Raw genomic sequence first — 62,210 nt, 5'->3', positions numbered from 1 at the left:
GGCTACCCCTTCCAGCTCTTCGCCAGAAAAGATGGGAAGTCCGCCACTTTCAAGTCCATCACTGACCTTCAGAAGCTATTGGACGTTTTCAATTTACCATCTGTCAACCTTCCAGATTGGCCCAGACAAAAGGAATTGGTTCCTGTGCCGCGCAGAGACTCTTGGCAGACGGCGCTCCCAAAACAGCAGAGGCCACCTAGAAGATCCCGTTCACCTAAAGACTGAACTGTCTAGCTATTGTGAGGTTCCAGCCTCTAGTTGCAATCTGTTTTTCTTTCCAAGGAAGCCTAATTACATAGGCTCTTTAGAATGCTTCTAACATAATACTAAATGTTCTCACAGTTTAATTGTGACCTGTTATAACCACTTATCTCAATGCTTACCCGGAGACAAGTCGGGCAGCCGTAGCGCCCTTGTCTTCTCTTACCCCCACTAGGTTCTACAGCACCCACTGAGTGTTGTATATGACGAATAGTCATAACTTAGTGACCGTTGAACCGATTGTTTGGTTCCTATTACCCCTCAGATCATTATTGTCTGTTCACTGAAACCTAAGCGTTTCCTAATTGTATTATCTGTTTGTCTTACGTCTTCCCCCTACTTTCCCCCTTGTGTGTAATCTTTCCTTGCATCCTTAACCCTTACTCCTTTCATTCATCATGGCGGGATTGTTATCGTTTAGCTCCTTTAATGCCAGGGGCCTTAACAAGCCTGAGAAACGCAGTCAAATCTTATACCGGTTTCATAAAAAAAGGATCATGATAGCGATGATTCAGGAGACTCATTTCAAAACTTCATCCATCCCAAATTGCAGAAACAGGTACTACCACACCTGGTTCCATAGTTCACACCCAGATAAAAAAGCAGGTGGAGTCTCCATAGCTTTCCACAAAGCCTTCCAGCACAAGGTTTTGGCCTCTGACATTGACACTAAGGGGCGCTATATATTTCTTAAGCTTGCATTTAATGATCAAGTATTTACTGTTGCTAATTTGTACTTCCCTAATCAGGGCCAGGCCTCCTTTGGAACCAAGATGTTGAGAAGACTTGCTAGCTTCGCCGAGGGCTCACGTATTATTTTAGGAGGTGACCTCAACATGACTATGAACCCAGAGCTTGATTCTTCGGTGGGTAAGTCCACGATCTCTCCCACGTCGTTACGTAAGTTCAGAACAGCACTCACATCCCTCAGGTTGGTTGATCTTTGGAGGGTCTTGCACCCGGGTGTCAGAGATTATAGTTACTACTCTGCAGCACATAACACATACAGCAGACTAGACCACCTCTTCGTATCGCAGAGCTTCCTGGATCTTGATCCCCGATGCTCGATCGATTCTATGATATGGTCGGATCATGCGCCGGTATTTGGATTATTGTCTCCAATTCACACATCTCCTCGCTCATTTACTTGGAGATTAAACGATAATCTACTAAATGATGCGGTTTGCTCGGCAGCTATAAAAAAGGCCATTGCTGATTTTGTTGCTGACCATCGATCGGATACCACTGCTTCTCCTCTAAAATGGGAAGCACTCAAATGTGTGGTAAGAGGCGTGTTTATGTCCCATGGGTCTCGGCTTAAAAGAGAAAGGACACATAAGTTAACCGCGCTTTTTAAAGAACTGGAGGCCAAAGAGTCCATTAATAAAACCTCTGCGTCAGATTCTTTTAAAGCTGAACTTTCCTCCATTAGACAACAGATATTAAAAATTCTAGATCAGAAATCTCTTTGCATGAGAGATAAGATTAAACGAGGTTACTACGAGTTCGGTGACAAATGTGGGAAATGGTTGGCGAAAGCTTTACATCCACGTATTCCGCTCACACATATACCCTCTTTGAACATAGGCTCGAGGGGTCAGATACATGCACCGCTTGAAATTGCTAGTGAGTTCCGGTCATATTACACAGACCTATACAATTTAGATCACACACATACATCCGGCCCGAGATTGTCATCCCAAAACATACAAAATTATCTATCCCAATTTGGCCCCCCGAATTTACCGAATGATGCATCTACTGGTATGGAGGAGGATTTTTCTTCATCAGAGCTCTTGCATGTCATTAAGGACCTCAAAAATGGGAAGAGCCCCGGCTCTGATGGGTTATCTGCACGTTTCTATAAATTCTTCACAGAGGATCTGGCCCCCATTCTCCTAGATGCATTTAATTCTATATCAGCCACATGCCCCTTTCCATCTCAAACCTTACAGGCCCATATTACAGTCATCCCCAAACCAGACAAGGACCATTCCCTTTGCTCCAATTATAGGCCCATTTCCCTTCTTAATATCGACCTGAAATTATTTGCTAAAATTCTGGCCTTAAGATTACATCCCCACATACCAAAATGTACCCATAGAGAACAAGTGGGATTTGTCCCAGGACGAGAGGCCCGTGACAACACCATCAAATCCATAAGCCTGATATCTAAAGCTAAACAACTAAAGATTCCCATGTGCCTTCTTTCAGTAGATGCGGAGAAGGCATTCGACAGGATCAGTTGGCACTTCCTAGAAAGGACCCTGATTCATATTGGGATTGGTCCTAAGATGATAAATAGAATCATGGCCTTGTATTCTGGCCCTACCGCGCGGGTTCGTGTCAATGGTGTCCTGTCGGATTCCTTCCCTATCTCAAATGGAACACGGCAGGGATGTCCTCTCTCTCCGTTTCTTTATATTCTTGTTATGGAATCTCTAGCGAATGCCTTGAGAGCCAATGACGCAATTAAAGGCCTTCACATTGGCAATATAGAACATAAACTATCACTGTTTGCAGACGATCTCTTGATGTACTTAACAAACCCTAGAATCGGCCTTCCCTCAGTACTAAAGGAATTTCAGATTTTTGGGAAGTTATCCAACTTCAAGGTCAATGTCCAGAAGTCTGAACTTTTAAATATTTCTCTCCCTTCTCGAGATGTCACTGCACTCAGAGATTCATTCGCTTTTAAATGGGCCTCAAGTAAGCTTAAACACCTGGGAACTTACATCTCTTCTGACACTTCCCACTTGTTTAAACTCAACTTCCTCCCTATACTCCACACCATTGAAAATAACTTACAAACTTGGTCAGCTTTAAATGTTTCATGGTTTGGCAGAATAAACACCTTAAAAATGGACGTTCTACCCAGACTTCTTTATTTATTCCAGACAATCCCCTGTCGGATCCCAGCCTCTTACTTCACACGTTTAAGGAAACTCACTTCTCGTTTTATATGGGGTAGATCCAAAGCCAGGTTGAGCTACAATCTTATGATCAAGTCCAAGGAACACGGAGGCACAGGCTTGCCTAACTTCCTATCATACTACAGAGCAGCGGTCGCCAACTGCGTGATTGACCTTACCCATAATCTTGAGGGAAAACTTTGGGTTGAACTAGAACACACTCTAGCCCCTGGTCTTATCCCAGGCGTTTTCTGGTATCCGATAAGTACACTGACTCAAATGCCCATTCAAAGGTTATCACCTTTTCTATCTTCTCTAGTACACATTTGGATCAGGTTCGCCTCTACAACTCGAATGGTTACGATCCCTGGCCCTCTCACAAACATATCTGGTCATCCGTTGATGCCAGCCGCACTGTTAGCTCTACCAGCCCTCAGCTTACATGCCAGACCCCAGATTAGAGTCAAAGATATATACTCAGAGGGTTGAAAGATCTTAAAAACCTAGACCATATTATACCTGACTTACCAGGGCGATGGTTTCACTACCTACAATTACGCAGTTTCACTGGATCTCTGGCACCCGGTATGCAACTTCAATCCTCAGTGACTGATTTTGAGAAACTATGCCTAGCTTCCTCTGCTCCTGGGCATTCTATATCTCTTATATATGCCATTCTGAACTCGGGAGAGATCGGGGATGACACAGAAGAGTTCCCTTCCCCAACTAAGAAAATTATGCTTTCATGGGAATCTGAGTTGGGATATCCTCTCGCACCTGATCAATGGAAAAGATCTCTCCTTTTCACCCATAAATCTTCAATTTCCTGCAGGATTCAGGAACTTAATTATAAGATTTGGTCTAGATGGTATAGGACCCCGGTTAAACTTAACCAGTTTTATCCTTTGGTTCCAGACACGTGTTGGAGGTGTTCGAAAGATAGAGGCACTATGCTACACATCTGGTGGGAGTGTACAGGAGTAGCAACACTATGGAATGACATCTTCAAGCTACACAAATATTTGTACAAAATCCATATCCCTATGTCGCCCCAGATAGCTCTCCTTTCAGTTTACCCGGGCAGAATTAGGATAGTCAAGAAGGGCATTCTTAGATTTTTTGTTATAGCAATGCGTCAAATAATTCCCAGAGCGTGGAGATCACCAGATAGTCCCCTTAGGATCACTTGGGTTAATGCTTTGGACTCTCTAGCACGTCTAGAGGAGCTGGGAGCCGAAGATCAAGGTCTTGGAGTCGCTCACTCTAAACAATGGGAGGCCTGGTACCAGTTCCGTGCATCAGCAGGTTTCTCGGGTTGGTTGTCCTCAGGATCTACCACTTAAAATATTCTATCCAGTCTGACTGCAGTCATAGCTTATATAGATTGCCAATTCAATCTCATTCCCCCCCCCCTCCTTCCTTACCCTTCCCCCCGGATCCCTTGTCTTGTCTCCCCCTGTTCTACCTCATCCGTCTAATATTGATGTTTGATGACTCTTTTTTCTTTGTACTGACTTGATATGTACTATTGTAATACCCACAAAATACATATACTCAAATGTAACTAGCTCATACTGCATGTTTTCAAATGTATATGGTTTTCAATAAAAACAAATTGAACCATAAATTGGGATATAAATTTAGTACTCCATGGAAGTGTGATACTCCCTGAAGCAACCGTCAATGCAGAGGCCCGGATGATTGGGGCACGTGTCACATTGAGTAGTGGTGTCCTTCCGTATCCCCCTCCTGTGACACACTCTGCACCGAGGTACTACGGCCTGCTCTTTCCTGGTCCGAAAAGATCAGGTCCTTGAGGACTGCCTCATAGAACTGGAGGAATGTCCCTGTGCTGCCAGCGCTTCGGTATAGTACAAAAGAGTTGTACATGGCAACCTGTACCAAGTAGACCGCAACTTTTTTGTACCATGCCCGGGTTTTGCGCATGGCGTTATATGGCTTGAGGACTTGATCAGAGAGATCAACTCCTCCCATATACCGATTGTAGGCGACGATACAATCGGGCTTGAGGACCGTTGCCGCGGTACCTCACACAGGGACAGGGGTGATGCCGTTACCATGAATTGTGGACAGCATAAAAACATCCCTCTTGTCCTTATACCTGACCAGCAACAGGTTTCCAGTGGTAAGGGCACGGGTCTCACCCCTGGGGATAGGTACCTGGAGGGGGAGGGCAGGGAGGCTACGTTGATTTTTCCGCACGGTCCCACAAGCGAACGTGGATCTGGCGGCAAGGGACTGGAACAAGGGGATACTGGTATAAAAGTTATCCACGTACAGGTGGTAACCCTTATCCAGCAGTGGGTGCATAAGGTCCCACACAAGTTTCCCGGTAACACCCAGAGTGGGGGGACATTCTGGGGGTTGAATCTGGGAATCTCGCCCCTCGTATATACAAAATTTGTAAGTGTACCCTGAGGTACTCTCATTAATTTTGTATAGCTTCACGCCATACCTCGCCCGCTTGGAGGGCACATACTGGCGGAAAATGAGTCTCCCCTTGAACGCAATGAGAGACTCATCAACCGCGACCTCCCTTCCAGGTACATAGGCCTCCATGAATTTGGCCCCAAAGTGATCGATGACCGGCCGTGTCTTATACAGACGGTCATAGGCAAGATCACCTCGGGGGGGACATGCTGCATTGTCTGAATAATGCAGACATTTCCGGATGGCCTCAAACCGGGAGCGTGTCATGGCCGTACTGTAAAGTGGGGTCTGGTATAGGACGTCCCCACTCCAGTACAGCCTGACACTGGGTTTCTTGACCAGGCCCATGTGCAGCCCGAGGCCCCAAAATGTCCTCATTTCGGCTGCACTGACCGGCATCCAGCCACCAGGCCTGGCCAAAAATGAGCCCGGGTGTTGAGCGACGAACTGTTGGGCATACAGATTCGTCTGCTCCACCATCAGATTTACCAGTGGGTCACTGAAAAAATGACAAAAAAAAGTCATATTCAGTGTAGCCCACTGTGGAAATCTGGATTCCTGATTGGCCTACAAAATCAGGAATCACGGGCTCGTATCGCTCTGGGCTACACCAGACAAGTTCACCGGCAGGGTGCTCTGGTGGATTTAACCGGTGGGCCGGGAAACCAGTACGAGCCCCAGAGCTGCTCGTACTAGGCTGGGCCACAGGGTCCCTAACATGGCGGTCCCCTTGCTCCGCCTGGCGGCGTCTTCGCCGCCTTGGGGGCTCATCATCATCGCTAGATGATGAGGAGGACGCGGATGAAACAGGAATGTGGGGGGGTCACAGGACCCCCCGGCGCATTTAGCCTAGGTGCCTGCTCAATGATTTCAGCAGGCACCGGGTTCCGATCACCGCACGGCGGTGATCGGAATCATACATGACGTACCGGTACGTCATGTGTCCTTAAGAGGTTAAAGAGGACCTTTCACCGCTCCTGACATGTCCGTTTTAATAGCTTTATGCATTCCCCATGTAATAACAATTCTGGAACATTTATTCTTATGACTCTGTTGTACTGGTCCTTTATTATTTCTACTAGAAGTTATGAATGAATTGCTAGCAGTCTGCAGTAAGGGTACAGAGGGGTGGTAACAAGTTGGCGGTGTGTACCTACTGTGACACAGTGAGGGGTTGTCTGGCAAGGCAGGTATTTTCCTCCCAGCATGTGCGGCTGGGCTGGTTTCCAGCCAGGTGAGGTCAAATACCGGACCGGAGTTTAAGTGCCGGTCAGGATTTTGGCAGCGCCTGGCTGTCCTTAAATAGGCAGCTGGTCTCAGCAAAGATGTCTCTGTTTTTAGGATCTGTGACTTTGTGCCGTGCTGGAGAGCTGAGAGCCGCATGCTGGGGAAACAGGCCCCCTAAAGCCTGCTGTGGACTACTGGAGGCAGAACTGCCAGCAAGGTGACTTGTGTTACATGAACTTTCCATTGTGTGTGAACTAACACCAAGACTGCAGTTACGTGCTGTTTTGTGCAATTGCCTCAAGTGTGAATAAACACTGACGTTTTGAGTTAAGAACTTTGTATTTTGCCTCTGCACTGCGCCCGCTTACCCTATCTACCAGAGCGAAACCCCACACTACACAGTCTGACAATGGCAGCACTAATTGATTAGAGTCAGACTGTGCAGGTACACCCCCCCCCCCCCAACTCTGTACCCTTACTGCAGACTGCTAGCAATTCATTCATAACTTTTAGTAGAAATAATACAGGAATGGCACAGCATAGAGTCATAAGGATAGATGCTCCAGAATTGATATTACGTGAGGATGCATGAAGCTATTAAAAGACATGTTAAAGTGGTTGTCCTGGATTAAAAAATTTGAATGCCAGAAAAGTTTAAAAATAAATGATAACTAATACCCACCAATTCAGTGTCCCCTTAGGTTTCGCACCACTGTTCTGGTGGTCTGCCAGTCTTTGTGCCAAACATGCATTGGCCTCGCCCAATGATGTTTTCATGTATGGCCTGAGACTGCTGAGGCCAGGCTGTCACCACTGCAGGAGAAATGAGCAAAGACTAGATGGGATCACTAAAGTGGAGGTGCGGGGAATGGTAGAGGTAATTATTGCCTATTTAATCATATTCTCTGCATGTAGCCACATTTTTTTTAAATCCCTAAAGCACCTTTAACCACCTCCCGTCACACTAACGCCGAAAGGCGTCATTGCTGCGGCTCTCCCAGGTCACACTAACGCCAATAGGCGTCATCTCGCGTGAGCCGAGATTTCCTGTGAACGCGCTCACGTTCACAGGATCGGAAGGTGAGCGAATGGATCTACAGCCTGCCAGCGGCGATCGTTCGCTGGCAGGCTGTAGATGCGATTTATTTTTTAACCCTTAACAGGTATATTAGACGCTGTTTTGATAACAGCGTCTAATATACCTGCTACCTGGTCCTCTGGTGGTCCCTTTTGCTTGGATCGACCACCAGAGGACACAGGCAGCTCAGTAATAAGTAGCACCAAACACCACTACACTACACCCCCCCCCCTGTCACTTATTAACCCCTGATCACCCCCATATCGACTCCCTGATCACCCCCCTGTCATTGATCACCCCCCTGTAAGGCTCCATTCAGACGGCCATATGTTTTTAACGTATCCACGGATACATGGATCGGATCCGCAAAACACATACGGACGTCTGAATGGAGCCTTACAGGGGGGTGATCAATGACAGGAGGGTGATCACCCCATATAGACTCCCTGATCACCCCCCTGTCATTGATCACCCCCCTGTAAGGCTCCATTCAGACGTCCGTATGTGTTTTGCGGATCCGATCAATTTATCCGTGGATCCGTAAAAAACATATGGACGTCTGAATGGAGCCTTTCAGGGGGGTGATCAATGACAGGGGGGTGATCACCCCATATACACTCCCTGATCACCCCCTGTCATTGATCACCCCCCTGTAAGGCTCCATTCAGACATTTTTTTGGCCCAAGTTAGCGGAAATTTTATATATTTTTTTTTTTTCTTACAAAGTCTCATATTCCACTAACTTGTGTCAAAAAATTAAATCACACATGAACTCACCATACCCCTCACGGAATCCAAATGCGTAAAAATTTTTAGACATTTATATTCCAGACTTCTTCTCACGCTTTAGGGCCCCTAAAATGCCAGGGCAGTATAAATACCCCACATGTGACCCCATTTCGGAAAGAAGACACCCCAAGGTATTCCGTGAGGAGCATATTGAGTCCATGAAAGATTGAAATTTTTGTCCCAAGTTACCGGAAAGGGAGACTTTGTGAGATAAAACAAAAAAAATCTATTTCCGCTAACTTGTGCCAAAAAAAAAAAAATTCTATGAACTCGCCGTGCCCCTCATTGAATACCTTGGGGTGTCTTCTTTCCAAAATGGGGTCACATGTGGGGTATTTCTACTGCCCTGGCATTTTAGGGGCCCTAAAGCGTGAGAAGAAGTCTGGGATCCAAATGTCTAGAAATGCCCTCCTAAAAGGAATTTGGGCCCCTTTGCGCATCTAGGCTGCAAAAAAGTGTCACACATCTGGTATCGCCGTACTCAGGAGAAGTTGGGCAATGTGTTTTGGGGTGTCATTTTACATATACCCATGCTGGGGGAGATAAATATCTTGGTCAAATGCCAACTTTGTATAAAAAAAATGGGAAAAGTTGTCTTTTGCTAAGATATTTCTCTCACCCAGCATGGGTATATGTAAAATGACACCCCAAAACACATTCCCCAACTTCTCCTGAGTACGGCGATACCAGATGTGTGACACTTTTTTGCAGCCTAGGTGGGTAAAGGGGCCCACATTCCAAAGAGCACCTTTAGGATTTCACAGGTCATTTTTTACACATTTTGATTTCAACCTACTTCCCACACATTAGGGCCCCTAAATTGCCAGGGCAGTATAACTACCCCACAAGTGACCCCATTTTGGAAAGAAGACACCCCAAGGTATTCCGTGAGGGGCATGGCGAGTTCCTAGAATTTTTTATTTTTTGTCACAAGTTAGCGGAAAATGATATATATTTTTTTTTTCTTACAAAGTCTCATATTCCACTAACTTGTGACAAAAAATAAAAACTTCCATGAACTCACTATGCCCATCACGAAATACCTTAGGGTGTCTTCTTTCCAAAATGGGGTCATTTGTGGGGTAGCTATACTGCCCTGGCAATTTAGGGGCCCTAATGTGTGGGAAGTAGGTTGAAATGACCTGTGAAATCCTAAAGGTGCTCTTTGGAATGTGGGCCCCTTTGCCCACCTAGGCTGCAAAAAAGTGTCACACATCTGGTATCGCCGTACTCGGGAGAAGTTGGGCAATGTGTTTTGGCGTGTCATTTTACATATACCCATGCTGGGTGAGATAAATATCTCGGCAAAAGACAACTTTTCCCATTTTTTTTATACAAAGTTGGCATTTGACCGAGATATTTATCTCACCCAGCATGGGTATATGTAAAATGACACCCCAAAACACATTGCCCAACTTCTCCTGAGTACGGCGTTACCAGATGTGTGGCACTTTTTTTGCAGCCTAGGTGGGCAAAGGGGCCCACATTCCAAAGAGCACCTTTAGGATTTCACAGGTCATTTTTTACACATTTTGATTTCAAACTACTTACCACACATTTGGGCCCCTAAAATGCCAGGGCAGTATAATTACCCCACAAGTGACCCCATTTTGGAAAGAAGACACCCCAAGGTATTTCGTGATGGGCATAGTGAGTTCATGGAAGTTTTTATTTTTTGTCACAAGTTAGTGGAATATGAGACTTTGTAAGGAAAAAAATAAATAAAAAAAAAATCTTTTTCCGCTAACTTGTGACAAAGAATAAAAAGTTCTATGAACTCACTATGCCCATCAGCGAATACCTTAGGGTGTCTACTTTCCGAAATGGGGTTATTTGTGGGGTTTTTCTACTGTCTGGCCATTGTAGAACCTCAGGAAACATGACAGGTGCTGAAAGTGAAAAATGGCATTTTTTTGCAAAAAAAATCGGTAAATTTCGATTAATAACAAAAAAAGTAAAAATGTCAGCAGCAATGAAATACCAGCAAATGAAAGCTCTATTAGTGAGAAGAAAAGGAGGTAAAATTCATTTGGGTGGTAAGTTGCATGACCGAGCAATAAACCGTTAAAGTTGTGGAGTGCCGATTTGTAAAAAAGGGTCTGGTCACTAGGGAGGTATAAACCTGTGGTCCTTAAGTGGTTAATTAATAAACATGTGGTCCTTAAGTGGTTAATTATTAATAAATATATATATATATATATATATATATATAAAAAGCTGTGTAAAGTTCACATCTTGCCCTTCTAATCACATGACACGGCTAGAACTGTGACTGAAATGGCAATAACCTCCCGTGGTCCATAATGCACCTAAAAAACAGCAGGGAAGGTTTCCATAATGCTCCAAAGTGAGGCATTTTGCACATCACTAGGCACTTCTGTGAAGCATGGCTAGAAGGATGTGTACAAGGGCAAAATAATGGAGCAAAGTCGACCAAGCTTGAGGTGGCTAAAGAATACAAACGCGTCTAACACCTTTCAAGATGCAACAAATCCATCACACAATGGGGGAGATTTATCAAAACCGATGCAGAGGAAAACTGGCTTAGATACCCATAGCAACCGGTTAGATTCCACAGATTCTAAGGACCCCTGAAGAATGAAAGGATCAATCTGGTTGCTATGGGCAACTAAGCCAATTTTGATAAATCTCCCCCAAGGTGCGGCGATAGATTTTTTTTTGACCGCCTCTAAGTTTGCGCTGTCTAAACAGTAGCATTGTTAAATCTGTCCCAGTGTTACTAATGCCCCTCATTGTGCCTTTACCCTCTCCATGTGTATTCCGCCCTTCTGCGTCCTTGAGCTGCCACTTGCTTCCATCTTATTCTATGCACTTTTTGGCACCCATTGTCTAAGTCCAATTAGGGGATTTTCCCCATTATAGAATTTAAATGCCTGGGGGCATTGAGGGACCTTCCTAGATATTGAATGTATTCTGCAGTACATACCTGCGCCCTTGCTGCAGTGTTAATAGTGCTGGGCTTCTAGATAAAACCTATCCACTATTCTACAGGTGTCAGAAACTTTGGGGGTCATTTATGATGCTGAAATACGCATATATCAGGCATATTTCAGGTGCAGATTGCGGCACAAAGGTTAGTTGTGTCGCAAACTGCAACTTTTCCTCACTCGCACCAGGTCTAAAATTGTGGCGGGGAAGGAGGCGGTCCGAGAGGCCTTCTCATTTACCATTTTCTATGCCTAAAACAGTCTAAATGGTCTAAATGTAAGACAGCTTGGAAGCAGTCTTACATTTAGAACTGGTGAAGGATCTGCCACGTTATGGTGAGGCCGACGTCTCTTCATAACTTTGCTTAGGGGTTTATCAAAGCTCATCAGAAAAATCCTTATGTAGCTGACTGACATTAGCGATGTGCTAATGTCAGCAGAACATAACTGTATGACTTATATCTCCCTGCCCGCTGCCGATTGCGCTAAATAATAACTTTTATAATATGCAGCACCCAGAGGCTCCGTCTTCTCACTGTTTGGCACGCCCTTGTAAAGGTGATTGACATCCTCGGTCTCCTCCGTGCCCCGCAAATCCCACGCCGTCCATTTTAGTATTAGGCGCAGTGATTGAAGGACGGCAGCAGGCGAGCGTCCTTCACTCACTGTGCCTAATTCTGGGTGACCTAGAATGATTTTTTTTTTGTGGGGGCAATGCATCATTTTTGTACCCGACACAAAAATATAATAGTTATCCGTCTGTTAGTTCGATGGGTGACATACACCCATTTTTGGTGTGAGATACAGCGAAACTGATATAGTTAATCTGACTGTTAGTTCGGTGGGTGACATATACCCATTTGGTGCACATGCACTTTATATTAGTGATGAGCGGCAGGGACAATATTCAAATTCACGATATCTTGCGAATATTTGGTAGAATATTCGTCATATATTTGCGAATTCGAGATTATTTTCTTGATCGCGAAAAATCGGCAATGTAATATTAGCGTAATCCGTGCAAAATACAGGCTTGGGTCACTATAGCTACATTTTTCAAGCTATTTTTAACCAAAAGGTGTGATTTTGGTGGGTTTGGAACTAATGGTGGTCTGTGGATGGCACTGTTATGGGGGAGATCTGTGGATGACGCACTGTTATGGGGGGTCTGTGGCTGTCACTGTTACAGGGGGGGATCTGTGGCTGTCACTGTTACAGGGGGGGATCTGTGGATGGCACTGTTACAGGGGGGGGGGATCTGTGGATGGCACTGTTACAGGGGGGGGATCTGTGGATGGCACTGTTACAGGGGGGGGTATCTGTGGCTCCACAGACCCCCCACCCCTTAACAGTGCCATCCACAGACCCCCCCCCCCCCCCCCGCTGCTCCAGTGCTGCAGTATACAAATATAAAATGTCTCATTCAATTAAAAGTGATTACACATGCCCCCTCACTCCTAATATTACCGTACATCCTAACAGCTTCTGTACAACCCAGGCAGGCCGGGCGGCCGGCGCGTCACTCACCTGCGCCGCCTGCTTCATTCATAAAGTAGTCGACGCAGGCACATGATATCAGGGAGTTACGCTGCCACCCGCCCGGCCCGCCTTCCTGCATTCTACAGAAGCTGTTAGGATGTACGGTAATATTCGGAGTGGGGGGCATGTGTAATCACTTTTAATTGAATGATACATTTTATATTTGTATACTACAGCACTGGAGCGGCGGGGCCGGACTACAGTGACTGCACCGCCCCACCGCAATTGCCGGCCCCCAGCTCCTCTTCCCAGTCCCTCCCCGCTATCGCATACATACATGTCAGCATTCGCCCCATAAGACGCAGGGGCATTTTCCCCCATTTTGGGGGGGAGGGGAGTGCGTCTTATGGGGCGAAAATACGGTATTCGAAATTACGAATATATATCTCTATATTCTAAATATTCCCGAATTCTCGAAGTGCCAATATTCGCGATTAATATTCGCGCCCAACACTACTTTATATGTGACAGGGAAATTAATATAGTTAATCTGTCTGTTAGTTCGGTGGGTGACCTCAAAGAATGAGGAGAGCATCAAATAAGGGATGTGGTGCTGGTGGAGCTCCTGTTGCAGGGAGAAGACGTGGTCGATCTATCCCAGCTACACTCCCAAATGAAACCCCTTCCTCAGGTGCATGTAGGCTAGAGGACGTGCAGTGTCATTTTTTAGGCCCAAATATCGGTGTACGAATGGTGAGACCAGAACAAGTATAGGCAGTAGTAGATTGGATGGCTGACAGTGCCTCCAGTTCCTTCACATTGTCTCCCACCCGGTCCCCTGCTGAAACCGCAGAGTTGGCACCTGCAGCCAATGGGCATCTTTGTCTTTCACCTCACCCCCTTGCAAAGCAGCCAAGCAGTCCGAGCCCCAAGTCATGCAGTAGTCTCTTATGCTTTTTGATGACTCTGCTGGCGGGGTTTCCATGGGCCATCCACCTAGCCCTGCCCCAGAAGTGGAAGAGACTGAGTGCACTGATGCCCAATAACTTATGTTTCAGGATGAGGACATGGGAAGACCACCGCAGCACGTCTCTGATGATGACAAAACACAGGTGCCAACTGCTGCGGATTTCTGCAGTCTGCAGACCGGCAAGGAGGGCAGGGGTAAAGATTGGGTGGAAGATGATGTGGAGGATGATTAGGTCCTAGACCCCCACATGGAATCAAGGTCATGCGAGTGACGTGTGCAGTTTGGAGGAAGAGGTGGTGGTCACACAGCACCAGCAGCTCTGGGGCTAGTCGGTTTGACGCACATCCCTTGCCTGGCGCATTTGCTGAATTTGGTGGTGCAGAGGTTCCTGAAAAATTACCCTGTATGTCAGAGCTGCTGCGTTCTCACCCTGCTGCTGCTTGCCTGTCAGCGCTGCAGTGTAACTTGGGCCTTCCCGCTCACCGCCTCATATGCGACGTACCCACAAGGTGAAGCTCCACCTTGCACGTGCTGGGGAGACTGTGTGAGTAGCAGCAGGCGATAGTGGAGTTTCAGCTGCAGCAGGCACGGGTGAGTTGCTCTGCGGAACAGCACCACTTCACCACCAACAAGTAGGCCTCCATGCAGGACGTGTGTGCCGTATTGTGCTGTTTCGAGCACTCCACCAACATGGCCAGTGCCGATGACACAGTCCTCAGCATTATTATCCCACTTCTGTCTCCTTGAAAAAACACTTTGGCGATGATAGAAGAGGATGTGACACAGGAGGAAGAGGGATTATTTCCCCGGTTATCAGGCCAGTCATTCACAAGTGGCTCAGAGGGTGGGTTCCTGAACCAACAGAGGCCAGGTACACAACTGTCCAGCCAGGGCACAGTTCTGCAGGATGAGGAGAAGGAGGATGATGATGATGATGATGATGAGGAGGAACCGTGTTCACAGCAGGGTAGCACCCAAAGCAGCTTATGGACATCAATAGAGTGTGGGGATACAGATGATACACCTGCCACAGATGACAGCTTGTCGTTGCCTCTGGGCAGCCTGGCACACATGAGCGACTACATGCTGCAGTGCCTGCACAACGAGTACAAGCGCACGCTGGTAGACGCGCTGCTGATGGCATTCACACCTGACAGCGGGGATTCAGTGGAAGCACAAGGCGAAGGCAGAGGAGGAAGAGGTCGCCAACGCAGCTGGGGCACTGCCAGCACCTCAGCAGGCAGGGTTAGCATGTCCGAAATGTGGAAAAGCTTTGTCAGCATGCCACAACAACCAGCACCACCAGCTGATATGGAATGTCTTAGCAGGAGGCAGCATTTCACTAACATGGTGGAGCAGTATGTGTGCACACGCCTACACGTACTGAATGACGGGTCTGCCCCCTTCAACTTCTGGGTCTCCAAATTAGGCACATGGCCTGAGCTTGTCCTTTACACCTTGGAGGTGCTGGCCTGCCCTGCAGCCAGTATATTGTCTGAACGTTTGTTTAGCACAGCCGGGGGTATCATCACAGACAAACGCAGCCGCCTGTCCACAGCCAATGTGGACAAGCTCACGTTCATTAAAATGAACCAGGCATGGATCCCACAGGACTTGTCCGTACCTTGTGCTGAGTAGACATGTATACCGGCACTAAACAGCCATTGTTATACTGCAGCGCACTTTCTCTTTGCATTCTCTTTTCTATTTCCCAATGTTTTGGGGTCTTCCTAAATGTATAAATAAATAAAAAAAATAAACAACAAAAACCGTGTTGGCTACCTCCTCCACCGCCGCTTCTACCTACACCGCCATGTCCACCGCCTCCTTAACCTACTCCACTTTCTCCGCCTCCTAGTTCAAGATTATTATTTTTTTTTTTTCTATTCTATGTTATTTTAAGTCATTTCCCTATCCACATTTGTTTGCAGGGTAACTGTTCTGCTCTTACCCCCATTTTGCTTCCTTTTACAGCCCTCTATCCCTCACTACAACTATTTTACAGCCATTTTAGTAGACCAAAGTTCAGGTCCCCATTGACTTCAATGGAGGTCAAGTTCGGGTCCCGAACCCGAAGTTCCGGCGAACCCGAACATCCACAGGTCCGCTCATCCCTAGTCATCACTAATACTAGCTTTCATGCTAGGACATACAGTATCCATGCCAGGCACTAGTGAGAATCACTTGGGTTGTTTGTTTGTAGACCACCTTGGAATAAAGCGTGAATTCCACACTTCTGTCTTGTCTCCTTTAGATTTGGCCAGAGGATATGAAGATTAGAACATTCTTTTCCATAGCGTGGTAATCTAACAGTTTACATGAGGGCCCATTATCTCAACGATATTTTATTAAACAGTACCTCCAAGGAATTGGTATTCTTAGGCAAGGAAGCAATCAGTATCTCAACTGCAATGGGCAATGCAATATGGTGCCAGAGCCGTTGTCAATTTTCTTCATGGACTATACTGGAGGGGCCTATATGATTCTCAGTATCTAGCGTATGTACACGTTTCACCAAACTACATGTATGTATATGTTTTGAAGATAGACCATGTAGCTATATTCTTCTACAGCTCTCAAGGCTGCTGCAGAGATGGTTTTGAACCAATGGTTTAGGCTAGGTATTGTCGCGCGACAGATAGGGCACAACTACACTGCAACATTTGTCACGAGACTTTTGTTGCACCAATGTTGTGCGACAATTTTTATAATGGCAGTCTATGGTGTCGCACTGCAACATGCAACATACTGCATGTTGCATGTTGCAGTGCGACACCATAGACTGCCATTATAAAAATTGTCACGCGACTTTGGTGCAACAAAATGTCGCGCGACAAATGTCGTCGTGTAGACCTAGCCTTAAGCTGAGTATGTTCACGCTTTACCTATGGCAAAAAATACAAGACTGACGCACCAATTTCCGCCACACATGTGCAGTAGATGTGCCATGGATCCACATGAGGATTAGCTCCATTCATTAGCTCAGACTAATTGGTGGCTTTTCAGTGTGGAATCTGCAAGAAAAAAAGAATATGCTTATGAGAGTCAGTCAGTTGGGCACATTTATTAACCACCTCAGCCCCCAGTGCTTAAACACCCTGAAAGACCAGGCCACTTTTTACACTTCTGACCTACACTACTTTCACCATTTATTGCTCGGTCATGCAACTTACCACCCAAATGAATTTTACCTCCTTTTCTTCTCACTAATAGAGCTTTCATTTGGTGGTATTTCATTGCTGCTGACATTTTTACTTTTTTTGTTATTAATCGAAATTTAACGATTTTTTTTGCAAAAAAATGACATTTTTCACTTTCAGTTGTAAAATTTTGCAAAAAAAACGACATCCATATATAAATTTTGCTCTAAATTTATTGTTCTACATGTCTTTGATTAAAAAAAAATGTTTGGGTAAAAAAAAAATGGTTTGGGTAAAAGTTATAGCGTTTACAAACTATGGTACAAAAATGTGAATTTCCGCTTTTTGAAGCAGCTCTGACTTTCTGAGCACCTGTCATGTTTCCTGAGGTTCTACAATGCCCAGACAGTACAAACACCCCACAAATGACCCCATTTCGGAAAATACACACCCTAAGGTATTCGCTGATGGGCATAGTGAGTTCATAGAACTTTTTATTTTTTGTCACAAGTTAGCGGAAAATGATGATTTTTTTCTTTTTTTTTTTTTTTCTTACAAAGTCTCATATTCCACTAACTTGTGACAAAAAATAAAAACTTCCATGAACTCACTATGCCCATCACGAAATACCTTGGGGTCTCTTCTTTCCAAAATGGGGTCACTTGTGGGGTAGTTATACTGCCCTGGCATTCTAGGGGCCCAAATGTGTGGTAAGGAGTTTGAAATCAAATTCTGTAAAAAATGACGAGTGAAATCCGAAAGGTGCTCTTTGGAATGTGGGCCCCTTTGCCCACCTAGGCTGCAAAAAAGTGTCACACATCTGGTATCTCCGTATTCAGGAGAAGTTGGGGAATGTGTTTTGGGGTGTCTTTTTACATATACCCATGCTGGGTGAGATAAATATCTTGGTCAAATGCCAACTTTGTATAAACAAATGGGAAAAGTTGTCTTTTGCCAAGATATTTCTCTCACCCAGCATGGGTATATGTAAAATGACACCCCAAAACACATTCCCCACCTTCTCCTGAGTACGGAGATACCAGATGTGTGACACTTTTTTGCAGCCTAGGTGGGCAAAGGGGCCCATATTCCAAAGAGCACCTTTCGGATTTCACTCGTCATTTTTTACAGAATTTGATTTCAAACTCCTTACCACACATTTGGGCCCCTAGAATGCCAGGGCAGTATAACTACCCCACAAGTGACCCCATTTTGGAAAGAAGAGACCCTAGGGTATTCGCTGATGGGCATAGTGAGTTCATGGAAGTTTTTATTTTTTGTCACAAGTTAGTGGAATATGAGACTTTGTATGAAAAAAAAAAAAAAAAAAAAATCATCATTTTCCACTAACTTGTGACAAAAAATAAAAAATTCTAGGAACTCGCCATGCCCCTCACGGAATACCTTGGGGTGTCTTCTTTCCAAAATGGGGTCACTTGTGGGGTAGTTATACTGCCCTTGCATTTTCCAGGGGCCCTAATGTGTGGTAAGTAGGTAAATGACCAGTGAAATCCGAAAGGTGCTCTTTGGAATGTGGGCCCCTTTGCCCACCTAGGCTGCAAAAAAGTGTCACACATCTGGTATCGCCGTATTCAGGAAACGTTGGGGAATGTGTTTTGGGGTGTCTTTTTACATATACCCATGCTGGGTGAGAGAAATATCTTGGCAAAAGACAACTTTTTCCATTTTTTTATACAAAGTTGGCATTTGACCAAGATATTTATCTCACCCAGCATGGGTATATGTAAAATGACACCCCAAAACACATTCCCCACCTTCTCCTGAGTACGGAGATACCAGATGTGTGACACTTTTTTGCAGCCTAGATGCGCAAAGGGGCCCAAATTCCTTTTAGGAGGGCATTTTTAGACATTTGGATACCAGACTTCTTCTCACGCTTTGGGGCCCCTAGAATGCCAGGGCAGTATAAATACCCCACATGTGACCCCATTTTGGAAAGAAGACACCCCAAGGTATTCAATGAGGGGCATGGCGAGTTCATAGAAATTTTTTTTTTTTGGCACAAGTTAGCGGAAATTGATATTTTTTATTTTTTTCTCACAAAGTCTCCCGTTCCGCTAACTTGGGACAAAAATTTCAATCTTTCATGGACTCAATATGCCCCTCACGGAATACCTGGGGGTGTCTTCTTTCCGAAATGGGGTCACATGTGGGGTATTTATACTGCCCTGGCATTCTAGGGGCCCTAAAGCGTGAGAAGAAGTCTGGAATATAAATGTCTAAAAAATTTTACGCATTTGGATTCCGCTAACTTGGGCCAAAAAAAAGACTGAATGCAGCCTTACAGAGGGGGGGGGATCAATGACAGGGGGGTGATCAGGGAGTCTATATGGGGTGATCAGGGGTGATCAAGGGCTAATAAGGGGTTAATAAGTGACGGGGGGGGGGGGGTGTAGTGTAGTGGTGCTTGGTGCAACATATTACTGAGCTGCCTGTGTCCTCTGGTGGTCGATCCAAACAAAGGGGACCACCAGAGGACCAGGTAGCAGGTATATTAGACGCTGTTATCAAAATAGCGTCTAATATACCTGTTAGGGGTTAAAAAAAACACATCTCCAGCCTGCCAGCGAACGATCGCCGCTGGCAGGCTGGAGATCCACTCGCTTACCTTCCGATCCTGTGAACGCGCGCGCCTGTGTGCGCGCGTTCACAGGAAATCTCGCGTCTCGCGAGAGGACGCACCGGCGCGTCCACCCAGAACAACAGGACCGCCGCAAAGACGCAATCCTGCGTACGGCGGTCCTGAGGAGGTTAAGACCGGTGTTTTAGACGCCAGTCCTAATAAGCCCCTTACCTGGCTGTGTATCCCCCGAAGTTATGAAGAGGTGCCGGCCTCTACATAACTTCAGCAAATGCACCGCTACTTCTAAGGCCTCTTTCACACGACCGTTTGTTTTTTCCGTTTTGCGGGCCGTTTTTTGCGTTCTGTATACGGTCCGTATACGGAACCATTCATTTCAATGGTTCCGCAAAAAAAATGGAATGTACTCCGTATGCATTCCGTTTCCGTATTTCCGTTTTTCCGTTCCGTTAAAAGAGAGAACATGTCCTATTATTGCCCGCAAATCACGTTCCGTGGCTCCATTCAAGTCAATGGGTTCGCAAAAAAAACGGAACACATACGGAAATGCATCCGTATGTCTTCCGTATCCGTTCCGTTTTTTGCTGAGCCATCTATTGTAAATGTTATGCCCAGCCCAATTTTTTCTATGAAATTACTGTATACTGTATATGCCATAAGGAAAAACGGAACGGAAACACAACGGAAACAAAAAACGGAACAACGGATCCGTTTAAAATGGACCGCAAAACACTGAAAAAGCCATACGGTTGTGTGAAAGAGGCCTTAATGTAAGCCAGCTTCCTTGCTGTCTTACTTTTAGACCATTTTCTACGCCTAAAAAAGGTGTAGAAAACGGTAAACGAAACAGGCCTGCCGGCCCATCCCCGCCCTCGTCATGCCCACTTTTTTAGCTCTGGCGTGAGGGGGAGAAGTCGCAGATCACGGCGCCAAGAACCTTTGCGCACAGGGCCGGTGCTATATACAAATAGGACATGTTCGGAACGGAACAACAGATGCGGACATTGAAATGAATAAGTCCGCACCCCTTCAGCAAAATTGTGGAACATGTACGGACCCATTCATACGGTCGTGTGAATGAGTCCTAAGGCATTTTTCTTCTAGAACATGATCTTTTTTTTTTTTCTTTGGTACGGCCAGAAGTCTGCCTGGATTTTTTCACATCATCTGAACAAGGGTAAGAGAAGAATTTTCAGCATGGAATCTACTCCTGAACATGTGAAAGGCCACACACGTTACATGTGGCTTGTGCTGCAAATTCACTGCAGATTCCACCCTTATGCATAAGGGGTGAAATCCACGGGGAAACTCTTCCTCATTTACGGAACAAAATAAGCATTCTGCTTGTTTTTCCAAATGGAAAGTTTCTGCTACATGTGAATGGTTTTTCAAAACCTTGTGTACTGTACTGATTTTCTGCAAATTTGCACTGCAAAATTCGTCTTGTCTGAATATACCCTTATATTATACTGAAGTGTAGTTCCGCACTGTAGTTTCCATCATTAAAGGGGTTTTCCAGGATTTTTATATTGATGGCCTATCTGCAGGATCTGTGAGGGTCCAACTCCTGGCACCCCTGCCGGACAGCTGTTTGAAGAGGCCGCAGCATTCGTAAGAGCTCTGTGATCTCCTTGCAGGTCACCAAGCACAGCGCCATCCATTGTACAGCAGCTGTGCTTAGTATTGCAGCTCAGCCGCATTCACTTGAATAGGATTGGGCCATGCGACCAATGAATGTGACGTCACTGACCTAGGAAGAGGCCACAGCAGTCACCGGAGCGCTGCAATCTCTTCAGACTACTGATGGGCAGGGGTGCTGGGAGTCAGACCCCCACCGAGCACGTATTGACAGCCTATCCTGAGGATAGGCCATTATTATAAATGTTTCGGAAAACCCCTTATCCACAGTTGAAATATCAATATCTAGCAAAACATCAGCGTATATAACTGTTCTGCTACACTACATCTTTCTTTTGCTTGTAAAAAAAAATAAAAAATCTGGAAATTCATGCGTTTTCTTAATTTTTTTTTTTTTTTAGGGTGTCGTTTTCATGTTGCACTGAGTTGTTTTTTCCCCTATAGAGTCTATGGGAAACCATTTAAGAAAAAAATAACAACTTGCTGCAATTTCAAGGGAGCATAAAAATGTAAGGAAATGGTCTTAAAACCACTATAAAAAGTGTTTGTAGCATGTTTTATAATTTTATATTGTCCAGCATGTAACATTGCTCAAAAAATGCAGCATTTCAATTTTTTTTTATTGAAACTTCTATTATAAGGCCTCATGCACACGGCCGTGGCCGTATTGCGGCCCGCAATATGCGGGCACTGGCCGTGTGCTCCCCGCATCACGGATGCAGACCCATTCACTTAAATGGGTCCACAATCCGGAGCTGCTGTGTTCTATTTTTTTGCGGTGCAGACGGATCACGGACCCATTCAAATTGCGGTCCCTGATGCACGGAACGGCCACTCAACGGCCATGTGCATGAGGCCTTAAGGCTATAGAAACGCTTCCATTTTTTTCCATACCGCATGTGGTTTTTATAGTGCTTTTTCTGGCCATATTCAAGTAGCGTTTTTTCTAAATAACTTTTGAACTTTTTATTTTTATTTTTTATGTTTCCTCCCTTTATAAGGGCTGTTTCACACGAGCGGATGCCGTGCGTGACATCCGCTCCGTGAATGACAGCCAAGACCCGATGCAGACTGCAGAAGCACGGAGCATTAACATGATTGATAATGCTCCGTGCCTCTCTGTGATCTCTTTACTACGAAATCACAGTGACAACTTTATTTCACTGTGATTTCGTAGTAAAGAGATCACAGAGAGGCACGGAGCATTATCAGTCATGTTAATGCTCCGTGCTTCTGCAGTCTGCATCGGGTCTTGGCTGTCATTCACGGAGCGGATGTCACGCACGGCATCCGCTCGTGTGAAACAGCCCTAAGAGATGTCAAAGCACCAAAAGCTTCAGCATGCTGCGTTTTTCACAAGTCTAGAGACGGAAAAAAAGCCACCTAATTGACATAAACGTTAGTAGCAAAAAAGCGTTTGTGTGTGTCCTGCATTTAATATTTCTCATGGATCTTCAGTTATCATATGGAGCTGGTATTTTTACTGCAAAAAATGCACCAAAAACGCAGAAGTGCTGAAAAATTACCAGCAAAAATCTATGTGTGAACCCACCCTTAGCATGCTTATACTACATTTATATGTTTGTTTGTTTTTTGTGTGTTCTTAAAGGGGTTCTCCAGTTTCAGGAGGAAACCTGTCAACACAGGGGATCTGTCTGCATTAAAAAAGTGATCATTACTTACCTGGCAGATCCCACACAGCTGCTGTGGTTCTCCCAGCCCAGCTGCAACTGTGATGTCCCTTTGATAACATTTGACCACTGCAGCCAGCCCCTGGCCTCTTCGGTGCACTGCTGAGGCCAATAATTTGCTGCAAAGGTCATGTGTTTTTGACGTGACGTCACTGCAACAGCCAGGTAAACAGATCCCAGCTGGGAGAATCAGAGCGGCTGTCTAAGTAATGATCACTTCTGTATTGTAGGTGAATCCCCTGAGTTTCAAGAGGAAACCGGACAACCCCTTTAAACTCTGCTTATTTCATAGAGCACCCGGACAGGCAATGTGTATAAACGGAGTGAAAGGAGAGCGAGTCTTGAGCTGAAGGGGAACGTCTGGAACTCACAGCATTATAAATCACAATGATGCAGTAAGTTTGGGTCAGCTGAGCCATGAGTGGTCTGACAAATGTGACTTTCACACAGGCCATTTTTCCTGGACACGTGAAATTGTACAAACTGTTGTCACAATGACTATTTTCACTTTTTCTCGCACGGGTGTTATGCCTTTTTCACATTTCCATTTTTCACTGACGTGTGCTGTCTGCATTTTCCACGGACAGCACACGTACCCATTTATTTTTATGTGTCTGTGCACATAACAGTATTTTTTTTTTTTACTGACCATGGGTCAGTAAAAAAAAAATAACGGAGACATGCACCACTTTGGTCCGTAATGCAGACCAAACACACCCACTGAAGTCTGTGGATCCATGAAAATCACGGTCACAACACGGATAGTATCAGTGTTGCATCCGTCTTTCAATAAAGACTGATAGGAGATGCTTTGGAAATTAATTTGCAGCTGAGCAGCATCCATGGCTTACAGATTACATAAAATTTTATAATATATGCCTTTCTTTTTTTTTCACATTTTAAGTTGCAAAAATAAATAAAATGATCCCATTAATCTGCACTCAATACTCCATTATGAGAAAGTAAATACAACATTTTAGAAAGAGAAAGACTCAAATTTCATATGGACAGAAGTATTCAGACCCTTTGCTATGACACTTGAAACTTACCTCTGTGGGCCTCCTATTTCTCAATCATCTTTGAGATGTTTCTACACCTTGCTTGGAGTCCACCTGTGGTAAATTCAGTTGGTTGGACATGATTGTGAAAGATATACCCTTGTCTGTACAAGGTCTCACAGATGACAATGCATATGAGAGCAAAAACCAAGCCATGAGGAGGAAGGAACTGCCTGTAGAGCTCGGAGACAAGATCGTGTGGAGGCACAGATCTGGAGTGGGATACAACAAAAGTTCTACCGCACTGAAAGTTCCCAAGAGCAGAGTAGCCTCCATGATTCTTAAATGGAACAAGTTTGGAACAACCTTCTAGAGCTGACCACCCCTCCAAACTAAGTAAGTGGCCTTGGTAAAACAAGTGACCAAGAATCAAATAGCCGCTCTGGCTGAGTTCTAAAGAGCCTGTGTGCAGATGGGTGAAACTTTCAGAAGGTCAACCCTCACTGCAGCATTCTATCAGACTTGGCTTTATGGCAGTGTGGCCAGAGGAAAAAAACTCCCCTTAGGCCTCTTGCACACAAACGTTATGTGCCTGTGGACGTATTGCGGCCCGCATACTGCGGGTCCGCAATACACGGGCACTGGCCAGTGTGCACTCCGCATCACAGATGCGGACCTATTCACTTGAATGGGTCCGCAATCACGGAGATGCAGAACAGAAGCACGGATCGGAACCCCACGGAAGCACTACGGAGTGCTTTCGTGGTGTTTCTGTTCATGCCTCCGCACCGCAAAAAAATAGAACTTGTTCTATATTTTTTGCGGGGCGGACGGATCACTGACCCATTCAAGTTGAATAGGTCTCGATCCGTCCCGGCCGCTGCACGGATGTTGCCCGTGCATCGGGGACTGCAAATTGCGGTGCCCAGTGCACGGAACGGATGCACAACATTTGTGTGCAAGAGGCCTTAGTAAAAGACACAAGAAACTACGTAAGTACCTACGTAAATGACTCTGACTGTGAGAAACAAAATTCTCTGGTCTGATGAAACAAAGATTGAACTTTCGGCCTCAATTCAAAGCGTCATTTTTGGAGAAAACTCTGCGCTGCCCAATACTTTCCCTACAGTGAAGCATGGTGGTGGCAGCATTATGCTGAGGCGGTGTTTTTCAGAGGCTGGGACAGGGAGACTGGTCAGAGTTTAGGCAAAGCAGAGTGGAGCAAAGTGTAGAGATATTCTTAATGAAAACCTGATCCAGAGTGCACTGAACCTCAGACTGGGCTTAATGGTCACCTTTAAACAAGATACTGACCCTAATCACAGCAAAGACAACACAGGAATGGCTTAGGGACTCCTCTGTGAATGTTCTTGAGTGGCCCAGCCAGAGCCCTGACTTGAACTCAATCTAACATCTCTGAAGAGACCTGAAAATGGCTGTTCCCATCCAACCTGACAGAGCTTGAGAAGATCTGCTGTGAAGAATGGCAGAAAACCCCCAAATGCAGGTGTGCAAACCTTGTGGCATCATACCCAAGAAGACTGGAGGCCGTAATCACTGCCAAAGGAGCTTCAACTACCGTATTTTTTGCCCTATAAGACGCACCTGCCCATAAGACGCACCTAGGAGGAAAATAAGAAAAACAATATTTTGAACCAAAAGGTGTGCTTTTGGTGGGTTTTGAACTAATGGTGGTCTGTGGATGACACTATTATGGGGGGAATATGTGGATGACGCTGTTATGGGGGGGATCTGTGGATGGCACTGTTATTGTCACGAGGGTGTCAAGAGCCACGTCTGATTCCATTATACCCGGGGTCAGGAAGTCGCAGTGGGTGGATGCGCACTCTATGTCTAAAGACAGTTCTGTTTCTTAATCGTAGCTTTCTGGGTTTGCCTTGCAATCCTTTTTGGCTCACTCAGGGATCCGTAGCTTCTCCTCCTCAGCTGTTTCTTGTCCAGCAATCCCAACCTCCTTATATTTCCATCTCTCACTTCTCTGGTTGCCAGATATAGAGCTTCCTGCCTGGACTTCTATACTGACCCACTGGAGCTGTGTAGCTGTGATTCCTGGTTGTCGTTCCAGAGCGTTACTCTCCGGATCCCTGTTGGGCTTTTGTTGTCCACTGTTGTCGCCCACCTGGGATTATATGTTTGTCTGTATTGTCTGTCCTCTCCTTGGTGTTTTCCTTTAGTGTTAGTGGTGCGGACTAGTGTTCCCACCGCCCTATTCACTACGTAGGGCTCATCTCAGGGAAAGCCAGGGTTTAGGCACGTGATCGGCGTACGGGTGAGAAACCCGTCCAGGGACGTCAGGGCAGTCAGGTGCCAGCCTCAAGGTGAGTTAGGGGTCACCACCTTTCCCTCTCCCTTGGACAGGGCCTTCCCATTTCCCTCCCTTTGCGTCACGTATGTGATCGGCACGCCGAACATGACAGTTATGGGGGGATCTGTGGATGACACTGTTATGGAGGGGGGATCTGTGTATGGCACTGTTATGGGTGATCTGTAGATGGCACTGTTATAGGGAGGGGAGTGGCAGTGTTATGGGGAGGGGATCTGTGGATGACACTGTTATAGGGAGGGGGATCTGTGGATGAAACTGTTACGGGGGAGATCTGTGGATGACCATGCTATAGGGGGATCTGTGGATGACACTTTATAGCATCTTATGCTATATGTGTCATCCACATATCCCCCCCATTACAGTGTCCCCCAATACACCGGGCCCCGCTGCTCACAGCAGTATACATATCTAAACAGTAATCCTTAACTTCCAGTAACTTTAACTTTAAAGCAGCGCTATCCTGTTTGTTTACAACTTACAATCAAGCTCCGGTAACAGGCAGAGCGGGCAGCGGCGTAACGTCACTCACTCAAGTCACGCGCCTGTTCCGCCTGCTTCATTCATAAAGTGGGAGGAGCAGGCGCGTGACATGAGTGAGTGACGTTACGCCGCCGCCCGCTCTGCCTGTTACCGGAGCTTGATTGTAAGTAGTAAACAAACAGGATAGCGCTGCTTTAAAGTTATTGGAGGTTAAGGATTAGTGTTTAGATATGTATACTGCTGGTAGCGGTGGGGCCCGATGTAAGAGTATAGTAACTGCACCGGGCCCCGCCGCAAGTTGCCGGCCTCCAACCCCTCCTCGCTGATACATCGCTGCGCTGTGCGATGTATCAGCGTTAGCGATGTAAAAGTGGAATGGCAGCATTCGCCCCATAAGACGCACATAAGTGCGTCATATGGGGCGAAAAATACGGTAAGTCCTCAGTAAAGGATCTGAAAACTTTTGTCAATGCAATTTTTTTTTGTCCTTTTCAATAAATTAGCAAAGATTTCTAACATTCTGTTTTCACTTTGTCACTATGGGGTACTGAGTGCAGAATAATGGGGAAAACTTGTTGCACGGGCACCAACCGTGGGGCAGCCGCATGCAGATCGTGGACCCATTCACTAGAATGGGGTCCACGATCTGCATTCGACGGCCGGCACTGCAAAAAAGTAGTGCATGCACTACTTTTTTGCGGTGCGGAGGCACGGCCAGAAACACCACGGAAGCACACTGTAGTGCTTCCGTGGGGTTCCAATCTGTGCTTCCGCACCGTATCTCCGGGTTTGCGGACCCATTCAAGTGAAAGGGTCTGCATCCGTGATGCGGGGTGCACACAGACAGTGCCCTGTTTATTGCGGACCCGCTGTATTCGGGCCGCGATACGGCCACGGCAGGGCAACGGCCGTGTGCATGAGCCCTTATTTGCATGATGCCAGTAGTGAAAAAAAGGGTTTGTCCTGCGTTTCTATACAGGTGAAACTCGAAAAATTAGAATATCGTGCAAAGTTCCTTTATTTTAGTAATGCAAATTAAAAGGGGAAACTAACATATGAGAGAGACTCGATACATGCAAAGCGAGATATTCCAAGCCTTTATTTGTTATAATTTGGATGATTTTGGCTTACAGCTTATGGAACCCCTAAGTCTCAATTTTGAGGTACCCTTTGCTCAGGGGGTATGGATTAATTAGCTGACTAGAGTGTGACACTTTGAGCCTAGAATATTGAACCATTTCACAAAATTCTAATTTTAAGTTGCATTACTTTTGCACGATATTCAAATTTTTGGAGTTTCACCTGTATTTCTTATAGACCTTCACCTAAAATCTTGAGCTGGCGTTTTTACAAAATATGAAAGTGAACAAAATGCTATTAAAAACCTATGTGTGCACCCACCCCAAGTTTTACACCCAAAATGTGTTTTTTTGCACCCGCATTTTTGCTCTAAAAATGCCAGCTCCAGATGTCAGCTGAAAGTTTATAGGAAATAAGAAACACAGGACATACAAGTTTTTTCCCCCATACAGCATTACAGACGAAGTGATATTACAGGGGGGCACATATTTTCCTATAATTAAAAAAATACAAAAAACAGATCAAGACAGGAGTTTTTCTGAGGCTTTTTTCTTTTGCCCCCCCCCCCCCCTTAAAAAAAAATGCAAGGACCAATACCTCTAAAAAACTTGCTTTTTTTTGCATATAGCTTATGCGCTTTGTATGGTCTTTTTTTTTTTGCCTTTTTGTGTTTTTGACTGAATGGCATGACAAAGACCACAAATAAATGAAAAACTACCCATGCTGCATAAAAAACCTCACAAAATAATGCTACCAAATTGAAAAAAAAAATGCTATTAGGCAAAAACATGTGTGTATCCTGCATTTTTATGTTTCCCATAGACTTTCACCTAACCTCCTAAAAAAAATTGCCATAAAATGCTGAGAGCTGAAAAACGCCAGTAAAACTGTGAATCCAGCCTTAGGCCTCATGCACACGGCCGTTGCTAGGTCCGCAAACAGCGGCTGTGTGCTCCCTGCATCATGGATGCGGAACCCATTCATTTGGAATGGAGGCACGGAACCCCACGGAAGCACTATGGATTGCTTCCGTGGCGTTTCTGTCCATGCCTCCGCACTGCAAAAAAATAGAACATGTTCTAATTTTTTATGGTGCGGCCAGATCACTGACCCATTCAAGTTGAATGGGTCTCGATCCGTCCCGGCCGCCACAGGGATGTTGCCCGTGCATTGGGGACCACAAATTGCAGCCCCCAAAGCACGGAACGGCCGCACAACGGCCGTGTGCATGAGGCCTTATGGTGTTAACTAAAATGCTAGTGTGTGAATTATTTTCTAGTTGGTGATTTTATATTACACTGGTCCTTATATTAAGGACAAGTTCATCTGTGTAATGTATTTTATATCTTGGTTCATTGTTATCTTTATCAAGCATTCCTTACAACTCATACCTCATGTTACCTGCGAACACAAGACCTTTAATGGCAACACTTCTCTGGAATGCTTTCCATCAGATGTTGTGTGTGTGTGTGTATATATATATATATATATATATACACACACACGTTATATGTCACCACCCTTCTTCTCCTCTGTGTTATGCCTTGCTTCAGATCTATGTTGGCATTTTGCACGCCTTGCAATGTTAAAGAAATGTATGCAGGGGGATAAGTACCAGTGAAAACTTCCGTTTTTCTTTTTATTGTATTTTCTGTAAAGTGTAAAGTCGGAATAAAATTATTTTCTTCGTGAAGGCTTTTTTACTTACAAAAAAGGCTTATTGTGGTCATAGGCATTTGACATATATTCACAGGACATGCCATCAATGTCTGATAGGTGTGGGCATCACCACCACCACCTGGTGCTGCAGCAGTCGGCCACCATATCCAGGAAGAAGGGGGTTGAATGGAGAGGCGGCCACACACACGTAGAGATGAGCGAAGCGAGCTTTGGATGTTACATCTGAAGTCGCTTTGTCCATAACTTCGGATTAATACTGTATGAAGATTCGTCTCCGTACAGTATTAAAATGTATGGGCTCCGGTGAATAACTTCGGTAGTTGATTTTCTAAAGTGGGGAACCACTTTAAAACTCAAAACCGAACTCGGCTTCGGTTCCAACTGGTACCTCAGAACCCAAGCCGAGTTCGGTTTCAAGTTTTAAAGTGGTTTTCCACTTCAAAGTCACGCACGACTTCGCGAATAACTAACTTTGGCTCACCAGAGCCCGTACATTCTAATACTGTACGGAAACGGATCTCTGTTAACATAGCCCATTCAGTGCCACCTCCAGTCCCTTTTGTTCATTTTATGATACTCAAAGTGATGCCAAAGTACATCAGTTTTATAATCCGTTTTTGGCATTGTATTCCTCACACATGGTAAAATGGATGCTGCAGAATGTGTAGCGGATTTATCAAGCATTTCACCCCATGCATTTCACAAGGTGGAATCTGAAGTTGGCATCTCTGCTGATCCCATAAATGCTTGATTGGCAATTAAATCTGGCGGCCAGGCAGGCCCAGGAAGTGTTGCAATCTGGCAGAGATATTTCTGTGTGTGGGCGAGCATTATCCTGCTGAAGCCCTGCCATGAGAGGCACCATGTGTGGCTGCAGGATGTCCTGTACACATCACTGAGCTGTTACTGTCCCTTGTGTCATTACTAGGGGTGACGGACTGTCCTATGTGATGGCTCCACACATTATCACACCAGCAGTTGGGGCAATGTGTTGCGAGCTGTCCGCTGCTCGTCTCATTTATCATTTTCTATGCCTGTTTTAGGTGTAGAAAATGATCTATATCTACACTAGCAAGGGAGCTGGCGTAGATTTAGGCCGGCGTCTCTACATAACTTAGGTGCATCATGCGCCAGCGCAAGGGGTATTACCAGCATCTAAAACGCTGGTCTTCATAGATGACCGCATAATGGCTGCAAGAGTTCCTTAAATCTATGCCAGCTCCCTTGCTGGCGTAGATTTACCGTAAGTAATTTTCTACACCAAAAACAGGCATAGAAAATGATGAATCAGACGGGTCTGCCAGGCCCGCCTCCTTCCCTGCCCACACCATGTCCCCTTTTCTGCCACCTTGGAAAAGTGACACGATCGGGTAAAAGTGGCAGATTCGCCCGCAATTGCGACAAAAGTGTGATAAATGACCCCCTCAGTGTCTAATCAGACCATGCCTGTAATCATTTACATATCTGCCTGAGACATAACTGCATGCCGAGTGTTGCACCTAAAGCCACTTTAAAGAATTATCCCTTTAAGACCTCATGCACACAACCGTATTTTGCATCTGTGCCTGATCCGTATTTTTTGCGGATTGCACACCGACCTATTCATTTCTATGGGTAAGCAGAAAAAATGGACAGCACACGGATGCCTCATAGACATTTATGGGATATGCCATAAATGTGTGATAGGTGCACGTCCCACCACTGGGACCTGTTACTTAAAGTTTGCTTGACTGTTCCCTAAACCCCCTTAGAAATTGTAGTTATACAACAAGAATTCATTTTGGTAGCCCAATGAGCTCCAAGCTACTGCTTCTGTGCACACCAGAGGGGATATGATAGAAACTTTTAAATACATAAAGGGAATCAACAAGGTAAAAGAGGAGAGAATATTTAAAAGAAGAAAAACTGCTACAAGAGGACATAGTTTTAAATTAGAGGGGCAAAGGTTTAAAAGTAATATCAGGAAGTATTACGTTACTGAGAGAGTAGTGGATGCATGGAATAGCCTTCCTGCAGAAGTGGTAGCTGCAAATACAGTGGATGAGTTTAAGCATGCATGGGATAGGCATAAGGCCATCCTTCATATAAGATAGGGCCAGGGGCTATTTATAGTATTCAGTATATTGGGCAGACTAGATGGGCCAAATGGTTCTTATCTGCCGACACATTCTATGTTTCTATCTGGAAACATCTAAGTTCTCTATCCTTATGTCTTTTTGGAGTGTCGGAGGAAACCCACAAAAACAGAGGGAGAACATACTAGCTCCAATGTAGGTCTTGTTCTTGGTCATATTCGAACCTAGGACCCCAGCATTGCAAGGCGCCAGTGCTAACCACTGAGCCACCATGCTGCCTGTGTGCCCTAGCCATTTATTACCCACTAGGTGGGACAGGAAACCCACCTCTGGGACTAACATCTACCAGACATTTGTGGTAAATATGTTATATGATGGGAATATATGATATGGTGGGAATACCCCTTTAACATCTTAGGTATGTCTACAGAGTTACTTCCTAAGGGGTCACATTGATGTGCAGTCTGTACAGCTCCTTTTCATACAGTGTCCTACAGTCTTCGTGCACTGTCCAACAGGCTGTGCTGGACTCCATGTGTACGGAGATATTCTTCTCTAGAGACTCCATGCGTGCAGAAATATTCTTTAGAGACTCCATGCGAACAGAGATATTCTTCTCTAAAGACTCCATGTGTAAGGAGATATTCTTCTCTAGAGACTCCATGTGGACAGAAATATTCTTCTCTAGAGATTCCATGTGTTCGGAGATATTCTTCTCTAGACTCCATTCATACAGAGATATTCTTTTCTAGAGACTCCATGCGTACAGAGATATTCTTCTCTAGAGACTCCATGCGTACAGAGATATTATTTTCTAGAGACTCCATGCGTAAAGAGATATTCTTCTCTAGAGACTCCATGCGTACAGAGATATTCTTTAGAGACTCCATGCGTACAGAGATATTCTTTAGAGACTCCATGTGTACAGAGATATTCTTTAGCGACTCCATGCGTACAGAGATATTCTTCTCTAGAGACTCCATGTATACAAAGATATTCTTCTCTAGACTTCATTCATACAGAGATATTCTTCTCTAGAGACTCCATGTGTACAGAGATATTCTTCTCTAGAGACTCCATGTGTAAGGAGATATTCTTCTCTAGAGACTCCATGCCTACAGAGATGATATTCTCTAGAGACTCCATGTGTAAGGAGATATTCTTCTCTAGAGACTCCATGTGTAAGAAGATATTATTCTCTAGACTCCATGCATACAGAGATATTCTTCTCTAAAGACCCGTGCGTACAGAGATATTCTCCTCTAGAGACTCCATGTGTACAGAGATATTCTTTAGAGACTCCATGCGTACAGAGATCTTCTTCTCTAGAGACTCCATGTGTAAGGAGATATTCTTCTCTAGAGACTCCATGTGTACAGAGATATTCTTCTCTAGAGACTCCATGTGTAAGAAGATATTATTCTGTAGACTCCATGCATACAGAGATATTCTTCTCTAGAGACTCCATGTGTACAGAGATATTCTTTAGAGACTCCATGCGTACAGAGATATTCTCTAGAGACTCCATGCGTACAGAGATATTATTCTCTGGAGACTCCATGCGTACAGAGATATTCCTCTCTAGAGACTCCATGCGTACAGAGATATTCTTCTCTAGAGACTCCATGCGTACAGAGATATTCTTCTCTAGAGACTCCATGCGTACAGAGATATTCTTCTCTAGAGACTCCATGCGTACAGAGATATTCTTCTCTAGAGCCTCCATGTGTACGGAGATATTCTTCTCTAGAGACTCCATGCGTACAGAGATATTCTTCTCTAGAGCCTCCATGTGTATGGAGATATTCTTCTCTAGAGACTCCATGCGTACAGAGATATTCTTCTCTAGAGCCTCCATGTGTATGGAGATATTCTTCTCTAGAGACTCCATGCGTACAGAGATATTCTTTAGAGACTCCATGTGTACAGAGATATATTCTTTAGAGACTCCATGCGTACAGAGATATTCCTCTCTAGAGACTCCATGCGTACAGAGATATTCTTCTCTAGAGACTCCATGCGTACAGAGATATTCTTCTCTAGAGACTCCATGTGTAAGAAGATATTCTTCTCTAGAGACTCCATGTGTATGGAGATATTCTTCCCTAGAAGCAATACTTGTGGGGAGAATAATACTTAACAGGTATTTCTTTCTTCTGTAAAAAAAAAAATCTGAGCCGTCCGGAGGAACAGTAGATGTCTCATGGACTTCCATGGCAGCCATATTAGTGTAGACGTCCTAAAGCCCCTGTACTGTCGTATTATGTGCAGGTGTAATATGTTTGCACATACAGATATTCTACTACAATGTAAGTAAAAAGTTTCAAAAATAAAAATCAGCCATGATTTCTAACAGCAAATACGTATTTGGTCTCCACATAACCCAAACATCCAATGACGTTTACGTGTTAAGTGCATGAACATGACTGAAATAATATGTGTACCCCAAAGTATATAATAAACCCTTCCTGCAAAAACAAGACCTTTCACAGCAATCTCAAGACTGCCAGACTGTAAGGAGGTGGACTGTGAAGGACTTAATACTGGCTATGTCATTTTGGGTGCACACTAATTTTCTAGTGCAGGCTACACACATGACATAGGTGAGCAGCCTCCGGCACTCAGCTGTTGTGAAACTACAACTCCCAGCATGCACATATGCTCCAGTGTGTCAATGGTGCATGCTGGGAGTTATAGTTTCGCTTCCTTATTACAAGGTACGGATATATTCATCGCCCTGCTCTGATAGCCCCGCCCATAGTCTGACTGTGCCCAGCCCTCAACAGGCATGGCCGCCGAGGACTCCCGGAAGACGAGTATTCTAGAGCGGGTCAGGTGACTGTGGCGTCCCGTCAGCTGACAGGAGACTGGAGGAAGCTGGAGGTGAGTGACTGCTCCGTTACAGTTCTTGTGCTTGTTGTGTCTGCCGGCGGCTGAACACCTGTGTCTCTATGTAATGGCGGCTGTTCTACCTAATAAGTCATGGCACTTGTGGCAGCAGCCGTGCCCATGGTGTGCAAGCAGTTCGTGTGGACAGTGCCGTCAGCAGGAAAGCAGTGTGAGGGGCTCAAGTATTCACTGTCTAAGACCAGGGAGACCTCACTTCTGTATGAGAAACCTCATCATCACAGAAATCCGGCCACACCTGACTGCTAGCCCAAAGTGTACATGGCCAGCACCCAGTGCACCCTAGTGAAAAAGAGAAGGGGCATTATATTACATCGCCAGCACCCACTGCACCCTAGTGAGAAGGAGCATTATATTACATCGCCAGCACCCAGTGCACCCTAGTGAGAAGGAGCATTATATTACATCGCCAGCACCCAGTGCACCCTCGTGAAAAAGAGAAGGGGCATTATATTACATCACCAGCACCCACTGCACCCTAGTGAAAAGGAGAAGGAGCATTATATTACATCGCCAGCACCCACTGCACCCTAGTGAAAAGGAGAAGGAGCATTATATTACATCGCCAGCACCCAGTGCACCCTAGTGAAAAGGAGAAGGAGCATTATATTACATCGCCAGCACCCAGTGCACCCTAGTGAGGAAGAGAAGGAGCATTATATTACATCGCCAGCACCCAGTGCACCCTAGTGAAAAAGAGAAGGGGTATTATATTACATCGCCAGCACCCAGTGCACCCTAGTGAAAAAGAGAAGGGGTATTATATTACATCCCCAGCACCCAGTGCACCCTAGTGAAAAAGAGAAGGGGTATTATATTACATCCCCAGCACCCAGTGCACCCTAGTGAAAAAGAGAAGGGGCATTATATTACATCCCCAGCACCCCCTAGTGAAAAAGAGGAGCATTGTATTACATCACGAGCACCCAGTACACCCTAGTGAAAAAGAGAAGGCGCATTATATTATATCGCCAGCACCCAGTGCACTAGTGAAAAAGTGAAGGTGCATAATATTACATCGCCAGGACACCCTAGTGAGAAAGAGCATTATATTACATCACCAGCACCCAGTGAAAAAGAGAAGGAGCATATTGCATGACCAGCACCCAGTTCACTAGTGAAAAATACAAGGAGTATATTACATTGCCAGCACCCTAGTGAAAAAGAGAAGGTGCATTATATTACATCACCAGCAACAGGTACACTGTAGTAAGAAAGAGGAGTATTATATTACATCGCCAGCACCTAGTGCATCCTAGTGAAAAAGAGGAGCGTTGTATTACATCGCCAGCACCCAGTGCACCCTAGTGAAAAAGAGGAGCGTTGTATTACATCGCCAGTACACCCTAGTGAGAAAGAAGGTGCATATTGCATGACCAGCACCCCCTAGTGAAAAATACAAGGAGTACATTACATTGCCAGCACCCAGTACACCCTAGTAAAAAAGAGAAGGAGCATTATATTACATCACCAGTACCCAGTGAAAAGGAGAAGGAGCATATTGTATGACCAGCACCCAGTGCACCCTAGTGAAAAGGAGAAGGCACATTATATTACATCGCCAGCACCCAGTGCACTAGTGAAAAGGAGAAGGAACATTATATTACATTGTGCCTTGTACATACATGTGTGTCCGACATATAAAGTAGGGACCGCAGGATGCCCCCCTACCCTTCTTACAGCTCTCAGCCCACTGCTTGAAATCTAGCCCAGCCAGCCACAAAACCTTAAAGACCTACTGGCATCACACGGGTGCTCAGATTATATCTACTGGTTTCAAAAAGCCAGCATCTTGGTAGGAGGTCTTCTTCCCCAATGACTTGTATGTGTGAGATGAGGAACATCAGCTCTAAAATGACTTGACGTGTGACCCTGTAGCCACAGATCTGAGGGAGATTTGCAGCTGCCATCTTTATACACCCCTCAGTTACCAGACTACAGAGAGCTGCCCATACTCACCATGTACCTGTTCCAGTTACCACAGAATGAGGGAGCACTGATTTCCCATGCAGGTTCCTTAAAGGAGTTATCCTATGACTAAAGTAAAAAATGAAAATCAGACATCATATAGTACATGCCAACCTCTGTCTAACAAAGCTAGAACCAGCCCTGTACCTCACATTGATCCAGAGATCTCCCCATTCATTGCTCTGCTAGATTTATATCAAGCTGACAGGTCAAGGGGAGTGTCTTTTCTGCTGCAGCTAAGGGGGCGTGTCCATGCTCGCCCTATCACAGCTCAGGAGGCAGTTGAAGGATGAAACTGAGCATGTGCGGCCATCTCCGTGACAAGGACAAAGAAATAAGAAAATAAGTGGCGCTATACAGATGCATTTTATTGAATAACTCAGTGGCTATGCTAAATTGTTAATTCCATGCAATTAGAAAAGTATTCAGATCCAGGTGCTGGTTTGAAAACACTGGAACATTTTTCGTGGGACAACCCCTTTAACCCGTAGAGGACCCCCGCCATACAAGTACGACGCTGGTGGACGTGACTTAAAGGGTTTCTGTCACCCCGCAAAACTCATTTTTTTTTTTTTTGGATAGTTAGATTCCTCATAGCGCGATATAGCAGAATATAATGCTCTTACTTACTTTCATGCGGCCGATTCTTTATAAAACGAACTTTTATAATATGTAAATGAGGGCTCTACCAGCAAGTAGGGCGTCTACTTGCTGGTAGCTGCTGCAGAAATCCGCCCCCTCGCCGTGTTGATTGACAGGGCCAGCCGGGATCTCCTCCTCCGGCCGGCCCTGTCAGTAATTCAAAAATCGCGCGCCTCTGGTCATTCGGCGCAGGCGCTCTGAGATGAGGAGGCTCGTATCCTCAGCACTCCCTCAGTGCGCCTGCGCCAATGACGTCTTCTCTTTCGGTGATGTCATCGGCGCAGGCGCACTGAGGGAGTGCTGAGGATACGAGCCTCCTCATCTCAGAGCGCCTGCGCCGAATGACGCGAGGCGCGCGATTTTTGAATTACTGACAGGGCCGGCCGGAGGAGGAGATCCCGGCTGGCCCTGTCAATCAACACGGCGAGGGGGCGGATTTCTGCAGCAGCTACCAGCAAGTAGACGCCCTACTTGCTGGTAGAGCCCTCATTTACATATTATAAAAGTTCGTTTTATAAAGAATCGGCCGCATGAAAGTAAGTAAGAGCATTATATTCTGCTATATCGCACTATGAGGAATCTAACTATCCAAAAAAAAAAAAGAGTTTTGCGGGGTGACAGAAACCCTTTAAAGGGATTCTGTCACCAAGTTTTGGGCTATAGAGCTGCGGACATGCACGGCTAGATCGCCGCTAGCATGTCTGCAATATACCGGTCCTATAGGGCTGTGTGCTTTTATTTTCTTTAAAAAAGGATTTTAGAGATATGTAAATTAGTCTTGTATGTGTCCAAGGGGCTGTACGAACCTTCCTGGAGCCCAGCCACGCCCGCCTGTGAAGGAGCCCAGCACCGCCTATGTCCTCCGAATCTCCTCCTTTCATCAACGATAGATTGCCGTAATCTCGCGATGCGCAGTGCCGGTATAGTGTTCCTTCCCTGTGCTGGCATCAGCCTCAGGGAAAGAACTGCGCGAGCTCGCGCATCTCAAGATTACGGCGATCTAGCCGTGCATTTCCGCAGCTCTATAGCCCAAAACTTGGTGACAGAATTCCTTTAAGGACCAGCGCCCGCCCGATCAACGGCATGGACCCAGTAGTCACTGACAACCTGGCCCTTGCTGCATACGCCGGCATCGGTGAAAACACAGATGCCGGTGTATTAACCCCTTGTATGCCGCGGCATGTGGAGGGTACGGGTTCCCTCTGCTTCCCCATCGGGTCCCCGCGCTGCAGTGCAAGGACCCGATGGCAGAGAACGCAGCCTGATGCCTTCCATAGGCATCGAGGCTTGCCTTCTACGGAAGCCTGTGAGATCCAGACCCTTAGGCTCAGTTCAGACCTCAGCGTTTTACAGCGCGTTCCTACGCGCTGTAAAACGCTCAACAAGGAGAAACCAATGCTTCCCTATGGGAATGGTTCTCACCTGGGCATTTTACAGCGCGTACGATCGCGCTGTAAAACGCCCGACGCTCAAACAAGTACAGGAGCGTTTTTTTGGGCGCTTGTCGCGCGTTCCCGTACATAGACTTTCGGGAACGCGCGACAATGTGTGTACGCTTGTCTCTGTATGCGCGATTGTAAACGCCCGTACAATCGCGCATACAGAGCGCTCCTTTCAGAACGCTCAGGTCTGAACTGAGCCTTAGGCAATGCATTACTATACAGGATGTCAGAATATGGAGACAATAAAACATGATTTTTCAATTTTCTTGTTTCAAAAATGCTTTTATTGTGTTAAAAGTGAAAAAAAAAAAAAGTTGACATATTTGGTATCACCGCGTCCGTCTATTAAAATCTCACATGAGCTAACCTCCCAGGTGAACACAGATTAAAAAAAAGAAAGAAAAGAAAAACTGTGTCAATAAAGCAATTTTTTTGTCACCTTACATCGCAAAAAGTGTAATACCAAGCGGTCAAAAAGTCATATGCACCCCAAATTAGTACCAATCAAACCGTCGCCTCATCCCACAAAAAATGAGCCCTTACATAAGACAGTCGCCCAAAAAAAAAAAAAAAACTATGGCTCTCAGAATATTGAGATATAGATTTATTTTCAAAAATGCTTTATTAGTAGTCATATTTAGTATTGTCGTGTCCATAACAACCTGCTCCATAAAAATAGCACATGATCTAACTTGTCAGATGAACATTGTAAAAAAACAGCTATTTTTTGTTACTTTGCCTCACAAAAAGTGTAATATAGAGCAGCCAAAAATCATATGTACCCTAAAATAATACCAACAAAACTGTCACCTTATCCTGTAGTTTCCAAAATGGGGTAACTTTTTTGTAGTTTCTACTCTAGGGGTGCTTCAAATATGGCATGGCAGCTCCCAGTGAAATCTGCCCTCCAAAAACCACATGGCACTCCTTTCCTTTTGCGCCCTGCCGTGTGCCCGTACAGCAGTTTACGATCACAAATGGGGTGGTTCTGTAAACTACAAAATTGGGGTAATAAATATTAAGTTTTGTTTGGCTGTTAACTCTTGCTTTGTTACTGGAAAAAAATTGAATAAAATAAAAAATCTGCCAAAATAGTGAAATTCTGAAAATTTAATCTACATTTTCCTTGAATTCTTGTGGAACACCTAAAGGGTTAACAAAGTTTGTGAAATCAGTTTTGAATACTTTGAGGGGTGTAGTTTTTAAAATGTAGTTATGGGTGGTTTCTATTATGTAAGCCCCACAGTGACTTCATAACTGAACTGGTCCTTAACCACTTCCAGACTGGACCATTTACCCCCTTCCTGACCAGGCCTAATTTTGCAAATCTGACATGTCATTTTGTGGTAATAACTTTGGAATACTTTTACTTATCCAAGTCATTCAGAGATGGTTTTCTCGTGACACATTGTACTTTATGATAGTGGTAAATTTGAGTCAATCTGTTTTTACCTTTTATTTATTAAAAAAATCCAAAAGTTAACGAAAATGTGAAAGAATTCACTGTTTTCTAACTTTGAATCTCTCTGCTTTTAAGACAGATAGTGATGCCTCCTAAAATATTCATTAATTAACATTCCCCATATGTCTACCTTATGTTGGCATCATTTTAGTAATTGTAATTTTATTTTTTTAGAAGGTTTAGAATTTTAGAAGCAATTTTTGAAATTTTTAAGAAAATTTCCAAAGTCAGTTTTTTTAAGGACCAGTTTGGTTCTGAAGTCACTTTGTGGGGCTTACATAATAGAACCAACACATGACCCCATTTTAGAAACGACACCCCTCTAACTATTCAAAACTGGTTTTAGAAATGTTGTCAACCCTTTAGGTATTCCATAGGAATTAAAGCAAAATAGATGTGAAATTTCAAAATTGACACTTTTCTTTGCAGATTTTCCATTTTAATCTGTTTTTTCCTGGAACACAACAAGGGTTAACAACAAAAAAAAAAACCTCAATATTTATTACCTTGATTCTGCAGTTTGCAGAAAAACTCCATATGAGGTCGTATAACGCTGTTCGGGCACAGAAGGTGAGGCGTGCCATATGGTTTTTGGATGGCAGATTTTGCTGGAATGCATTTGAAGAGACCCTGAGGTATCCCCACAGTGAAAACCCCTCAAAAAGTGACCACATTTTGTAAACTACACCAACAAAGGAATTTTTAAGGAGTGTAGCGAGCACGTCATTCAACAGCTTTTTCATAGAATTTTTAATACTTGGGTGTGAAAATGAAATTTTTTATTTTTTTTTTACAAGAAAATGGTGCTTTAGGCCTAAACTTTCTTTTTCACAAAAGATAACAGAATATCCCTCTACAATTTGCTACGCATTTTCTCCTTAAATACAGTAACACCCCAATTGTGGTCATAAACTGTTATTTTGGGATACGCCAGGGCTCAGAAGGGAAGGATCGGCATCTGGATTTTCTAACATTTTTATATTTATATTATTTATTTTATAATTTTCTGTCATGGTTTTTAAGAGTGATAACTTATTTTTTATTTTTTGTTGAATGAGCTGCGTGAGGGCTTATTTTGTGCGGGACAAGCTGTAGTTTTTATTGGCACCATTTTGGGGTACATTTGGCTTTATGGTTGCTTTTTAACTTATTTTTTGGGATGTGAAGTCACAACAAAAGCAATTTGGCGTCATTGTTTTTTTACACCGTTCACTTGATGGGGTAGATCATGTTGTTTGTTTTTTTTTTTTTTTGTTTCACACAATTAAAACATTCTTAGAAAAAAAATCCTGTTTTGTGCTGCCATTTTCTTAGAGCCATGTTTTTTTCATTTTTCTGGCTATGGTCTTGTGTGAGGACTTGTTTTTTGCGGGACGAGGTGACATTTTTATTGCTACCATGTTGGGGTACATACGAATTTTTGATTAATTGATATTATGTTTTTTGTGAGGTGACTAAAAAAGGCTGTTTTGACATAATTCTTTTTACACTGTTCACTTGATGAGGTAGATCATGTGATATTTTTGTAGAGCCAATTGTTAGGAACGCAGCAATTCCAAATATTTTTTACATCTTACACAATAAGAGCATTTTTGGAAAACAAAAATCATGTTTTTGTGTTGCAATTTTCATAGAGCCATATTATTATTATTATTATTATTATTATTATTATTATTATTATTATTATTATTTTCTGGCTATGATCTTGTGTGGGGGCTCATTTTTTGCGGGATGAGGTGACGTTTTATTGCTACCATTTTGGGGTACATACGACATTTTGATTGACTATGTGTTTTGGGAGGGGAGCTCACAAAAAAATCAGTTTTGGTGCAATGTTTTTATTAATTTTTTTTAGTGTTCACCTGATGGGGTAGTTTATATGATATTAATTTAGAGGTGGTTGTTGTGGACGCGGTGATACCAAATATGTTTTTTTATTTTCTTACCATTTTTTTAAATAATGGATTTGGGGGGATTATAATTTTTATTAAAAAAATTTTGTGAAACTTTTTTTATTTTATTTAGATTTTTTCAAAGCACATTTTTTATTTATTTTTATTTTACTCTTTGTGTCCCCCATAAGGTCATACAAGACCTCTGGGGGACATGTAACTTAATTTTTATATATATTTTTTTTAACTATTGATTTCTCCTGTAAGTGTACTTTTTTCCGGTATTGAGTTCCGTCCTAGGGGCTCAATGCCGGAAAAAAACGCTTCAGTTTTATCCTAATGCATTCTGAATGGAAAGCATTCCGTTTAGTATGGATCAGAATGTCTTCAGTTCAGTCACTTTTACGGTTTTTGGCCGGAGAAAATACCGCAGCATGCTGCGGTATTTTCTCTGGCCAAAATTCCGGAACACTTGCTCAGTGAAATGTATTAAAATTGCCGCATTGACGGATCCGGTCTTCCGAGTGCGCAGACCTTTAAAACTGTGAAAATTATAAATACCAGATCCGTGTTTCCGGGTGACACCGGAGAGACGGATCCGGTATTTCAATGCATTTGTCATCTGGTTCCGGAAACAAATGGTTTCAGTTTGCACACGTTTTTTCTGGATCCGGCAGGCAGTTCTGGCAACGGAACCGCCTGTCGGATTCCTCTAACACAAGTGTGAAAGTACCCTAACTGGGGCGGACATAGTACCCCAGTTACAGTGGAAATACACCCCCCAGAGAGGCTGTACAGCATAATACAGCGCTGTACAGCCTCAGTGCAGGGCTGATCAAGATCTATGGAAGACCCGACAGCTCCTGCATTCTCCCGGCCCCGACAGTCACATGACCACAGGGGCGGAACAGGAAGCGCATAAAAAAATTAAAAACATTGGCTGAAATTTACCGCTAAAGTACAATCTCAGAATGGCTTGGATAAGTAAAAGCATTCCAAAGATATTATCACATAAAGTGACACCTGTCAGATTTCAAAAACACTGCCTGGTCCTTAGGGTGAAATATGACACTGTCCTGAAAGGGTTAAAGAGGTGTTTTGGGACTTTATTATTGAAGGCCTGTCCTTTCAACAGGTCATGAATATTGGATAAGCGGGGGTTCGACTCTCGGCATTCCCGCTAACCAGCTGTTTGCAGTAGCTTTGGCACCAGGCATTGAAACTACATCGGTCTGTGCACTGCATACTGGTCAGGGCTAGTTACTGGTTAATCACTTGAACTGGGGCAGGGCTGAAGTAAGTAGCCCCGGCTAGTGGACCGAGCTGTGTAGTCCAGTGCCAGTTTCCAGCAATGCCAAGAAAGCTGATCGTTGAGATGTTCGGGAGTCAGACCCCGGCCAATTTGATACTGATGACCTCTTCTAAGGATAGGCCATCAATAATAAAATCCCCTTCACAAAGGATCGAATTAACCGCCACGGATTTGCATATGGCAGTGAGGCATAAAGCAACCTGTGGGGCAAATTTTATATCCACAGCATAACAAATCATAGGGTGAAATGTGTGGCAAATCTGCATGTAACACATTACACAGCAAATTCATGCTGCAGATATTCCACAATGTGTGGACATACCCTACAGGCGTGTTCACACAACAGATTTTTACTGAGAATTTCATCAAAACCCACTTAAAAGGGCACCCGTCCCCTCTCCTGACATGTCTGTTTTAGTAACTACCTGCATTCCCCATGTAATAACCCTTCAGGAGCATCTATTCCTATGGCTCTATGTTCTGCCATTCCTGTATTATTTCTGCTAGAAGTTTACAAATTGCCAGCAGTCTGCAGTAAGGGGACAGAGGGGTGTTACCAGTAGTGGGTGTGTCTGACTCTGTCCAATCAGTGCTGCTCGTTTCAGACTGTGCAGGGACACGCCACACCCATCTGTACCTTTACTGCCAGCTGCTGGCAATTCATTCACAAAGTTCTAGTAGTAATAATATAGGAATGGCACAACATAGAATCATAAGAATAGATGCTCCAGATTTGTTATTACATGGGGAATGCAAGTAGATACTACAACAGACATGTCGGGAGAGGAGACAGGTCCTCTTTATCCGGGGTCCTCCAACCACAGCGCTCCCCGCTTCGTTCTCGTTGTAGGTGCAGGTCCCACCGCTATCAGTCAATGGGGGCATATCCTAGCGATATTCCCCCATTGTCTGAGATGGGAATACCCCTTTAAGTGAGAGTATTGAAAAAGTGTTGTCTGTACATGTCTAATATTCTGTGGGACCACATAGTGACCTGTGCCGCTCTCTAACCGCATGTGATTTCTGTTCTCTCTAGGTTCCTGGTGACTGAGAAATCATGGCTGAGGTAAGCAAGCAGACATCGTGGATACTGGGTCTGGTGGGTGTTGTATGGACCCATTGTGTGAAGGAGCGAGCACTTCATAACGGGTATGCAGTGGATTTAGAAATCCGTCACATGCGCTGAGATTTGCGGTATTTTTTCCTGTATTGTAATGGAAATATGAAGCTTATCTTCACATATTCACCAGAACTAAATAGACTAGAAATCTGTGATCAGGTGACAGATGTCCTCATGAGGTCCAGTGCACTCCTTCCAGTGTGGTAATTGGACTGCGCACAGTCCTGCATCATCCTCCCAGTACACTGGAGGCTGTCACTTGCAGCCTCCCCTATCTCCAGAACACCATCAAATCCAATGGGGCGGTGGCCACACACGTGCACAGCGTTATCCATTCATATGGAAGTTACCAAACCAGCCCTGTACCTAGCCAACGTGTATAGCAGGGATCAGCAACCTCCGCGCCTCAGCTGTTCTGAAACTACAACTCCCAGAATGCTCCATTCACTTATATAGGAGTTATAAGAACAACTGCGCATGTTGCATGCTGGGAGTTGTAGTTTCACAGCAGCTGATCCCTAATTTATAGCACATCCTGTGATAGGAGTAACCCTTAAGGAGTCATTCGCAACCACAGTCCATCTAAACTCTGCATGTCCTGTGTCAAAAACAGGATTAAAACCTTTCATTTGGTTAACTCCTTAAGGATCAGGCCAGTGTTTACATTAAGACCTGTAACTCTTTTTTTAATTTTTTTTCTTTTCTTTTTTTTGCAGTACAAGTTGTAGTTTTTAATGGCATGATTTAATTTACCCTATATTGTATAAAAAATGGGACTTTTTTTTTCCCACAGTGGAATAAAGAAATAATAGTACTTCCGTCAGGCTTGTTCAGGTTGTGTTTTTATGACGTTCACTATGCGCTAAAAGTGACATGATGACCTTATTCCTTGGGTCTGTACAATCACGGCGATACCACATTTATGGCAAATGGCAAATCGCGCATTTTCCATTACAGCATTCGCCACACAAGAAAAATATTATTTCTTAATAGCACAGACATTTTCAGATTCAGCAATAACAGTGATGTTTTTTTATTGTTTATTTTTATATGGGAAGTTGGGAAAGGGGAAGTATTTTTAATGTGCTTGTGGTTTTTGTTTTTTAAACATTTTTTAAATGTAATTTTTAGTCCCTTTAGGGGAATTTAAAGGGATTCTGTCACCAGGTTTCACCCCTGTCAGCTAAACATATGCTGATGTTCAGGGCCTCATCAGGATTCCTAATGTGGGCTTCTAAATGTGATCCGTAGCCTTATTTTGCTAAAAAACAGGTTTTACTAACCTGTCACTCAAAGAAATAAGGTGCCCAAGGGGATGTTAATGGATGCAAGGTGCCCGCCGCACCCACCGCCGTTCGTGCCCAGCGCCGCCTTTCCAGACTTCTGCACCGCCTCCTAATCCTCTGTGCCGCCTCTCGCTCTCCCTCCCTCCCCCCTCCTCCTGCTGTAAGATATTGCGCGTGCGCACAGGGCTCTGAGAGGCTGGCGCCAGAGTGCAGGTCATACCTGGGTTGAGCGAAGTGCCGGCGCATGCGCACTTCGCTTTAAGAAGCCAAATCGAGAAGTCCGCACGGGCGCATCAGGCAGAGCCCTGTGCGCACGTGCGAGATCTTACAGCAGGGGGAGGGAGGAGGGGGGAGGGAGGGAGAGCGAGAGGCGGCACAGAGGATTAGGAGGCGGTGCAGGAGTCTGGAAAGGCGGCGCTGGGCACGAACGGCGGTGGGTGCGGCGGGCACCTTGCATCCCTTGACATCCCCTTGGGCACCTTATTTCTTTGAGTGACAGGTTAGTAAAACCAGTTTTGTTTTTTTTAGTAAAATAAGGCTACGGATCACATTTAGAGGCCCACATTAGGAATCCTGGTGAGGCCCTGAACATCAGCATATGTTTAGCTGACGGGTGAAACCTGGTGACAGAATCCCTTTAACGTGATTTTCTGATCAATTATACTATATACTACTGCAGTCTATGGCATTTTTACTTTCTGCCTTCACAAGGCCCCATGCTGTCATAGCAAATTATTGGAGCCCAGCATTTTCACCATAAGGCTCCAATCACAGGACAGTGGGAACCCCCTTCCTCTGTCTAACCACCCAAATGCTGTAGTTGCTATTGACCACAGAGTCTGATGGTTAAATAGCAGGGATCAGAGTTATCTCCGACCCGGTCATTGCCACGCGGTTTGAGCTTTGAGGCCACGCCATACATCCCTTCTGGATGTACAGTTATGCCAAAGTTTGGGGAGAGGTTAAAGAGGACCTGTTACCTCCCCTGACAGTAACTACTTGAATTCCCCATGTAAAAACTATTCTGGAGCATCTATTTTTATGACTTTTATGTTATTTAATTCCTCTATTATTCCTCCTAGAAGTTTATGAATGAATTGTCTACTATCTGCAATAAAGGGCCAAAAGGGGGGGTGTCCCTGCAAAGCTTACCAATGGCTGCACTGATTAGATAGTATTAGACGGTGGCACCCCCAACAGTAACACCCAGATAGACCTTTATTGCTGACTGCTGGGAATTCATTCATAAACTTTCAGTAGGAATAATAGTGGAACGGCACAACATACAGTCATAAGAATAGATGCTACAGAACTGTTATTACATGGGGAATGTGCATAGGTCAGGAGAAGTTGCAAACATTGAAGGGAACCTGTCATCAACTTTATGCTGTCCATACTAACAGCAGAATAAAGTAGAGACAGGTGAGTTGATTTCAGCGATCTGTCATTTAAAAGTAAGTGGTTGCCGATAACCAACATCACAATCATTGCAGACTCGGCCTGGAAAAGAGTCCCGGCCACCTGAGAAGAGTCCTGGTCATTCATGAAGTCCTGCTCTCCCCCCACCTGCTGATGACTGACAGCCTCCTACCTAGTTTTCTCCCTTTGTCTCTAGTAGGGTTGTTGCGGGTATCGAAATTTCGATACCCAATCGATACTTTTGTCCCGGTATCGATACGATACCGGGATTTCCGTTTTTTCGATACTGGGCTGCGCTTCTGCGCAGTCTAGTATCTCTGAACATGAGCGCGCTGCTATCGGCGCGCTCATGTTCTCTCTCAGCAGCACGGGGAGAAGGAAGCTGTCCTCCCTCCCCCTGTGCTGCTGCTGCCGCTGCCACCAATGAGAAGAGAGGGGCGGAGGAGGGGCGGCAATGAGAAGAGAGGGGCGGCAATGAGAAGAGAGGGGCGGAGGAGGGGCGGGCGCACTGCGCCACCAATGATAGGATTACTATCGGAGCGATGGGAGGAGACATCAGCTTCACTAGTGGGCGTTCCTTTTCCCTGCGCTGCGATTGGACAGCGCTACAGCCAGGGAGAAGGAACGCCCACTAGTGAAGCTGATGTCTCCTCCCATCGCTCCGATAGTAATCAGCAGCATGTGGAGCAGGAGAGGAGACAGTAATGGGGCACTGCGGGCGAACGGAGCGGCGCCCAGGACTAAATGGTGAGTGCTGAGACATCGCTGGGCGCCGCTCTGTGTGGCCTAATAGTGAAAGTCTGGACTCATATACAGTAGTCAGTCTTTAACACATACAGGAGGCGGGTGCCGGCAGCAGAATCGCATTGCCGGCACCCTGCCCCTGACAGGGAGCTGCGATCAGCGGCAGTTAACTGCCGCTGATCTGCTAGTACCCGCCTCCTGTATAAAGGGGTAAAATCATTGGTGGTGCAGTGTGCCCCCCCCCTCAATCCCCCCATCCCATTAAAATCATTGGTGGCACAGTGCGCCGGCCCCTCTCAACCCTCCAGTATTAAAATCATTGGTGGCAGTGGCCACAGGGACCTCTCCACTCCCCCTCATTGGTGGTGCAGTGGCAGCTTCTGATCGGAGCCCCAGCTGTGTAAGCCTGGGGCTCCGATCGGTTACCATGGCAGCCAGGACACTACAGAAGCCCTGGTTGCCATAGTAACATCCCTGATGCTGTGTGCACAAAGCACAGAGCAGCAGGGACAGTGTGGAGTCCTATTCACCCTGATAGAGATCTATCAGGGTGAATAGGAAAAGGGATGAAAGATCCCAGGTTCTAGCCCCTAAGGGGGGAAATAGTTATTAAATAAAAAGTGAAAAAAAAACCCCCACTAAAATATGAAGTATAAATCACCCCCCTTTTCCCAATTTCACATATAAAATATATAAATAAACATATTACATCGCCACGTCAGAAAAGTCCAAACTATTAAAATATAAAAAAAAAATCTAGGTGGTGAATGCCGGAACAGAAAAAATAAAATAAAAACTGCGCGATTCGCCATTTTTAAAAATGAGGAATGCACGTGGCTTTTTTTGTTTATTTTTTTCGCGTGGTATCGAATGGTATCGAGTATCGCAATACTTTTTCATGGTATCGAAACCGAATCAAAAATTTGGTATCGCAACAACTCTAGTCTCTAGCAGAGAACTGCCAATCATCAGCAGACGGGTGAGAGAGCAGGAGATTATAATAACCAGGACTCTTCTCTGGTAGATTTGACTGCAATGATTATGCTGCTGGTTCTCAGCAACCACTTACCTTTAGCTCATCATTGGCACACCGCTGAAATCAGCATTTCTGTCACTATTTTATGCTGCTCTCAGTTAGGTCAGCGAAAAGTTGATGACAGGTTCCCTTTAAAGGCCATGGACACCTATTTAGGGTATATTTTTATTATTGGATTATGCTTATTTGCAGACTGTTCTTCATGGTTTTACTGAAATCCGTCAGAGAGCTGCTCTGGCGGCTGAATCTGCAGCTCTTACCCCTGAACTCCTGACAGCTCATGAACACTAATTCTAGCTAACCTCTTTTCAGTTTGATAGTGCTTTATGAGCTGTCGGGAAAGTAGAGATAAGAGGAGCCTTCAGAGCAGCGGGCTTCATTAAACCAGAAATAACAGGCTGAAGGCTGTAGAAGACAACGTTTTTCTCAAGACCAATTTAGAATATGATTTTTAATTTTTTTTTGCCAAAGATGAGTAGAATGTACAAATTAAAAAGAAATTACAAAGGTGCCCCAAAAGTTTTCAAAGCCTTTATGTCCCAAATCACAATGGTTTAGGTATATTCACATGGCTTTACATAGATTCTAGGCATCTATACCATGCACACAGGATATTCCAGAAGTGCCTGATAGGTGAGGGTCTTACGTTTTGAACACCTGGGTATCACGAGAACAGAGTTCCACCGTACACAGTGACACCTTATTGGGTATTCTAACGCCTGCCATATTATGCTTTATTCTTACACTTGTGGGGCCACGCTCACCTGTTTGTTTGTTTTTTGTTTTTGTTTTTTCTAGGACTTGAGACGATACCTTTACAAAAAGCTTCCAAGGTATAATGCTTCCCTCCTTTGACCTGTAGCCATTAGTCCATTGTCATGCTTATCTGATCCTATTTGTACTGTCCCTCTACAGTCTACACTGAATACACCGGGGCGTTATAGAAATCTTTCATGGCTTGTGAGGGTCATTTTTGAAAGCTCTTGCGCTTGAGGTTTTGATAGAATGTTATTGTACATTTTCTGATAAAATGACATTTCAGTATATATTACAGTAAAGTAATTTAATTTGTTGGACAGGCATAAATGTATGTACTGAGCAGTAAGTTATGCCCATTCCTAACTTCTTAATTGTTAATTTAATAGTGTTGAAGGCCTTCATGCGATTGTAGTGTCAGACCGGGATGGTGTGCCTGTTATTAAAGGTAAGAGACCTGAATGGACATTACAATGTGTACATGCGTGGTCAGTTCTCTGGCTGTGAACCCGGGTCACTTGATTGGTAATATAAACTAATGAATGATGCTTATATGCCACTTAGGGTCCATTCACACATCTGTGTATGTTTTGTACATCGTGCGCCCCCATAGAAATGAATGTGTCCGCAATGCGGAACGGAATTGTGGACGTGTGAATGGAGCCTTACATGTCCTTTTTTTCAACTTCCCGCCCTTATTGGTGAAGTCACAGCTTTCTGTACGGTCACAAGATGGCTGTATATGTAGGGGGAAGTAACAGGATCCATCATTCAATCTCTTGTGGTTTTTTTTATGGAGGAGGCTGCATGATGTGTTTTGTCACATGCCCCTCTATCTGCTGCCATTTTATGGACAGGGCAGAAGTCTGTTGAAGAAGGTGATGTCATGTTAGTGATGTGGGAGGGAACACCACACCGACAACAGGAGGGAAGGGAAAAGGAACTAGGTCTTAAAGCTAGGTAAAGGGAAACTGACACTCCCTGGGGAAACCCAAATGCTAGCCCTGACTCCTATCTGTATGAACGGACCTTGAGGGTAGGAATGTTCATACACTGGAACCTATGACCCTGGAAACTCTCAATTGCCCTAGAATAGTGTCAGGGCTTGAGATGACCTGTTCCTTCCAATATGAAAGAACCATCGTCTCCCTGAGGCCTAGTAACAAAAGACAGAGGGGAATCGACAAAATATAAAAGGGAAGTAACACTTAATTCTGAAGTAAATGGACGAGCAGGAACTCAGAAGAGGACCACACACCAGCACTGCCAATACCAAACTGAAGCTATCAACCGCATAGCATGATGGGTGAAGCCAGACTAAATAGAGGAGTTGGAATGACCACTAAGCTACACCTGAGACAAGAGGTGTGGTCATTACCAGCAACAACACTGAAACAAGTGAAACCAAAGAGGCTGTCAGATCACATCACGTGCAGCCAGTCTCTTAGATCTTCTGACTCCTGTCACGTTAGAGACTGTGACAGGTGACTTCACTGTCATTAACATACACAGGCTTACATTAGCAATAAAGCCACCCACCTCTTTAAAGCCAGTCTACACATTTCAGCTCTTCTCCAAGAGGATAGGCTTTCCAAATATTACAGGTTATGTGCATACAAGGAGCTATTTCTCAAGTAAATTGTACGTCCTAGTAATGGCTCTCATTAGGACAATCATTTCACACACATCCCATTTCATATTAGTGCTGCTGTTTTGATCCCAGTACTCCAGTTAAACATCTGCCTACTATGGCTGCAAATATAGCTCTGTGGAGTGTCTTACACATGTACTACATGAACAGCTTGAATCCGCCGGAGTGTCTCCTCTTTATGATGTCCATATACCTTAATAAGGGCAGGGCTTGTCACGACTCATTTAAAGGAGTTCTACAGGAATGATTTAAAATGGCCGCCAGCAACCTGTCCTAGAATGTGAGCAGGACTGGTTGCTTCCATTTGCAGAGCTGCCTAGAGGGGTGAGGGGTTGGGGCCTCACCGGACTGCTCTGCAATAGATAGTAATGATGTGATCCTGCTTATGATATGCTATCATGGCTAAGCAGCCTGACGGGAAAAGTCACCAATGTGTAGTTGTAAATTAATGCAAGAATAAATATAAACCTGGAGTCTTTATTAAAGGAGTTATCCCATGACTAATGTAAAAAATGAAAATCAGACCGCATATAGTACATGACAATCACTGTCTAACAAAGCTAGAACCAGCCCTGTACCTCACATGGATCCAGAGATCTCCCCATTAATTGCTCTGCTAGATTTATATCAAGCTGACAGCTTAGGGGTGCGTCTTTTCTGCTGCAGCTGAGGGGGCGTGTCCATGCTCGCCCTATCACAGCTCAGGAGGCAGTTGAGGGATGAAACTGAGCATGTGCGGCCTTCTCAGTGAGCAGGTCAAAGAAATAAGAGAAAAAAACTAACAGCAGGTGGCGCTATACAGATACATTTTATTGAATAACTCAGTAGCTATGCAAAATTTTTAGTTACATGCAATTGCAAAAGTATTCAGATCAAGGTGCTGGTTTGAAAACTGTAGAATATTTTTTGTGGGACAACCCCTTTAACCTCCTCAGGACCGCCGTACGCAGGATTGCGTCTTTGCGGCGGCCCTGCTCTTCTGGGTGGACGCGCCGGTGCGTCCTCTCGCGAGACGCGAGATTTCCTGTGAACGCGCGCACGCAGGCGCGCGCGTTCACAGGATCGGAAGGTAAGCGAGTGGATCTCCAGCCTGCCAGCGGCGATCGTTCGCTGGCAGGCTGGAGATGTGATTTTTTTAACCCCTAAGAGGTATATTAGACGCTGTTTTGATAACAGCGTCTAATATACCTGCTACCTGGTCCTCTGGTGGTCCCCTTTGTTTGGATCGACCACCAGAGGACACAGGTAGCTCAGTAATATGTTGCACCAAGCACCACTACACTACACCCCCCCCCCCTGTCACTTATTAACCCCTTATTCACCCTTGATCACCCCTGATCACCCCATATAGACTCCCTGATCACCCCCCTGTCATTGATTACCCCCCTGTCATTGATCACCCCCCTGTAAAGCTCCATTCAGATGTCCGCATGATTTTTACGGATCCACTGATAGATGGATCGGATCCGCAAAACGCATACGGACGTCTGAATGGAGCCTTACAGGGGCGTGATCAATGACTGTGGTGATCACCCCATATAGACTCCCTGATCACCCCCCTGTCATTGATCACCCCCCTGTAAAGCTCCATTCAGACGTCCGCATGATTTTTACGGATCCACTGATAGATGGATCGGATCCGCAAAACACATACGGACGTCTGAATGGAGCCTTACAGGGGCGTGATCAATGACTGTGGTGATCACCCCATATAGACTCCCTCATCACCCCCCTGTCATTGATTACCCCCCTGTCATTGATCACCCCCCTGTAAAGCTCCATTCAGATGTCCGCATGATTTTTACGGATCCACTGATAGATGGATCGGATCCGCAAAACGCATACGGACGTCTGAATGGAGCCTTACAGGGGCGTGATCAATGACAGGGGGGTGATCACCCCATATAGACTCCCTCATCACCCCCCTGTCATTGATCACCCCCCTGTCATTGATCACCCCCCTGTAAGGCTCCATTCAGACATTTTTTTTGGCCCAAGTTAGCGGAATTTTTTTTTTTTTTCTTACAAAGTCTCATATTCCACTAACTTGTGTCAAAAAATAAAATCTCACATGAACTCACCATACCCCTCACGGAATCCAAATGCGTAAAATTTTTTAGACATTTATATTCCAGACTTCTTCTCACGCTTTAGGGCCCCTAGAATGCCAGGGCAGTATAAATACCCCACATGTGACCCCATTTCGGAAAGAAGACACCCCAAGGTATTCCGTGAGGGGCATATTGAGTCCATGAAATATTGAAATTTTTGTCCCAAGTTAGCGGAAAGGGAGACTTTGTGAGAAAAAAAATAAAATATCAATTTCTGCTAACTTGTGCCAAAAAAAAAAAGTTTCTATGAACTCGCCATGCCCCTCATTGAATACCTTGGGGTGTCTTCTTTCCAAAATGGGGTCACATGTGGGGTATTTATACTGCCCTGGCATTCTAGGGGTCCTAAAGCGTGAGAAGAAGTCTGGGATCCAAATATTTAAAAATGCCCTCATAAAATGAATGTGGGCCCCTTTGCCCACCTAGGCTGCAAAAAAGTGTCACACATGTGGTATCGCCATACTCAGGAGAAGTTGGGCAATGTGTTTTGGGGTGTCATTTTACATATACCCATGCTGGGTGAGATAAATATCTTGGTCAAATGCCAACTTTGTATAAAAAAATGGGAAAAGTTGTCTTTTGCCGAGATATTTCTCTCACCCAGCATGAGTATATGTAAAAAGACACCCCAAAACACATTGCCCAACTTCTCCTGAATACGGTGATACCACATGTGTGACACTTTTTTGCAGCCTAGGTGGGCAAAGGGGCCCACATTCCAAAGAGCACCTTTAGGATTTCACAGGTCATTTACCTACTTACCACACATTAGGGCCCCTGGAAAATGCCAGGGCAGTATAACTACCCCACAAGTGACCCCATTTTGGAAAGAAGACACCCCAAGGTATTCTGTGAGGGGCATGGCGAGTTCCTAGAATTTTTCATTTTTTGTCACAAGTTAGCGGAAAATGATGATTTTTTTATTTTTATTTTTTTCCCTTACAAAGTCTCATATTCCACTAACTTGTGACAAAAAATAAAAACTTCCATGAACTCACTATGCCCATCAGCGAATACCTTGGGGTCTCTTCTTTCCAAAATGGGGTCACTTGTGGGGTAGTTATACTGCCCTGGCATTCTAGGGGCCCAAATGTGTGGTAAGGAGTTTGAAATCAAATTCTGTAAAAAATGACCAGTGAAATCCGAAAGGTGCTCTTTGGAATATGGGCCCCTTTGCCCACCTAGGCTGCAAAAAAGTGTCACACATGTGGTATCTCCGTATTCAGGAGAAGTTGGGGAATGTGTTTTGGGGTGTCATTTTACATATACCCATGCTGGGTGAGAGAAATATCTTGGCAAAAGACAACTTTTCCCATTTTTTTTTTATACAAAGTTGGCATTTGACCAAGATATTTATCTCACCCAGCATGGGTATATGTAAAATGACACCCCAAAACACATTCCCCAACTTCTCCTGAATACGGAGATACCACATGTGTGACACTTTTTTGCAGCCTAGGTGGGCAAAGGGGCCCACATTCCAAAGAGCACCTTTCGGATTTCACCGGCCATTTTTTACAGAATTTGATTTCAAACTCCTTACCACACATTTGGGCCCCTAGAATGCCAGGGCAGTATAACTACCCCACAAGTGACCCCATTTTGGAAAGAAGACACCCCAAGGTATTCGCTGATGGGCAGTGAGTTCATGGAAGTTTTTATTTTTTGTCACAAGTTAGTGGAATATGAGACTTTGTAAGAAAAAAAAAATAATCATTTTCCGCTAACTTGTGACAAAAAATAAAAAGTTCTATGAACTCACTATGCCCATCAGCGAATACCTTAGGGTGTCTACTTTCCGAAATGGGGTCATTTGTGGGGTGTTTGTACTGTCTGGCCATTGTAGAACCTCAGGAAACATGACAGGTGCTCAGAAAGTCAGTGCTGCTTCAAAAAACAGAAATTCACATTTTTGTACCATAGTTTGTAAACGCTATAACTTTTACCCAAACCTTTTTTTTTTTTTACCCAAACATTTTTTTTTTATCAAAGACATGTAGAACAATAAATTTAGAGCAAAATTTATATATGGATCTCGTTTTTTTTTGCAAAATTTTACAACTGAAACGGAAAAATTTCATTTTTTTGCAAAAAAATCGTTAAATTTCGATTAATAACAAAAAAAGTAAAAATGTCAGCAGCAATGAAATACCACCAAATGAAAGCTCTATTAGTGAGGAGAAAAGGAGGTAAAATTCATTTGGGTGGTAAGTTGCATGACCGAGCAATAAATGGTGAAAGTAGTGTAGGTCAGAAGTGTAAAAAGTGGCCTGGTCTTTCAGGGTGTTTAAGCACTGGGGGCTGAGGTGGTTAAAACAAGGAAACTTTGTGGTATTAGAAAGTTTTATCCAGGGTTAGATTTAATTATAAACAGCAGAACTGAGGTAATTTTTTATACTTGCCTCAGCCTTGCCATAGAGATAATGTCCTCTGGATGTCTTATTCCCTTGTCTGATGACTTATCAACCCCAGTCACTGGTCTTTCCTTTTTTAGCTAATTTATTATTTTAAACTGATCATTAAAACCATGCTAATGAATGCTGCATTAACAGTGTTAGTGATGGACATATAAACAGTATAAATTACATCTCAAGGACAGCACTGTATTGGGTTTTAGGAATGTTCACATTGACACTGACTATATTCCTTGTTTTTGGTTTAATCAGTTGCTAATGAGAACTCGCCTGAATGTGCTCTGAGACCATCTTTCCTATCCACATTTGCGCTGGCCACTGACCAGGGAAGCAAGCTGGGACTCTCCAAAAACAAGAGCATCATATGTTACTACAACACGTATCAGGTAGGTTGTAGGCACAGTCTGACTTCACAAACGTTGGATGTGATTATCACTAGGCTTCAGCGAATCGAGCTTCAGATGATAGATCCGAAGTCGATTCAGTTAAAAACGTTGTTGTCAATGCTGTTTCAGTACAGCATTAAAATGTATGGGCTCCATGTAGTCAATCACAATTAGGGCAAAGATGTAAGACTCAAGCTCTCCTTTTAAGGTCCTTTGCTAACCTTCACTTTTCCTCTGCGTTCGTCACCCCCTAATGTATTTCAGTGCCGTACATATCACATCGATATTCAATGGTTTTTAGTTCTTTGGGGCAGATGTCTTAATACTGGCCCAGTTTTTCCATTTTTGTTAATATGATGTATGGCTGTAATATATTTATTAAAATGTTGGACAACTCTTGGTAAACATCTTTATAAAATTAACATATTGGCTATTTACATGCTGTTTGAATTTTTTTTCTTGTGATGTTCTGAGATTTACTTATGATATGGTGCTGCATGGTGTTCACGTTGTATAGCAATATGCATGTCCATCTTCTGAGCCAAGTGCTGTTGGTCACACATGCTCCATCAACCCACGGTCAGGTCTCTGTGTAGTGATCCTCCATTCTCTGCAAAGCAGATAATAGGAATAGCTTTCTGCAGGGAGGAGAGACTTTGGGTGAGAGTTATCAAAACTTTGGTAAAGTAGAACTGGCTTAGTTGACCACAGCAACCAATAAGATTCCACCTTTCATTTTCCAAAGGAGCTTTGAAAAATGAAAGGTGGGATCTGGTTGCTATGGGCAACTAAGCCAGTTTTTCTTTACCCCAGTTTTGATAAACCTCCCATTATTTTTAGTTCCTTTGCAGTGAACACGGGGCAGAAACCTATTTCTCTTAGCTGCTGTGCCAAGAATATAGGATTACTTTGTAGAAGCCTGTCTGTGGGGAGAGTGGGCATGTGTGACCGGCATCAGTAGTTGGACGTGCACATTGCCATACACTTTGAACACCAGGTGGCACCATATTATGGAAGTAAATGTCAGAACTCTTTACTGGATCATTTTCAACAGCATGTAAATGGAAAATATGCTTCATTTTTAGATCTATAAAATAAACAGGACATGTAATGGTTGGACAGCCGTTTAGGTTGATGGTCAAGGGTGGCTGTCATGGACTTTAATCTGCTGTATGGCAGACTTTGCTTTAAGTAATAGCTGTCTAATTTTTTTTTTAAGTTTGTTTAAAATGTAAGGTAAATTTAAATCTGGTTTTCCAGGAATATGTCGCACTTTGTGTAAGTGCACTTTTCTAATATACTTTGTACTTCAATTCCTCACCATTTTGGAACTTTCCATCTGCTCTAAACATTTATCATTGTAGGTGTGTTTGAGATTATTTTTAAGACTGCAGTTGCTTTGTGCACTTTTGCCAAATTCATGCAGATGTAGCTTGGTTTTATTAAATTTGACAAGTGTGATGGGGTGTCACCAACTGTCGGTGAAAGTACCGTACACCAGGGGTTGTATGACAAGGAGATGCTTCTTTTTTTTTTTTTTTTTCATAAATGACATACATTTTCTAATCTGTAACCCTGATCAACTTGTCACTCCGTGTTTGAAGGTTGTGCGACTTTTGATGAGCTTCACCATTTCACCAAAAGTCGGAAATAAATTCACAAAATACAACACCCAGCATTGCTTACGACATTTTTACTTTACAAAATTGCTCTAGCAGATTTGAAAAATGTCCCCCTTAGTACCTAATCCTGCACATAAAGGTGAGGCACTGCTCCCCATAGATGTGAGCAGGATAAGATACAAAGAATGCTTTCATTTGCTGCCAGCTAACGGAGATCTTGAAAATGATGCTGATGGGTATGAGACCTTTTGTAGAACTTTTTATGTAAAAAAAAAATAATTGCAAACCCTTTAAAGCAAGTAAATGTTCTGATCATCACTTCATTACTATATTCTGTAAATTGTTGATTTGTGTTTCAGGTTGTCCAGTTCAACAGACTGCCATTGGTTGTGAGCTTCATAGCTAGCAGCAATGCCAATACAGGTGGGCATTGGTGGTACAAGTTTGTCTCTAGCATTCATCTGTCATGTGCTGAATGGGCTTCTATCTGCTTATAAACATGCACATTCTGTGTATTGCATATAAGTTGGTGACGTGTGATTATGTCGGCTGGAAACAAAGGATTTCATGGGTTAAATTCTAACCTACTCTGTACCTGTTTTTTATTTATTTATTACTGGATCCTGTCAAAATTGGGGAGATCCACTAAGATCCTCATTTGTGTATGGTCAGGTGTCAGGCCAACTACTATTCCACTATTCACAGACTGTATTCATATGTCTCCTTGGCACAATATTATGTAGCCCATTAAATCTTACATTGTGCTGTCAATAAAATAGCTGATTTCCCCCACCGCTGGGTTCTGACTTCATTGCTCCCCCTCATGCACCACAGCTCTCGGGTCTCTCCACATCAACAACTGGTTTTACCCATGCGTCAGATGACTCATTGGCTGCAGCAGCTTTGAGAGCCACGTTAAAGTGGATGTTGCTGCAGGCTTGAGACTTGCAGTAGCCGAGGGGGAGAAATAGAGCCGTAGCCCAGTGGCAGGGATCAGGTAAGTTTAGATTTTGGCTACGCTGAGGGGTCTGCAGAAAAGGCTGAACAACCCCTTTTAAAGGGGTTGTCCGGGTTCAGAGCTGAACCCAGACATATCCCCATTTTCACCCAGGCAGCCCCCCTTTCTTGAGCATCGGAGCAGTTCATGCCCCGATGCTCTTCTTTGCCCTGCGCTAAATCGCTCTCCTTAGGGCTGCCCGGCAGACTTCCGCCCAGCAGTGAGCCCTGTAAAACGGCTAAGGAAGCGCTAAAGCCCGCCCATCAGAGCCGGTGACGTCACTGAACACACTGCTGGGCATAAGCCTCCGCCCGGCAGTGTGTTATTGTAAATCAAAGAGCCCTTGCCCAGCGCGATCAAGCGCAAGGCAAAGGAGAGCATCGGAGCATGACATGCTCCGAAGCTAACATCAGGGGGGCTGCCTGGGTGAAATTATGTGTATGTCTGGGTTCAGCTCTGAACTCTGACAAACCCTTTAAGGATGCAGGTAGGTTTTCCCTTCCGACCTTGTTTTTTGTGGGACAAATTGAATGTTTTTTTTTTTAGTTGTCATTTTGAGGTGTGTGTATATATTAGTATTTCATTTATATTCACTATTTTGCGTATGTGTGTGAGGGAAGGGGACCTCAGAGATAAAGGGCTTCATCGATAAAGGAGCTTTACAGGTCTAATATTGGTAGGATAGGAGCCCACCAATTCCCTGGCTTATAGGTCTTGAGAGCCGCAGCGAGCTCGGCAACCATGGTACTGTCTACCATACATTTGGTAATGGCTGTGCCTGGCATTGCAGCTAAGTCTCATTCAGATCACCATGTGGATCTTTTTCCAGCCTGCTCCTTCACAATGGTGCAGACAGCCATATTCTGGTGAATGTTTATTTCACTCGTCATCACATCTAAAGTGACATCACAACCTATTGCAGAAATACGGAAAATGACAAATTACAACATTTCACTGAAACAAAGGCCATACTTACTGGTTAAAAATACCAGTAGACTCCAAGATGCCACCAGTATAGGATGAAGACTGCACAGTAGCAAGCCACTGATAAAAAATCCACCCATATCACTTTCATCAACGAGGGGGTAGATGTTTAACAGTTATATTGCACACTCAGATATGGCTTCAATAAGATTCCAGTCATACTGTTATGTGTAGTGCACCGTGATGGCTAAAATCCTGTTGGTCACAGCCTTACTAGGATTAGAGGGTGGCACGTCTAAGCACAGGTACTAACAATCCAGACATCACAAGACCTAGCTGCATCCTACACACAGCATAAACACGAGGGATTAGTTGAGATTTTGGCCAAAATAAACCAGCTCACCACCCGTGCTGATGGAACCCATTGTGTTTCGAGTCGAAGACCATTGATGTTGATAGCGAGTGTGCGTATTTTAGAAAGTGATTGAATGAACATGGACTTTTGCAGATTATACATATGTGAATTGTACCTTTTTTTTTCTTTTTTTTTCTTTTAGGTCTAATCCTTAGCTTAGAAAAAGAGCTTGGTCCCTTGTTTGAGGAGCTTCGGCAAGTAGTGGAGAATTCTTGATCTGTACAGTCCCTAAAACGAATCCTGGACTTTTGGTGTGGCAAAAGATTGCCATTTCCACAGCAGTCAAATGCCTAGCACGTGTAGTTCCTCCATTGCACTGAATAATGTTCCTTTCTGCTATGGAGATGGAAGACATCTTCTGTTTGTCAACCTTAACTTTTGATATTTGCTCAAAAACCAGAGCTACCAGCAGTCAAGAAGATGTATCTAGTTGTAGTTCCACTGGTGATTAGCTGACTGCCTTCTTTGCCTAGCAGGATACCTTCAAATATACTGTGTAGTGACATGGTGCAAGACATAAAGTGTATCCTTGGTTGTGCTCTCTATTGCTTTGCTAACCAAAACCATATTAAACTTTAACCAGAGCCAATGATGAAATGTGTCTCCTCAATAGTAGTTCCTTGATAGTATCTCCAGATGTCGGTAATATGCACAGCTAAGAAAACCTTTCTAGGCATAACATATTTATCAATGTCCGTTTTTCTAAAGCAAGTATCTAATGAATGAATATTTCACTGACCTAAGATTGGCTTGGGTTACAGCTGTGGATTGGCCTTTGTGTTGGAGAGCATTTCCTAGGCCAGTGATGGCTAACCTCCTGCACTCTAGCTGTGGTGAAACTACAACTCCTAGCATGCTCTATTCATTTGCATGGAGTTCTGAGAACAGCCAGGCAAATGTACATCTTAGGAGTCATAGTTTTGCCACAGCTGGAGAGCCGGAGGTTAGCCATCACAGTCCTAGGCAATGTAAGTTCCAGAAATGGACTGCTGCTGTCAGTCCTCAGTGTCACAGGGGTACTGATCGGCCTGAATGCATGCAGCCTTTCTATTGGTCACCTTTTCTGTTCTCTTTGTGCATGCTAACAGCTATTGTGAATGATGACACATAATTTTAGGTGCAACTTCACACATCTTATAACACCCTCTAGCTGCAGGTGAGACAATAGGAAGGTGGACAGCAACTTTACCCTCATACATAGTGAAATCTCTCGGTCCAGACCATTTCCGTCCGAGATAACAGAGTGACTCTGTGTGCAGTTCTTCATTTGTACAGCTCTTGAAAAAAATTCTCTTAATTTTTTTATATCATCGCTGTGATGGTATCATCCGTGTCACCGTCTAGTATTCCCTTCTTCCCTTGAAATAGCACCGCCAAGTAATCCACAGAGCAATAAATCGCTATTATCGCTAGTATCGCTGGTATCGCCAAATAAGTCTATACATGAGCCCAAGCTGAATGCTAGAAATACTTTACTGGAAGACCTCACATTGAAAAAATACAATTGCTTATCCCCTGCTCCCATGCAAGGGAGACACCCACAACAAACATACATTAACCCATAACACAAAGGTTACAACCCACATAGACTCCTCCCCTCTGCCTGTGATATAATCATGGTACACCATGGTTAACATAATCAACACAGGCAGGAGAATACACATTGCCCTCTGTCCTGAGAGACAATCGAATTACAACTCGGTTGTCTCAAGGACAGAGGACAATCGCCAATACACACAGAGAGACAATGGAACAGACATCACTTACTCAAACATACAATGTCCCACCCTTTACAATATACACATAGACATTTAACACATCCCAAAATGGCACGAATTAGACCAGGAATTCAAAAGTT

At 44.3% G+C, this 62,210-nt stretch overlaps 1 protein-coding gene across 1 annotated transcript; it reads left to right on the top strand.

The window, feature by feature from the left end:
* The first annotated feature begins 34,616 nt into the window (after window positions 1-34,616).
* LAMTOR3 (late endosomal/lysosomal adaptor, MAPK and MTOR activator 3) lies at window positions 34,617-60,742 on the top strand. Its single transcript, XM_040418205.1, has 7 exons — window positions 34,617-34,729; window positions 44,508-44,537; window positions 49,875-49,909; window positions 50,222-50,280; window positions 56,261-56,394; window positions 58,376-58,439; window positions 60,495-60,742. The coding sequence occupies exons 2-7, from the start codon at window positions 44,529-44,531 to the stop codon at window positions 60,566-60,568; spliced, it is 375 nt and encodes a 124-aa protein (XP_040274139.1). The 5' UTR covers window positions 34,617-34,729; window positions 44,508-44,528; the 3' UTR covers window positions 60,569-60,742.
* Window positions 60,743-62,210: the final 1,468 nt, after the last annotated feature.

The sequence above is a fragment of the Bufo bufo genome, chromosome 2 (assembly GCF_905171765.1).
Source record: "Bufo bufo chromosome 2, aBufBuf1.1, whole genome shotgun sequence".
Taxonomy (NCBI): Eukaryota; Metazoa; Chordata; class Amphibia; order Anura; family Bufonidae; genus Bufo; species Bufo bufo.
Note: the sequence above shows the minus strand (reverse complement) of the source record. Positions and strands in the feature narration are given on the sequence as shown.

What these genes read in the sequence shown, in the direction of transcription:
- LAMTOR3 (XM_040418205.1), top strand. An exon ending in TGGTGTGCCTGTTATTAAAG is followed by an intron (nt 50,281 to 56,260) that starts GTAAGAGACCTG and finishes TGGTTTAATCAG; the next exon opens with TTGCTAATGAGAACTCGCCT. An exon ending in GTTACTACAACACGTATCAG is followed by an intron (nt 56,395 to 58,375) that starts GTAGGTTGTAGG and finishes TTTGTGTTTCAG; the next exon opens with GTTGTCCAGTTCAACAGACT.